Source organism: Nansenia antarctica (assembly GCF_963989245.1).
Source record: "Nansenia antarctica genome assembly, chromosome: 12".
NCBI classification, from domain to species: Eukaryota; Metazoa; Chordata; class Actinopteri; order Argentiniformes; family Microstomatidae; genus Nansenia; species Nansenia antarctica.
This window is the reverse complement of record NC_137682.1, coordinates 5,576,733-5,628,439: the sequence shown is the minus strand read 5'-3', so window position 1 is coordinate 5,628,439 and position 51,707 is coordinate 5,576,733. Positions and strand designations below refer to the sequence as shown.

General features: G+C 45.0%; 5 protein-coding genes across 5 annotated transcripts; 3 read left to right on the top strand and 2 right to left on the bottom strand.

Moving 5' to 3' along the window:
- Window positions 1-4,317: 4,317 nt before the first annotated feature.
- On the top strand, window positions 4,318-5,391 carry LOC308168593 (periphilin-1-like; the record flags this gene model as incomplete). The annotated part of the gene is made up of 1 exon (XM_080543192.1): window positions 4,318-5,391. The coding sequence occupies one exon, from the start codon at window positions 4,318-4,320 to the stop codon at window positions 5,389-5,391; it is 1,074 nt and encodes a 357-aa protein (XP_080399318.1).
- Window positions 5,392-12,121: 6,730 nt separating this feature from the next.
- LOC308168592 (periphilin-1-like) lies at window positions 12,122-13,231 on the top strand (the record flags this gene model as incomplete). Its single annotated transcript, XM_080543191.1, has 1 exon — window positions 12,122-13,231. One exon carries the CDS (start codon window positions 12,122-12,124, stop codon window positions 13,229-13,231), a length of 1,110 nt encoding a protein of 369 aa, XP_080399317.1.
- Window positions 13,232-15,976: 2,745 nt separating this feature from the next.
- glmna (glomulin, FKBP associated protein a) lies at window positions 15,977-26,994 on the bottom strand (the record flags this gene model as incomplete). The annotated part of the gene is made up of 18 exons (XM_080542763.1): window positions 15,977-16,262; window positions 16,460-16,542; window positions 16,933-17,065; window positions 17,487-17,550; window positions 19,945-20,054; window positions 22,320-22,404; window positions 22,502-22,575; window positions 22,936-22,977; window positions 23,730-23,819; window positions 23,956-23,986; window positions 24,102-24,155; window positions 24,567-24,748; window positions 25,133-25,232; window positions 25,414-25,672; window positions 26,029-26,140; window positions 26,362-26,475; window positions 26,722-26,847; window positions 26,956-26,994. 18 exons carry the CDS (start codon window positions 26,992-26,994, stop codon window positions 16,173-16,175), a joined length of 1,788 nt encoding a protein of 595 aa, XP_080398889.1. The 3' UTR covers window positions 15,977-16,172.
- A 1,120-nt stretch (window positions 26,995-28,114) lies between these two features.
- rpap2 (RNA polymerase II associated protein 2) lies at window positions 28,115-41,989 on the top strand (the record flags this gene model as incomplete). The annotated part of the gene is made up of 12 exons (XM_080543190.1): window positions 28,115-28,172; window positions 28,938-28,983; window positions 29,438-29,552; window positions 29,698-29,796; window positions 29,944-30,009; window positions 30,592-30,680; window positions 30,823-30,858; window positions 31,349-32,687; window positions 32,904-32,998; window positions 33,418-33,498; window positions 35,202-35,270; window positions 41,355-41,989. The coding sequence occupies 12 exons, from the start codon at window positions 28,115-28,117 to the stop codon at window positions 41,497-41,499; spliced, it is 2,238 nt and encodes a 745-aa protein (XP_080399316.1). The 3' UTR covers window positions 41,500-41,989.
- Window positions 41,990-44,166: 2,177 nt separating this feature from the next.
- gfi1aa (growth factor independent 1A transcription repressor a) lies at window positions 44,167-47,183 on the bottom strand (the record flags this gene model as incomplete). Its single annotated transcript, XM_080542719.1, has 6 exons — window positions 44,167-44,345; window positions 44,540-44,705; window positions 45,260-45,397; window positions 45,573-45,988; window positions 46,359-46,559; window positions 47,072-47,183. The coding sequence occupies 6 exons, from the start codon at window positions 47,181-47,183 to the stop codon at window positions 44,167-44,169; spliced, it is 1,212 nt and encodes a 403-aa protein (XP_080398845.1).
- Window positions 47,184-51,707: the final 4,524 nt, after the last annotated feature.

The following is a 51,707-nucleotide window of genomic DNA, read 5'->3' as shown; positions in this document are numbered from 1 at the left end:
GACACGGGATGCCAGAGCTGCCTGATCGGTATCAAGGTCGCCCAACACATGGGGTTGAGTACGGAGGACCTCATTCCCGTATCCATGACCATGAGGGCGGCGAACAACGAGGGAATTCGAATTCTTGGTGCCGCGGTGGTCAGGTTCGCCGGTGACAGCAACGACGCTCGGAGGTTGGAGACACGCCAAATTGCATACGTGACGGACACTTCAGACCGCATATTCCTCTCCCGCTCAGCCTGCGTGGATCTGGGCATGATCTCGGACAGGTTCCCAACACTTGGGGAGGTGAATCTGGCGGCCTCAGAACTATGTGACTGCCCACGGCGTGCAGAGCCGCCAGCCAAGTCAACCACGCTCCCCATGCCGGCGACCGAAGCTAACAGGGAAGCTCTACGCGAGCACTTACTCAAAACGTACGCTCAGAGCACATTCAATACGCGCCCCCACCAGCCCCTACCAAGGATGTCAGGCCCGCCGCTCCGTCTCATGCTTGATGAGAATGCGACACCAGTTGCCCATCACACCCCCATCCCCGTGGCCATACACTGGCAGGATGAGGTGAAGGCAGGCCTCGACCAGGACGTTCGCCTTGGCGTGTTAGAGGAGGTACCCGTCGGTACACCGGTGACGTGGTGTCACCGCATGGTGATCTGTGCCAAGAAGAACGGCAAACCACGCCGCACAGTCGACTTCCAAGCACTCAACAAGCATGCGTTCCGTGAAACCCACCACACACAGTCCCCTTTCCACCAGGCGAGACGTGTACCCAGCGGGAAACGCAAGACTGTGTTCGACGCGTGGAACGGTTATCACAGCGTCCCACTGCACGACGATGACCGCCACAAGACGACATTCATCACTCCATGGGGGCGCTACCGGTACCGTTCAGCCCTGCAAGGGTATATGGCGTCGGGAGACGGTTACTCACGAAGGTACGACGAAGTGGTTGCAGACATCGGCAGCAAGACCAAATGCGTGGATGACACACTGCTGTGGGCTGACACGATCGAGGAGAGTTACTTCCAGGCAATACAATGGCTGGATGTATGCGGCCGGAACGGAATCATCCTCAACCCAGAGAAGTTCGTCTTCGGCGCATCCACGGTGGACTTTGCAGGCTTCACGATCACCATGAACGACGTACGGCCATGCAGCCGCTATCTGGAGGCGATCCACGACTTCCCACGTCCACGCAATATCACTGACATCAGGTCATGGTTTGGACTGGTCAACCAAGTGGCCTACGCCTTCAGTATGGCTGAACGTATGCAGCCGTTCCGGAAACTCCTGCAGAGTGGGGCACGCTTCGAATGGTCCCCGGAGTTGGAGGACATATTCTGCGAGTCGAAGGACACGATCGTCCAGGAGATCGAGCGTGGCGTCCGCATCTTTGATAAGGCCAAGCCGACGTGCCTCGCCACAGACTGGTCGAAGGAGGGCATTGGGTTCTGGTTGTTTCAGAAGCACTGCCCTTCTGCTGCACTGATGGATGGAAGATAACCCTGGTCGGCAGCAGGTTCACGCATGCAGCGGAATCCAGATACGCACCTGTAGAGGGTGAGGCCCTCGCAGTCGCAGACGCCTTGGACAAGGTGCGCTACTTTGTGCTGGGCTGCAAGGACTTGATCATAGCAGTTGACCACAAGCCGCTGCTGAAACTCCTTACAGACAGAGCACTCGACGATGTACCCAACCCCCGCCTCAGGAACCTCAAGGAGAAGACCCTGCGTTATCGCTTCCGCATCGTACATGTCCCGGGCATGAAGAACAAGGCGGCGGATGCCATGTCACGCAGGCCGGTCGGCACCTCTCGACCACCGCTCATGAACCTTCCGGACGACAGCGCTGCCGCGGTGACCTACCTCTCGCCCAGCACGCACACTGACATCCTGTCTCTCCTACGCCAAACTGAGCCGGAGGACAGCGACGACATCGAGGATGGTGACCTGGCATGGTGCGCCGCGGGGCTGGAGTCATTGCGATCAGTGACATGGGACCGCGTCAGGGATGCCACCAGCAGTGACAGCGATATGTGTACGTTGGAGGAGATGGCGGTGGACGGCTTTCCCGAGTCAAGGATCGGGATGCCTGTGACAATTCGTGGCTTCCACCAATACCGTGACCACATTACATCCACTGACGGGGTGGTCTTGTTCAAGGACAGGGTGGTCATACCGCCCTCACTCCGCGTTGAGGTACTGAGTGCCCTACACGCTGCCCACCAGGGCGTCTCGATGATGACCGCCCGCGCGGAGTCCTCTGTGTTCTGGCCAGGCATGTCAGCCGACATCAGCACCGCTCGGAACAACTGCGAGCACTGCCAACGGATGGCGCCTTTACAACCTGGGGCACCGCCGACCCCGCCCATCCCGGCCGTTTACCCCTTCCAGGCGGTGTGCTCAGACTTTTTCATGCACAGAGGTGTACACTACCTCGTGACAGTGGACCGTTACTCGAACTGGCCGATCGTCTCGAGGTCATCGGGTGGCGCTCTCGACCTGATAAGCCACTTACGTCGCGCCTTCGCGACATACGGGACACCTGAGGAGCTCTCATCAGACGGGGGGCCTGAGTTCACCTCCGCCGAGACCAGGTCTTTCCTGCGCAGATGGGGGGTCCACCATCGCCTCTCATCAGTGGCTTTCCCCCACAGCAACTGCCGTGCAGAGATAGGGGTGAAAACGATGAAACGGCTGATCACTGACAACACTGGCCCGAAGGGTGAACTCGACACTGACGCCGTGCAGAGGGCGATACTGCAGTACCGCAACACGCCTGACCCGGATTTCCCCAGCGATGTGTGTGTTCGGCCGCCCGATACGCGATTTCATCCCGATCGCCCCCGGAAAATACAGGCCTCATGAAACTTGGCGTGAGACACTGACAGCGAGGGAGGAGGCCCTCCGCAAACGCCATATCCGCACAGCGGGCACCTGGGCGGAGCACACTAAACGCCTTCCGCCGCTCGTAGTTGGGGATTTGGTCCGTGTACAGAACCAGACAGGACCCCACCCCAACAAATGGGACAGGACGGGCTGCGTCGTGGAGGTGCGTCAGCACGATCAATACGTGATCAAGATTGACGGCTTGGGCAGGATCACACTTCGGAACAGGAGATTCCTGCGCAAGTTCTACCCGGTTCGCAATGACCAGCTTCCGCCCCGATCGATCTATGATGATCGCGGCTGCCTGACCCCACAAGCGGCCCTGGAATACCCGTATCGGAGTCTGGGTCCGCCCCGCCGCTGGCGCTGCCATCAGCGGGCTCTCCCCGGCGTGGGACACACCCCTCATCCGCCTCGCCTGTGACACCAGCTCAAGACTCGCCAGGGTGTGCCGTCCCCCAGATGTCGCTGCCGGCCCCTGGGGCCACAGTGGTCTCTTCCCCGCCAGTCCCGGTCACGTCGCTGCCGCCGCCGCCGTCAGGCCTACGCCGGTCCGCTAGGGCGACCTGCGTGCCTGCCTGGCACAGAGACTTTTCCATGGGTTGACATTACTAGGTTATATGGGCGTTGTGTCGTGTTGTGCATTTTGCTTGTTGATTTGTGATTTGTACGGACACTTGAGTTATTCTCTTCCTATAGGCTTGTTGTTGTTTCAGCCTTTATTGTAGTCGTGTTAAAGGCTCGGGGGGAGATAGGGAATATTGCACTACGGTCATATATTTAGGTGCACGCACCGGAAACTGAATTGGATAGACTACTGTTCTAATGTGTACACCTGCATTCGCCCTGCTCAGGACTTGTTTGATTATTGTCATTTTGCAGAGTCACTTCATTAAAAGCAAATGAACAAATGGAACATTGTTCTTATTTACTACTGTGCATGGTATTTCTATTGTAATCATGGGAGATAAATGTTCAAAGAAGAAACGAAAGCAAACGCTGTTGGGGGGACTGGAGGTGAAGACGTTAGGACCACGGCAAATCAACTGAAGAACTACAAATCCCAGATGACAGGGAGATGACGTATGACTGATCTGGTGAATCAACCCCTATTTCATAAATTTTCTCTATATAACGACGTTGATCATTGATCGGCAATGACACTATATAATAGTAGTTACACTATAATAATATATAATACACTGTGTTGTTCAACACCCGGACAGCGGGTGCGTTCGTACATTTGCTCTGGGAGCGCCGGTGCGCGCGCACACTGGATTCGACGTCACAAAGCGACCAAGCGATTCTATTGGACAAGAGGCGTTCCATGAGTTCAGAGTTCAGAGTTCCAGAGCGAATTAACCAACGCAGCCTTGGTGAATAGATTGTGTTGAATACGTCAAACGACATAGAAGCCCTTCAATAAACAATGGCGTACGGGAGAGACAGGAACGTGCGGGAGGTCTATGAGGAGCGATGCTTCCCAGAGAGAGCGGGTCCGTCCGGTGGCGGGGGGGTGGAGAGGCGGGGCTTCAGCCGCCCGGAGGAAGACTTCAACCGCCTGTTCGACTACGACGGCGGCCCTCGAGGCTTCTATCCCGGCGGGGGCGGGGCCGGGGGCGGCGGCGGCGGCCCCCGAGGTTACCACGGCGAGGACCAAAGGGGTTACCACCATGGCGACAATCTTCACTTCCCCAATGACCGCAGGAGCGCCCCCCCCTCCAGGAGAGAGGAGCCGTACCCCTACAGAGGGCCTCGGGACGACCCCCCCCTCCCAGCATGGCAGATGGAGTTCAGGAGCAGCAGCAGCCGTGCCCCCCCCCCTCCCCCCAGCGTGCGGGGTCAGAGGTTATACGCGGGGCCCCGCCCCCTGATGCAGGTTATACTCAACATGGACCGAGGGGAGGACCGTGACAGCCACAGGAGAAAGGCTCCCTTCCCCCCCCCCATCCGGGAGCGCTCCCCCCTGCGCAGGGACGTGCCCCCCTCCCCCCACAGCCGCTCAGGCTCCAGCGTCAGCAGCCGGGGGTACACCCCCCCCCCCGACCACTCCAAGGCCCTGCTGTACCCCCCCCAGCCTGCCAAGAATAAGGACCGCCCCCCAGGTCATTCAGTCAGTGTGTCAGGGGACGGATCGCCTCAGGCCGCCATCCTGTCCGCCAAGGAGGAGGCTGTCCTGCTGGAGCTGGAGAGAGAGGAGGGCCCCCCGGGGCCCCCCAGGCCTGAGGACGCCCACAAGGCCATGGACGACCTGGCCAGCGAGAGGAGGGCGCAGGCCATCTCCAATAAGGCCATGGAGATAGAGACGGTGTACAGGCAGGACTGCGAGACGTTCGGCATGGTGGTGAAGATGCTAGGGGCCACGGACCCGGGCCTGGAGAAGCAGCTGCAGACCCCGCTCAGGGAGAACCTGGGGAAGATACGCAGGCGTTGCCTAGACGACCTCAAACAATTCATCACCGAGCTGGACGAGGTGGTGCGGCAGCCGGAACCTTCCGCCTGAGAGAGACACACCACCTCAACCGCCTGTAAGCCAGTCGAGGCGTTATTACCTGAGGCGTTCGGTTCGGGCCAATCACCTCCCACGTTGCTGAGGCTGCGAAGGCATTCGGTGTGTATCATCATGTGTCTTTTCTAACTAGACCACATCCTCCTGACAGTGTGAATGTGAACACTATGTTCATAGCAAATTTGTTAAGATGACACATAAAATGTTTGCTGTTGGGGCCCACTCATTGTTTTTTTTAGAAGTGTGGTCAAATTAGATTACCTAGATAGCTGTTGTGGATTGTAGCCATAAGTTGTTTAACCAGTATAACCCAATTGATAAATAAAAACAGTGGCTATGACCATATACACTGACCATGGTGTTGTGTCCTGGTTATACCGCCAGTGGGCGCTAGTATGCTAGTGATGTATGCAGTGACGGAAGTGATGTATGCACTTCCGGATGGAGAGAAGAAGTTGAATAAACGTGCGAAGTGAAGAGCAGCAGCGTGTCTCCCGGTCTCATTCTTTCCTAACTACTTGCTTACTACAGAATACCACATTTTTGGCGACGAGGATGGCTATTTCCGTACCCTTACCTACACCGTTCATGCCTGTGCCAGGCGAACCTGCTATTTCTTTTCCTACTTGGTTGAGAATGTTTGAAAATTACATGCTCGTAATTGATGCTACCGGAGAAAAATGGCCGGAGGAAAGAAAGCGCGCGGTTCTTCTCCATGCACTTGGGACCGAAGGACAAAGACTGTTCTACACTCTAAAGGATACGGGTGTTACCTACACTTCTGCCGTGGATGGACTGAAAAAGTACTTTGTTCCTAAGGTGAATGTGATTGCTGAACGTCACAAATTTCGACAGAGAGCTCAGGGTCCTGACGAGACGGTTAATCAGTTCCTTGCTTCATTACGCGAGCTAGCTGCAGCTTGTGAATTTGGTGCCATGGAGGAACAAATGATTCGTGATCAACTGATTGAGCGTGTTGCTAATACACGCATACGAGACAGACTTTTGCTTGAATCGGACTTGTCTCTGGACAAAGCTACTTCAATGGCCTTACAAATCGAGGCTGGACTACGGAACTCCAACGTTCTCTCTGGAGCTACAGCTTCGGTGAGAGCCATCGAGAAACAGCCGACGAGGAGGAGGTTCGACAAGGGCAAGAAGAAAGCTCCGACGACGACTGCACCTGCCACGGTCTACAGCCAGCCAGCTACAACTGGGAATCAGCGCGCCTGCTTCCGATGCGGATCCACAGGACACTTAGCTAACAAGCCTACATGCCCGGCGGTTAAGGTGACTTGCAATACATGCGGAAAAGTTGGACATTTTTCCAAGGTGTGTAGATCGGCTCAAAAAGAGGTGCGTGAGGTAGTGGTGAATGACGTTACTGTGCTTTACATGCAGGGGGCCGTCGTGAATGATAAAATTATGTGTACTGTACGAGTTGATGCAAATTATCATTCCCATGATGTTGAGCTGATAGTGGATACAGGCTCATCTGTTTCTATTATTCCAGAGAGTACTTACCAGACACTTTTCCATACATGTGTCCTTGCTGAGCCTACAGTGAATCTGCTTACTTACTCCAGAGAGAAAATTCCTGTTAAAGGTTGCATGCATGCTACAGTTGTTCATAATGGACATTCAGTTACAGGTTCATTGATAGTGGTTGAATCAGGAAATGCATTGCTGGGACTAGATTTATTTGTAGCATTGCAGATGTGCATTGAGGGTAACAAAATTATTACTGTTAGCTCTGCTAGCTCTCCTACTGTGCTCCGAGCACCTACTGTACAGAGTACCACTCCACAGACCGAACCAGAGGTTCTAGTACAGGAGTTAGGGTGTGCAAAAGGTTTTATGCACAAAATACAGGTTAAACCAGATGCTGTGCCAGTACAGCAGAAACTGAGGAGGCTTCCGTTCTCAGTGAGGCAGGCTGTGACCGATGAGCTCGCAGATCTACAGGAAAAAGGCGTTATAGAACGTATAGACGCATCTCCATGGGTTTCCCCTATAGTTGTGACCCAGAGAAAGGGGGGAGGAAAGCCTCGCCTGTGTGTTGACCTCAGAGAACCTAATAAGGCAATCATCAGTGACTGTCATCCCTTACCGCACATGGATGAACTGTTCGCTGAGCTCCGTGGAGCCACAGTCTTTTCTACTATAGACTTAGCCTCTGCTTATCACCAGTTGCCATTGCATCCAGATAGCCGTGATTTAACTGCGTTTATCACGCATGAGGGTCTCTTTCGTTTCTGCCGAGTGCCATTTGGCCTCGCTTCTGCTCCTTCAGCTTTTCAGAAAATGATGTCGACTGTACTGACAGGCCTGCCAGGCGTACAGGCCTACCTGGAGGATGTGATTTGCTACGGCATCACACAGCAGGATCACGATGTCAGCCTACGGAGAGTGCTACATGCTCTAAATGAAGTGGGACTTAAACTGAACATGCACAAGTGTAAGTTCAACCAGAAAGCTCTGCGCTTCCTGGGCCACACTGTGTCCAAAGATGGTCTTCATCCTGACCAAGACGGGGTCAGTGCTGTGGCGAACGCGCTTGCCCCGCACGACACATCCTCCCTGCGGTCCTTCCTAGGACTTGCATCGTGGTATAGTAAATTCATACCTGACTTCTCTACTGTGGTGGAACCGCTACGTGCTACACTCAGGGAATCTACTGACACTAAGTTTGAATGGACAGCGGATGCAGAGTCCAGTTTTACTGAGGTTAAGAGACTGATTACTGAGAGTCCTACCTTAGCATTATATGATCCTGAGTTACCTACTTATGTCACTACCTATGCTTCTAACTATGGATTGGGGGCTGTAATGAGCCAGATTCACCCAGACAATACAGAGAGAACCATAGCTTTTGCGTCCAGGACACTTTCTCCTGCAGAGAGAAAGTACTCTACCGTCGAGCGTGAGGCGCTGGCATGCGTTTGGGCGGTGGAAAGGTGGAGAACCTACCTGTGGGGACATCGTTTTGTCCTACGCACAGACCACCAAGCGTTGACAACCCTACTCACTTCCAGGGGTACGGGTCGCGCAGGTCTGAGAATAGCGAGATGGTCTGCACGTCTACTATGCTTTACTTATGATGTCACTTACCATCCAGGGAAACGTAATGTGACTGCTGACTGCTTGTCCAGACTCCCTCTGCCTTCGACAGGAGAGGTGGAGGAGGAGCCAGACAGGGTGGCTACTGTGTTCACAGGTTCCTCACATGCCATATCTGTGACCGAGTTCACTGCTGCCTGTGAGGCCTGTCCTGAACTGACTCAACTGAGACAGCAGATACAGAAAGGTTGGCCAAAATGCAGTAAGAATGTGACAAAGGAACTTGCTCCATATTTTAGAGTGAGAGATGAACTGGCTGTGGATGAACTACTTGTCATGAGAGGCCCCGACCGTGTGGTGGTTCCTACTACACTACGGTCTAAAGTTGTAAATTTAGCTCATGAAGCGCATCAGGGAATAGTGCGTACTAAACAGAGACTACGAGAGCTATATTGGTGGCCGCAAATGGACAGATGTGTCCAGACATTAGTAGGCTCATGTGTACCCTGTCAATACAATGACAAAACAGCCAAAACTGCGCCTGCACCACTTACCCCAGTGGAACTGCCAGGTGGACCATGGGAGAAGGTGGCCATTGACATTGTTGGTCCCTTTGACTGTGCGACATGGGACTGCCGTTATGCTATTACACTCACAGACTATTACAGTAAGTGGCCAGAGGTGGCGTTTGTCTCTACTGTAACTACAGAGGCGGTTATTAGCTTCTTGACTACAGTGTTTAGTCGTGAAGGTAACCCTTCCTTCCTGGTCTCTGACAACGGATGTCAGTTTACCTCCCATGCTTTTGCAAGCTTTCTGGGAGAGAGAGAGATAAAGCACCTGCGTTCCAGTGTTTATTATCCAAGAGCCAACGGGGCTATTGAGAGATTTAATCGAGTTCTCAAAGAGTGTATTCAGACGGCTGAGAGAATGCACAAGCCATGGAAACATGCAGTAACAGAGTTCTTACTGAACTATCGCGCTACGCCGCATGCTACTACAGGAGCTACTCCCTTTGAGTTGCTGAGGAACAGAAAGATGCGTACAAAACTAAATGTCCTCCCTGTCTCACAACAAATTAAGTCACATGAGAAAGTGCAGGAGACAGTGAGACGCAAGCAACAGGAGAGTAAGGAGTACACAGACAGAATGAGGGGAGCGAAAGTGCCCATGTTCCAAGTGAATGACACCGTACGTGTCCGCAGACCGGAGCATGTAAAAAAGGGATCATCAAGATTCACAGAACCGCTGACAGTAGTTAGTAAAGCAGGACAGAATACATACCTGCTCAGTGATGGTCGAAAATGGAATGCATCCAAGCTTACACGCTTCCCCAAGGATGCTCTGTCTGGCACCAGTGGTGAAAAGGAGATTGAGCTAGAGGAGTTCATGGTGCCCGAGACAGAGAATGTGTTTAATGAACCAGGTCCAAGAAGGAACCTTAGAGTCAGAAACCCACCTAGGTGGCTGGTAGACTTTGTGCCGTAGAGAACGTACAAAAAGGGTAGGATAGAACACGGTTCTAACTTAGTACAAAAAGGTCCTACAATGCCATGACAAAAGTGAATGTTCACTTCATGTTTCACTGTCATAAACTGTTTATTGTTGTTATTCATTCTGCTGATTCATTCATTTTCATTTCCTTAGTTTTCATTTTATTTCAATTGTACTGACACCAGTCTACAGAATATTGCATTCTTTGAGTACTGTAATTCCTTTAAGAAAGGGGGAAATGTTGTGTCCTGGTTATACCGCCAGTGGGCGCTAGTATGCTAGTGATGTATGCAGTGACGGAAGTGATGTATGCACTTCCGGATGGAGAGAAGAAGTTGAATAAACGTGCGAAGTGAAGAGCAGCAGCGTGTCTCCCGGTCTCATTCTTTCCTAACTACTTGCTTACTACAGAATACCACACATGGTTCAACCACATACACTGACCACGGTTCAACCACAGGTAAAGCGGTGGTGTGCAGCCGCCAGCTCCCCCGTCAGGACCTGAGAACTCTGTGTGAGACCCTGAGAGGCGTAAGACCGTCACCAGACAACACGGCTACACCACTCTCCCAGTCCAACAGAGACGCTACCACTGCCCATCATCACAAAGCCCCAAAAGACACCGTTCTATATCCCTTTGAGGAGTCAAACTCCAAACAGCTGCAGCACCTACAGGAGGACCAGAGCCAAGCAGAGACCCGGGGTGGTGAAGGGGGCTGGGACACGGTGCCTGATGAAGCCTACGACCTCCTTGACAGACTGATGGATCTGAACCCAGCCACACGGATCACAGCACAACAGGCCCTGCTGCACCCACTCTTTATAGACCTCTGAGTCTGTTCCAGGGTCAGGTCTTGTGGACTCAATTTGATGAATATATCAAACTATTTGTTTGTTCAATATCTTAATTTCTCTTTCTTGTTTTATTGCTGGCATGTTGTCACCGCTATTGTTCCCCATTCCAATCTATACAATTGAACACAACTTGAATAGGTATGAATTTCTCATTTAACGTTTGTGCATGTATGTGTTGTTTTAATTGATTTACCCATTCATTTGTGCAACGAACGGAGACCTCCTTGTGCCTGTAAAATGTCCTTTTTATCTAACTGGTAATTTATGAATAAATGTTGCAATGAATCAACCACGAGGACTGATGTTTGTAATGTAGACATTTACAACATGGTTAGAAAGGCTGGAGTTTATTTACTGTATATTTGAACATCTATTACATTTACATTTTTGGCATCCAAAGTGACTTACAAGAAATACATTTGTCTCAGTAAGTGAATCATCTATCCATCAGTCATCATAAGAACAAGTAATCTGCTATGACCAGGGGCCATTGGCAGTTACAATGAGGACTCTGTGAGAGTATTTTTATTTATTTATTTTTATAGTAGAAAAACTGTACAGGCGGGTAGTGGGATGAGGAGGTCTTTAGGAGGGACAGTTACGATCTATTACATGTCAGTGCCTTATGAGTTAGGTCTGTGTGGAGTAAAGAAAAAGAAAAAAGCCGACAAGTCAAGAAAAATGGTGATGGCAAAGCCCTTGGAAATGTAACCATGAAAGAAAAGATTAACTGCATTTAATCTAGCATTCATGTAACAGTAAAATATAATACACCCTAGATTTACACATTATGTAACCATCATAAATATCAGTTACAGTATAATAACTTGTTCCTAATGTCAAAAATATGAAGAAAATATGAAGGAAAGCAGAAATATTGCTCTATTGCTCTATTTAAAAAAAGGTTTAAATTATTTTTTATGAAAAGTATTAGAACGGATGATACTGAAATATATGTATTAATTAATTGGATTATATAATGTAAGCATAATTGTTAAGTATAAACAGGGGTAGGACAGGCTTCTTCCTACTCCTTTTCGAACAATTGATAGGACTGTACTCTACATATTAGTTTTTTCCGTAGTTTCCACCGTAGTAAGGCGATTCATGTTTTCACCGTAGTTTTCACCGTAGTAAGGCGATGACGTAGTCTATGCAAATATGCAGGCGCGGTATGATGACGTATGGCACATCACATTTCCGGGTGATGGATTTGATGCGCGCAGCTGGACCCTACTCCGAATTTACCCAACGCAGCCTTAGTGAATAGATTGTGTTGAATACGTCAAACTACATAGAAGCCCTTCGATAAACAATGGCGTACGGGAGAGACAGGAACGTGCGGGAGGTCTATGAGGAGCGATGCTTCCCAGAGAGAGCGGGTCCGTCCGGCGGCGGGGGGGTGGAGAGGCGGGGCTTCAGCCGCCCGGAGGAAGACTTCAACCGCCTGTTCGACTACGACGGCGGCCCTCGAGGCTTCTATCCCGGCGGGGGCGGGGCCGGGGGCGGCGGCGGCGGCCCCCGAGGTTACCACGGCGAGGACCAAAGGGGTTACCACCATGGCGACAATCTTCACTTCCCCAATGACCGCAGGGGCGCCCCCCCCTCCAGGAGAGAGGAGCCGTACCCCTACAGAGGGCCTCGGGACGACCCCCCCCTCCCAGCATGGCAGATGGAGTTCAGGAGCAGCAGCAGCCGTGCCCCCCCTCCCCCCAGCGTGCGGGGTCAGAGGTTATACGCGGGGCCCCGCCCCCTGTCAGCCCAGGTCCCTGAGGGGGACGACACCCTGATGCAGGCTATACTCAACATGGACCGAGGGGAGGACCGTGACAGCCACAGGAGAAAGGCTCCCTTCCCCCCCCCCATCCGGGAGCGCTCCCCCCTGCGCAGGGACGTGCCCCCCTCCCCCCACAGCCGCTCAGGCTCCAGCGTCAGCAGCCGGGGGTACACCCCCCCCCCCGACCGCTCCAAGGCCCTGCTGTACCCCCCCCAGCCTGCCAAGAATAAGGACCGCCCCCCAGGTCATTCAGTCAGTGTGTCAGGGGACGGATCGCCTCAGGCCGCCATCCTGTCCGCCAAGGAGGAGGCTGTCCTGCTGGAACTGGAGAGAGAGGAGGGCCCCCCGGGGCCCCCCAGGCCTGAGGACGCCCACAAGGCCATGGACGACCTGGCCAGCCTCCACGAGAGGAGGGCGCAGGCCATCTCCAATAAGGCCATGGAGATAGAGACGGTGTACAGGCAGGACTGCGAGACGTTCGGCATGGTGGTGAAGATGCTAGGGGCCAAGGACCCGGGCCTGGAGAAGCAGCTGCAGACCCCGCTCAGGGAGAACCTGGGGAAGATACGCAGGCGTTGCCTAGACGACCTCAAACAATTCATCACCGAGCTGGACGAGGTGGTGCGGCAGCCGGAACCTTCCGCCTGAGAGAGACACACCACCTCAACCGCCTGTAAGCCAGTCGAGGCGTTATTACCTGAGGCGTTCGGTTCGGGCCAATCACCTCCCACGTTGCTGAGGCTGCGAAGGCATTCGGTGTGTATCATCATGTGTCTTTTCTAACTAGACCACATCCTCCTGACAGTGTGAATGTGAACACTATGTTCATAGCAAATTTGTTAAGATGACACATAAAATGTTTGCTGTTGGGGCCCACTCATTGTTTTTTTTAGAAGTGTGGTCAAATTAGATTACCTAGATAGCTGTTGTGGATTGTAGCCATAAGTTGTTTAACCAGTATAACCCAATTGATAAATAAAAACAGTGGCTATGAACATATACACTGACCATGGTTCAACCACATACACTGACCACGGTTCAACCACAGGTAAAGCGGTGGTGTGCAGCCGCCAGCTCCCCCGTCAGGACCTGAGAACTCTGTGTGAGACCCTGAGAGGCGTAAGACCGTCACCAGACAACACGGCTACACCACTCTCCCAGTCCAACAGAGACGCTACCACTGCCCATCATCACAAAGCCCCAAAAGACACCGTTCTATATCCCTTTGAGGAGTCAAACTCCAAGCAGCTCCACCTACAGGAGGACCAGAGCCAAGCAGAGACCCGGGGTGGTGAAGGGGGCTGGGACACGGTGCCTGATGAAGCCTACGACCTCCTTGACAGACTACTGGATCTGAATCCGGCCACACGGATCACAGCACGACAGGCCCTGCTGCACCCACTCTTTATAGACCATAGACCTTTTATAGACTAAAGACCATTCATTCATTTATAGACCTCTGAGTCTGTTCTAGAGCTCTGAGTCTGTTCTAGGGTCAGGTCTGTTCCAGGGTCAGGTCTGTTCCAGGGTCAGGTCTTGTGGACTCAATTTGATGAATCAAACTATTTGTTTGTTCAATATCTTAATTTCTCTTTCTTGTTTTATTGCTGGCATGTTGTCACCGCTGATTGTCCCCATTCCAATCTCAAAAATGTAACACAACTTGAATAGGTATGAATTTCTCATTTATGTTTGTGCATGTATGTGTTGTTTTAATTGATTTACCCATTCATTTGTGCAACGAACGGAGACCTCCTTGTGCCTGTAAAATGTCCTTTTTATCTAACTGGTAATTTATGAATAAATGTTGCAATGAATCAACCACGAGGACTGATGTTTGTAATGTAGACATTTACAACATGGTTAGAAAGGCTGGAGTTTATTTACTGTATATTTGAACATCTATTACATTTACATTTTTGGCATCCAAAGTGACTTGTTATGTTATGTTATGTTAATTTTATTTATAATGCGCCCCCCATCCAACTTTTACATCGGCCCGGGGCGCAGCCCGGGTAAAGGAACAGATAAAGACAAAGACAAGGAACACAGAAAGCAATCAGACACAGACGACTTAAACGTAAATCTCAGGCATACCATTCACAACAAATAGGGAGTAGATTTAGGGAATGTCATTTAGGAAGAGGTGGGTTTTTAACTTGGCTCTAAAGGAGTCCAGAGTGGGGGCAAACTTGATGGCAGAAGGGAGCGCGTTCCACAGGGTCGGTGCTATCACCGCAAAGGCACGGTCACCCTTCCTCTTGAGGTTGGTACGTGGGACCCTCAGGCTGAGTTGGGCGTCGGACCTGAGCCTGGGTCTGGGCCTTGAGGAGGTAGACTGGTCCAGGAGGTCCTTGATGTATGGTGGGGCGAGACTGTTGAGAGCTTTAAAAACAAAGGTGCAGATTTTGAACTTCACTCTCTTCTTCACTGGGAGCCAGTGAAGGGAGGTGAGGACAGGGGAGATGTGGTCCCTCATTTTGGTGCCTGACACCAGCCTGGCAGCGGCATTTTGGACTAGCTGCAGGCGGTAGATGGTCTTATCAGGAAGTCCAGCATATAGTGAGTTGCAGTAGTCGAGCCTAGATGAGATTAGCATGAGGACGACCCTCCTCAGGTCGCTGGGGGTGAGGAAGGACTTGATCTTGGCTATGATGCGTAGTTGGTATAAACATGCCTTCACGACGGAGCTCACTTGTCGGTCAAGGTTAAGCTCTGAGTCAAAGATGACACCGAGGTTCTTGACATGTGGTCTGACAAGGGTGGACAGGCTTCCCATGTTGGTGCTGAGCTGAGTGATGGCGGTGGTGTTGCCGATGAGGAGGATTTCCCCCTTGCTCTCATTCAGCTGTAGGAAGCTCTGGGCCATCCACTCCTTCACATCGCGGAGGCAGTCCATCAGGCGCTTCAGATCGGCGGGGTCGTCAGTGTTGATTGACAGGTAGAGCTGGGTGACTTACAACAAATACATTTGTCTCAGTAAGTGAATCATCTATCCATCAGTCATCATAAGAAGAACAAGTAATCTGCTATGACCAGGGGCCATTGGCAGTTACAATGAGGACTCTGTGAGAGTATTTTTATTTATTTATTTTTATAGTAGAAAAACTGTACAGGCGGGTAGTGGGATGAGGAGGTCTTTAGGAGGGACAGTTACGATCTATTACATGTCAGTGCCTTATGAGTTAGGTCTGTGTGGAGTAAAGAAAAAGAAAAAAGCCGACAAGTCAAGAAAAATGGTGATGGCAAAGCCCTTGAAAATGTAACCATGAAAGAAAAGATTAACTGCATTTAATCTAGCATTCATGTAACAGTAAAATATAATACACCCTAGATTTACACATTATGTAACCTCATCATAAATATGAGTTACAGTATACCAGTAGCCTGGTGTACTGGAGTGGAATTCTGACTCAACTTGTCATTATAAACATCAAAACCTTTGGAGTTGGGGAAACCATACATACAGAGTGCTTGCTGACCTCCTCGATCATATTTCTATCCTACCCTGCAACATTAAATGTCCAGTGTGCCTGCAGGAACACTCCCAAAAGGTCCTGTAATATAGGAACTGTTCTGAAGCTGCTGCTCAGGGTCTGTCCTTCACCTCGATGATCTCCTCGATTCGTGCCAAGACGCTCTCCATCATGTCAAACGTGTGCATAGCTACGTGCAGAACCTATAAAAGACAGATACAGAACAGTTATGCCAAATCCTTCACCACCGCCCTGGGATCAAACCCTCACAATATCATTAGAACAGACAAGGTACATCTGGACATTTTTCTCATAATTACAAAAATATGATTCACTCCAATGAGTCTAGATGGAATAGTATAAGGTGTTTTATTGATATACTGTATCAACACATTTTTACCTGGAGCTGGTCCTCCGGTGTCATGTCTGGCATCTCCTCGCCCCCCACGGTCAGGGAGCACACTGACTCCTCTGACTGGGATTCTGCAAAAACACCACAATGCTGTTACATTCAGATCACATGATCAAATGCAAATGAATACAACTGGAGTCGTAAACAAATATGTATAGGCTGCAGAAAGTGTATAGATGCATATCATTGACTCAAAATAATGGGTGCGATATATTAATTGGTTCGAGAACAGCCTGTGTGGAGCAGAGGACCAAACCGCAGACCATGTTATCCCTGGATAGCCCGGTGTACCACCCACCCAACGGGATGCATGGTCTGTCGGAAATATAGCCCGGGTAAGCCCCTCAACCAGGTCTCGGGGTGGTAAAAGGGTAGCCCCTCGGCCCCAAGCCTGGTGGAGTGGAGAGGAAACAACAACCCATACGCCGAAGAAGAAGAAGCCTGTGAGAGTGTCCTCTAACCTCTGGTGTTGGTCTTCTTGTCTCTGGTGCTCCTGAGCTCGGCCTCGTAGTGGGCCTTGGACATGTTCAGCCCCACGCGCAGAGGCTTCACGTAGTTGTCTTCTATCTTCTCCAGCTCTGTCCAGATCCCTGTCTGAAGACCAAAGAGTTTAGGGTCAATGAGGGTCAATTCAATAGGCTAGGTGCACGATCTCACTACTTCCTGAAAGGCAACTGGTATGAACATATCCTGTCTCACTCTATTGGTTTAATTGATTAATCAGCTGTGCGGTAAACCATTGGAACACACAGTGCACAGCTGATTAATCAATTAAACCAATAGAGTGAGACAGGATATGTTCATGCCAGGTGCCTTTCAGGAAGTAGTGAGATCGTGCACCTAGCCTATTGACCGGATGAAGATCAGGCAACAGTCTTACGAATACATTGTCAAACATGCTCATTTTGTCAAAATAACACTTTCTGGAGGCAGAGACTTCTTTTGTAGGCATTTTACAATGTAAAATGTGTATTTGATCAGAATAATAATCAATAGCTTCATGGTGGTTACCTACCTGGTTCTCCCACTCTTTGTCTTTAATAAGCAGATAGCGCAGGAGGTTCAGAGACTCCATGACTCTGTGAAGCACAGACGTGAGCATTAGTTTCAACATATCCACTGGGGGTTGACTGACTCCACCCAATTCAGAGCAATCAGAGCAATTGCGCGTCATTTCCCTGTCATCAGAATGATCATGCCCCTTTTTGGGTGATAGAAGCGGAGAAGTTTGACTGGCGGTCAATGGGAATTTCTGGTCTTCGCTACTTTAATCCGATAAAATAAGAAAACCGTAGTGCTTTTTAGATATTAGATGCACAAATCCGATGGCCAGTTAGGCAAACTATTATATAGTGTCGTTTCCGATCAATGATCGACGTCGTTATATGGAGAAAATTAATGAAATAGGGGTTGATTCATCAGAGCAGTCATACGTCATCTCCCTGTCATCAGGGATTTGTAGTTGATCTAGCCTACTAAGGTACTACTTAGTACCTACTAACCCTTCACCCATAACGGCTATCGACTAGTGCTACTGTGCATGATATTTCTATTGTAATCATGGGAGATAAATGTTCAAAGAAGAAACGAAAGCAAACGCTGTTGGGGGGACTGGAGGTGAAGACGTTAGGACCACGGCAAATCAAATGAAGAACTACAAATCCCAGATGACAGGGAGATGACGTATAAAAATATGCTTTTCGAATTATATCTCGTTAACGGTACATGCCTATGACTCCGTTCAAAGTTCAGTTTGTTTATCATGCTATTGTGATCATGGGAAAATTTTGTTTGGAATTATAACCCATTGTGACGCTGAGATATTCGTTCATAAGCGACGGGTCCCCCCCCCCCTGATGAGCGTTTGACGAGGTACAATAAATCTGCTTTTCGTATTATATCTCGTTAACGGTACATGACTGAGACTCCATTAAATTTTTTGAATGTTCAGCATGCGATTGTGATCATGGAGAAATTTAGTTTGGAATTCTAACCCATTGTGACGCGGAGATATTCGGCCGTAATTAAATAAATGATAGGAAGCGGAGGAGACGTCAAACAGACACCCGTGTTCCCTCCAAAGCTCTACCAATCTTTCTTCCAGTGGCTGGGACCACTGAATACGAGCAGTAGGGTTTCTTTTTGCAGCCATTATTGGGCTTGTGATGATTTTGAGCGGATGTATGTGCAGAATCGTGTCGTAGGACCAGCCACACTTCACGAGCCACGACGAAAATTTCTGACCTGCCAGAAATTTGTCGGCAGGTCGTAGCCTTGTCTTTAGAACGTAGGAGCAATTAGTCGTTGATCGCTGACTCTCTCACACTGTGCGACTTACGACGTCCCGATTTGGCCTTACGACGCTAGGATGTCTCTACGACTACGCAACGTAGTCTGCGACAACAAATTCGTGCCGAAATCGTGGACAAATCGCACAGTGGGCAGGGGCCCATATGAACTGGACTCTCCATCGAACCATGGGTATTGGTTATACAATGTCCTTAATCCTTAAACCGTTACAACTGGTGTTTGCCAAGTCGACTGTTGACTGTTGCGGCTGTTAAAGACTGATTCACATGCTATTAATTATTTGAAAACTGTTACTTCAGCCTTGTTGTTATACGACACAGACACTCACTGCTGCGTCTGATTGGATGTTGCAGTCCTTGATGAGTTTGACCGCTGCTGGATGCTGGACTGTGCTATGTTATTATTGTGTTATGGTGTGTTGTCCAGAAAAAACATGGGATTATTTTCTCATCAATTTAAAAAGTCACAAGCTAACGTAGTACTGTCTGTACTGCCTGCTCATACTGCGCCTTGTTGTTTTGGTTTTTTACAGAAAGGTAATTGTATCCAGTAGTTCACATTTTCTCTGTAAAATACTTTGTACTTATTTCTAATTCTGGAATGCTTTCTTTCTTTTTTTGTCGTTGGGATATGTTGAGCAAAAATAGTTGAGTGTTAATTAATTAATTAATTAATTAAATTAATAAAAATATGAATTTTGAAGAAAAAAAATAAATGTTGTTATTTCAAGACGGTTTTAATCAACATACCCCTTATTAACAAGTTGGATTGTGAAAAGCCATCAACATGCCCAGTTTCTGTACATTTCAGTGATGGGTCTTAATGTTTAGTTCACCTCACATTGTGTCTGCAACTTATTACAAAGTTATTTTTTCTGAGTGGGGCAGTCCCACTCATATTTTTCATTTTTATTGACAGTTACAGTGAAGATTTAGACAGGAAGGATGGGTGAGAGAGAGAGGAGGGATGACATGCAGGAATCAAACCAGGGACCCTGCGGTTACATGGTCAACGCTTAACCCGCTACGCCACGGCACGCTACGCTACGCCACCCGCCGCGCCCCATTGAGTCGGCAACTTGACCAAATATCAAACTGGACACTGACCTGACAGTGTGTAGTTAGTGAATCAAGGCAGCGTGGAGAGATGAGATGAGGTCTCACCTGTCGAGGTTCTGTAGGAGGTCAGTTTCTGGCCCCTGGGGGAGACACAGCACCTGATGCAGGAGGGGGAGCAGGGGGACCCCGAGGAACCACTCGTTCCCCTGACCAGGCTGAGGAGGAAAGACACTTTAATTTAAAGGGATAGCACAACTTTTTTAACTTGACATGATCTCACATATACCTTAACTGTGGTTATATTTAATCCAATCCAACTCCTATAACACCGTCTATCCCAACACATAGTCTGAATCATCTCATCATTTGTAAAAAAGTCACATTATTGTGCTGTAATCCACTTGTACGTGTTGATGACACCACATCATCAACATTCAAAAGTGGAATATGGCACAATAATGTGACTTTCCCAAAAAAATCTAAAGCAGACATGTAATTCAGAGGCATACTAGTGTAATAGGAGCTGGAATTGCATGTTTGTAAGGTGGTCAAAGCAACACTGCATAGACAGTGTTTTGAATATCAGAATGGGATGAACACCATGTACAGTGGGGGGAAATACGTATACAACACATCTCCATTGCAGCTATTCACATGAAATTTAGACCAGTAATAGTATTAACTCAATAAAAATACACAGCTAAAAACAATTGTAACATTCCTATCCATAAAAAAAGCTATGTGCAATAAAGTGGAATGACACAAGGAAAAAAGTATTGGAAGTAAGGAAAAGCACTAAACCGGCTTACGGCCAAGCTCCACCTGCTGCGTTGAGTCAACGTCAACGTTCTACTCTAGCTCCACTGGCATTTTTTGTATACGGGAGTAATTTCACCCTTGACTGCAATATGTCCACAACAATAACAACATCATACAGAACATTTTCCAATCAGGGTAATATTTTATCTACATATTCCCAAATAGATAGTTGTTAGTTCAGTAGATGTTCAACTAACTGTCAACAACATTTCAACTAACTAACCACTAATCCTAAACCTTGCCCTAACCTTAAATCTAACCCTATCCTTAACCATAAATCTAGTTACATATCAACAACAACAACTAGTCGCATATAAAAAATTATATTTTTCGACCTCAAGGATCAGCCGTTCGTCGTCCATTCCTGCAACAAGCTTTCAAGCACCTGTGGTGATTGACAGCTGACTCGCGTGAATAGCAATTTGCAATAGCTGAGTAGTTGGCTACAAGCATTTTCAATCTGGTATTATCTCTATTAATCTCTATTAACCGCTGTGGTGATTTAACAGCTGATATTTTTTTAAAAATATATATATCATAATATCAAGTGCACTACAAACAGAGCAAAACAATAAAACAACACCAGAAAACAACCAATAGGCTATACAATTATAACCAACAACTACAATTGTAAATATACATCTCACGCCCCACGTGGGGCAAATATACAATTGGTCTCATTGTGACGTCTGCGTCCACCGTCAAAAATCTAACTTTTTTGAATGTCTACTTTGGACGCAGCCATCGGACGCAACGCAACGCTGACGCAACGCAACGCTGACGCAACGCAGCAGGTGGAGCACCTTTCATTGATTACAATGCATTTGATCCCAATTTCGGACGCAACGCACATTAGACGCAACGCTCGATGGCCATGGTGGAGCTTGGCCGTTATGCCAAATATATTTACATACATTTGGACTAAGAGAGTGGAGACATCTTTTATTCAGCCGGAGTAAGTAAATTGATTCTTGTTTAAGCCAAAATCCCACCTGATCACTGTGAGAGATAAAAAAAAGATTTGTACAGGAAGCGTCTTGAAGCTGTCATTGAAAACAAAAGCTTCTCCACCAAGTATTAAATAAATGTCAGTGCACTGGCGGACTCAGGGGGGGGGGGGGGGCAGGGGTGGCTCCTGGTGCCCCCACGGTTGAAAAACGTCGCACTAAAGTGCCCTTTTGAGTGGCAGAAATTAGAGGACATGGCCCTATTGGTGCCCCTCCAATGGTCTAAACTTGACCATGTGCCCCCACAGTTGAAAAACGTCGCACTAAAGTGCCCTTTTGAGTGGCAAAATTAGAGGATGTGCCCTATTGGCTGCCCTTCCAATGGTCTAAACTTGACCATGTGCACTGATGGAGTCCCATGTTGTGCAGTAGGTGCCCTTTTTTTCTTTTCGCCCCCCCCCTGCCCTTCAAACAGCCTGAGTCCGCCACTGTTTCAGTGTGTTACTTGTTTCCTGTGTCATTCCCCTTTATTGAACATAACTTATTTTTATGGATTGGAGTGTTACAATTTCTTTAGCTGTGTAGTTTTTATTGAGTTAATAATACCAATGTCTGGTCTAAATGTCATGTGAAGAGCTGCAATGGAAATATGTTGAATTAAAAACATGTTGATGTGTTGAATACTTATTTCCCCCACTGTATGCCTTGTCTTACCTTTAAGGAAAAGTCGATCTGTTTTTTGATGTTCTTGATGATGTAGCCCTCTACTCCGGCATGGTGACTTGCTTTCAGCATGCACCTGAAATGAGACATTATCAGAACAAAATAACAAGCATGTTACAGTGTATCAAGAGGACAACAAGTGGGGGCCTGTATCCATCTTAGTGGGAACTTACTGGAAGAATTTGTATTTGGCCTCCGTGTCAAATTTATCTATGCTCAACTGGAAAACCTTTAGTCCTCTTGTACTCTGGGAACAGAAGAAAAGACATTTGGTTTGACTTGTCATTGATAAATAAACATGTCATTCCATCACATTTTAGAACACCAGCCTCCTGGAGTCATAGTAGGCCTAAGCTGCTGAAGCTACCATCGGTGGTGCATGAGGGGTAGTGGTGGTCTAGTGGATAGTGAGTTGGACTTGGGATCGGAAGGTTGTGAGTTCAAATCCCGCCTGAAGCCACACCACTACTAGTGTGCCCTTGGGTAAGGCACTTAGCCCTCAGTTACTCCAGGGGGAATGTCCCTGTAATTCGTAATTGTAAGTCGCTTTGGATAAAAGCGTCTGCTAAATGGCAAAATTATTAATTAAATTATACTGAGTACTTACCAAATCGTGTGTTGGACCCAACGTCATGACCTTCACCAAGTTCTGGAATGTAAAGGTTGGAGAGAAAGATCATCGTAAGTCGCAGTAGAGTCATTGCTGGGCAGAAAACGAAAATCCCCACTGCCCCGACATGAATTGACCTGATTTGACAGGGTATATACAGGAATCTTGAGGTTAATTTGAAAGTGACAGTTGACATTAAAACAGCCGTGTCTATGTTACCTACTCAGGGTATATACAGGAATCTTGAGGTTAATTTGAAAGTGACAGTTGGATCTAAGTGACAGTTGACACTAGAACAGCCGTGTCTATGTTACCTACACACAGGGGCGCCGCTAGAGATTCTGGGCCCCATGACAGAATATCATTTTGGGGCCCCACCACCTAAACCACCCATCAACCTAGAAAACCCAGTTGAAGTTGATGAACTATTGATGCACTGCAAGAAATCTAATGATGGCCATCTTTTGTAAATTTAATTGAAAATTACAGTTAATACAGGAATCAACAATTCAGCAAACAAATCTCACAGGACAAAAGTATAAATTAAATGAAGATTTGAACCCAATTATAAAAGTATAAATCACACAGACTTTTATTCTGAAACTTTTTTTCCCCTGACTTTTATTCTGAAATTATTTTTTTCAGACTTTTATTCTGAAACTGATAAAAGATTATCTTGGGCCCCTGTCAGTGCTGGGCCCTTAGAATCGTCCTAACTTACCACCCCCTAGCGGCGCCCCTGCCTACACACACAGTGCCGTTGTGTAAGGGAGGTAATTTATTGTTTTCACCTGAGGGACACTGAAAAAGGATTTCAGCTCCAGGAGCTGCACGGGGAGACTGCCATCCTCAACCCTCACAAGGCTCTTCTCATACAAGTCCTAGTGGTCAGAAAATATCTCAGTGTTGCTTTGAGCAAATGTTTTTCCCAAATCAAAACTTAAAACTAAATGAATCTGTGTTAAACATAAATGTTTAAGAGTGGATTATTTAATCCAGTCTAGTACGTAGGCTTACCAGTCCTTTCTGCAGCCGAGATTCTTCAGTTCTAGCAACACAAAACAACTACTTCATTCATCTTCTAAATGTAATCAAGAAGTAAGGCAACAATACAAAGCATTCAGTAATTTTTTTAGACAAACTGAATTTCGATGATTACATACCTGCTCAAGAGGAGGTTGACGTATTCCATATTACACTGAAGGACAAACACAGAGCTGAAAGGACAAAAAGAGATGACAGGGTTAAACATTATGTAATGGGGGCGCTTAGGTGGTGTAGTGGGCTAAGCATCGACCACGTAACCGCAGGGTTCCGGTTCGATTCCAGACGCGGACATATCCTGCATGTCATCCCTTCTCTCTCTCTCACCCATCCTTCCTGTCAAATCTCTACTGTCTCTATCACAATAAAAATGAAAATATGAGTGGGACTGCCCCAAAGTTTTTAAAAAAACTTTAAAAAAAACATTATGTAATAACCCTAAAGGCACTGAGGTGCTTACAGGGGGCAGATAAGCTGAGCCCTCCACTTATAATATCATTGATGCTTTGGAAACTAGTGAAAATGTAAATGTAATCAATTACTATAAACTACACAGCAGTAGGAACTGAAAACACTCTCCCTACCTGAAGACAGCAGGGAAGGTATCCATGGCGATGTGTTGGACAAACAACAGGTAGGCCAAGCTGGCCAGAGACTCTTTGGGGTAGCGCACCTCCTCCTCTAGGAAGCCAGGCACCTCTCTTCTACGAAGTACGGAGTGGCAGAGCAGGTCAGGGAGGGATTCCCAGATGCTCGATAAAATACCCTGGAGATCACACAACACAAAGGCATGGCAAGGCTGAGTAATAGAAAATGTGACTATACACATTGGCGATCGATGGCGTTTCCTTTAAGGAGAACACACTGGGAGGGGGCTCAGGTATCTTCCTACCATTTGAAAAAAAACATACATTTGGTTTTGGAAACATTTAAAACAGGTTTCAAGTCTATAAGCTGACGTTCCACAAGCTAAAAGGCAGTCTGTAAGTAGCCAAGGGCCTCGGCAAGGGTGGAACCATAACAGTAAATGACAGTATCGTTTGCCACGGTGTAATACCAGTGTACCACGGTGTAATACCAGTGTAACACCAGAGCTCTGCTGTCGTTGACAAACGGATTAAACACTGACCTACTGTAGCAAACCTCTTACCAGAATCTCTGTGGCAAAGTTCCTGAGTGGAGATTCTGCCAGGGTGTCAGGATCCTGCAGCTGGACGTCCAGGAGAGGCTCACACAGTGTCTTCATACAACTAGAGAGACAGAACACACACTCTTAACAAAGATATTGAAAAGAGACACAGAGACACACACACACACACACACACACACACAGTTGCGTTTCTTGCCCAGGGCTCACTTGTAAATTAAGACTTCAATTCCAATGCAACCTCCCAGCCAGGTGAAACGAAAAGAAACAGAATGGACACTTACAACTTGAGCAGCTCTGTCCTCAGCTCCTCTTCCTCGGCGGTGCGCTTCCTGTTCCGGGTCTTCTTCCCGCTCTCTCTGGCCTCCTCTACGAAGGGCCGCACGAAGCCCAGCAGGGCGGAGCAGCAGTGGCACAGGCCGAACACGTCGTCCTCCTCCTCCTCCTTGGTCTCGGGCACGGGCAGCCTGGCCACCTGGTCCAACAGGGTGGAGAGGGCCATGCCCACCGAGGAGGCCTTATGGCTGGGCAGCCGCAACAACACTGGTAGAAGAAAAGGGAGTTAGCTAGTCTACATAACTGCAATGGATGAAGCCAGACAACTCACCTGTCGTGACGTTAGAATTAAGGTTCTATCTCCATTTTGGTCAAAATTTAGTTTTTTTACATAATCTGATCCATTAGGTGTTTATTAATGCCTGTGTGGTGTTATTTTTAAAATGTTGACGTTTTTTAGTTAGTAATTAATCAAATACAAAGGTTCCATCTCACAAAACATAATGAAATGTAAAAACTTTGACGCTCAATATCTCTGAACTACCCTAAACGGAGATAGAACTGTATAATTCTAAACTCACGCTGTGTGTGTGTGTGTGTATATTTTTTTAAAGGTCACTCACCTTTCTGTAGGGGCTGCAACAGGAGGATGATGGTCTCTGAAATGGCATCAGGGCCAGTGGCTTCCTCCACCTGCTCCAGCAAGCCAATCAGCAGCTCTTTTGGACTGCAAATCTGACCAATCACAGATTACCACAAACAGCATATGCCACCATGCTCCACTCCTCTCTTCCGCACTGCCATGTGTGAGAGCATGTATATATCACACACCTAAATGCATACAACAACAACAACACCACCACCACCACCACCACCAACAACAACAACAACAACGCCCCGTCTATGCTCTGCACAATATCTGAGAGGTACTAGTAGGTGTTCATTAACAAACAAACCTCCAATAGATGTGTGAGGATAGCGAGGCACTGGGGAAGATTATTGTCCTCTTTCTTCATTAGAACCTGCACCAACGGACCCAGCAGGTTCCAGCCCATACATCTCACTATGTTCTACGAGAGGAGAGGGGGGGGAAGGGGGAGAGGGGATCACAATAATATACCTGTCATAATATTGCCATTTGATACATTGTACCACACTAACTGGCTGTATTGTGCACTACACTGTGAGAAAATGATGCACTACGTACTCTGCTTCATATATTAAACCAAAAGCACATGAATGGCCACAGCCAATTCATATTGACATTGTGTGGATGAGGTGTCACTCATTGTCTGGTGCTGTCTTAATATTCCCACCTGATTTTTCTCATCTACAACAATACTCAGGACCTGAGCACTGTCTCCCTCTTCTATGCAGGTACGTCCGGCGATCTGGAAGACGTCATAGTCTTCCGAAGAGTAGTTGTCATCCTGAATGGCTTGCTGCGTAAAAGAGGGATAGAGGAATAGATTCAAAAGGGGGGTTGAACTTGGGCTAGTCTGTTATTTTACTGTATTGTTCAGTTGCCTGAGTGAGGGAGAATCTCTTACACATCTCTGGACGACATCACTGAGTTGTTCTAGAGCCATCCTTGCTGTCCAGTCCTCATATAGTAGTAGATCTCCCTTCACCTAGTACATCTTATGAGGGAATAAACATATGTACATTAGGCCATCACTTATTCTTAACAAATATGTTCTAGTAGTGCAGGTAAATGCAACATAGTATTGTACCTTGCTGCTGCTGCTCCATACATTTATAGTAGGCCTTTGCATATGAATATCATACAATTGACAACAAAAGCATGTACGCTGTCAGATGAATGAATGATGAATGAATGGTCTTTATTGTCATTGATATAGTACAGGTACCATACAACGAAATTTGGGAGGGGGGGCTCCCCTGGTGCTAGGAAAAAAAGACTATAAACAAGAAGGGAAAAGAGCTGGTTTACATAAATAAAGGCTATGTACACTATCCACTATACTATACTACTATACTATACAAATAAAACACTGTGCTGTACTCTATGCTATGCTATAAATATCCTAACATTTCCTATCTCTGAACCTTATGTGCCCTAGGGTTGTCATATTGCACATAGTGTTATTGCACATTCATTTAAAGTGTCGCAGTTTGCAGGTTTGAAATGTTCACAGTTGTATTTCAGTATTGCACTTGATTACAATCTAGTAGCTGCCATCAAATTCCCATTTGCATATGAATAGGCTATCATACAATTGACAACAAAAGCATGACGCTGTCAGATAACCTCCACCCCCCAAAGAATTGCGGTCAGTCTGCAACTGAGTATCACGATATCAAGAAGGTGACTTGGCAATTGGATGTACTGTGGTCCGTGTGGACCTCGATGTCCTTTGTTTATTATAGCTCGTTATGAATGTAGGTTAGGAACAGGGGACGATGACACTCGTGAGTTGCATGACTTGCATGGCAATAATAACACGAATTGTAAGTATTTCCTTCTAACTAACCAGGCTCTACATGCGTACCTCTAATGGCCTTGAATTAGAGTGTTAATGCATGTAATTAATTGTGTTGAATAATAAAAAAAATGTTGCTACTTACATGTCACTTATCAGAGACAGTCGCGTGGGTTTCGGAAGTGGGTTTGAAGGGATTGGCCCGAGCGACTCGCCGTAGATGTGATACGTCATCGGTCAGAGTTGAGAAAAACATTGGATCAGCATGGAGGAGAAGGAACAGGGGAAACTGAGTGGTCGCTCCTCTAAGCCGGGAAGGAAAGGTTAGATATGATTATGTATTTATGTTATGATCAAACTTATGTTTTGGAAAACACTGCTGAGTCTCTGTGGGTTCTAAGGAACACATGTAAACTGAGCTAGCTGATCTAGTTAGACAAGCAAGATATGCTTGTGTGTGTGGCTTCTATCACCTAACCGTCACTTTAGAGCGTACCTTCAACAACAGAATAACAGTGCATTTACACATTTACATTTTTGGCATTTAGCAGACGCCTTATTCCAAAGCGACTTACGATCAATACTTTTGAATACTAAGCAAGTGAATCATCAATCCACCAGTCGTAGCAGGAAGAGTAATCCAGCTCAGGCCCGGGGCCATTGATAGAAGGAAAAACCTTCTTCTATCACCTTCTACTAAAACATATATATATTATTATTTTTTATACTGGAGGAACAGAGAAACAGTACAAGGGGGGCAATAGAAGTTCTTAGGGACTCAGTAGAGGGGAAAGCGGGTGTCTTTAGGAGACGTAGTGCTGAGGGGCAGAAGATTCAAAAAAGACTCCGACTCTTATCTGTCCAGCATAGCAGGCCTTACATAGAGGAGGATTCTATCCAGCTAGCCACCACCACATTTGCCTGCTGACGATACTTATACTTACCTATATGCACATTTGTTTATTATTGGCAAGTTATGGCAACCATAGTTCCCAAGAGCCCAGGGATTACTTGACAGCAAGGTTAACTTAATTGCAATGTTTGGTTACTGTCCTCCTGGGTTAATACCTAATAACTTCATTTTTCAGATGGCAAGACTCTCAAATCACAGACTGCTGCACTGGCAGCACAAAGGTATTATCACACTTGCTTGCAATTGAGCAGCCACAATTTTCGAATAGACCGTGCTACTTTTTACATTTGGATTTTGACATCTAGTCACAAATTGGTAGGCAGTAGCACAGGCACTAACCCAACTGTAATTGCATGGATCGTCTATTTCTACACAGCTATTGGCATTCCAAAAATCCCAAACTGATTTCATTCGTTATCAGTAGGTACTTATAAATGACAATTGACGGCTAACTTCCAAATGTAAAAAGTAGAACCTTTGGTCACGAATTGGGGCTAGCAACTAAGATGAAATAACCATCCACTGGTCTCTTTATTACTGGAAGTATCAAATATCTGGAAGTGCAATTGACACATATTTGACAAATACATGTTTGAGATTGAGTTGTATTATGCTTCTCGTGTGTCTCATATGCACATTACATACTAGTGTCTAACCCTGTTCCTCCCCTCCCAGGAGAGAGGCCCTGAGTGAGAACCTAAGAGATAACTTGGATCTGGAGAAGAGAGCTCTGCAGGTTGTGGAGCGTCTCTTGGAGGACAGTGTGGCGGAGGACTTCTTACTTGATTGTGTTAGTACAACTCCTAATAAGTGCCCTCTTTTCCATCCGTATAGTTTGTGTCGAAGATTGTCAATCGTTGTGTCACCAGTGTGAGGTATAAGATCCTTTGTAATGTCATGTCATTTGTATGTGTTTTTGTTCATCTCCTCCATAGGCACGCTTTATCACTGCTGCCAATTACAAAGACACGGTTGAGGAGAGATCCATCATGAAACTCTGCGGCTATCCTATCTGTCCAAATAAACTGGGCAAGGTGAGACCGTGTCTTCTTAGATATCTAGGGAAGTGATCTTATGCCTCAATCGTTTCTAGGATTTTTTCACCTCTCCACATGTAACTAATCATAAATGTACATCATTTATTTCCATTTCACAAGTATTTCACTGTTGTTGTTTCATAGGTCCCCACTCAACAATACTCAATTTCAATGAAGACGAATAAAGTCTATGATATTACAGAGCGCAAGGTAAGTCCACAGTATAATACAGAATCAAGTTCTGCATGTAGTCATCGATATTTTGTCTCCCCCCCCCCCCCCCCCCCCGTGTGTGTGTGTGTGTGTGTGTGTGTGTGTGTGTGTGTGTGTGTGTGTGTGTGTGTGCGCGTGTGTGTGTGTGTGTGTGTGTGTGTGTGTGTGTGTGTGGCCCACCTGTGAGAAGTGTATGTGTGTGTCATATATCTCAGTATGTAGGCTATGCAAATAAGCTTGAACCTTGACACTTTTGAGTGTAAGTAAGTGTGTGAGTTTATTCTGTTATTTAAGCTATTTTATCTAGTATTGTGTTGAGAAGCAATGGAAATGAATCAAGAAATTGATAGAGTTGGCTAACTTACAAGTTCTATATGCAACAGAACAGATCACCCAGCATTGCTAATGAAAAGAATCAACGAATGTAATCGAACGAATCAACAAATCTAATACCAATACTTGCTCAATAGGTCTTGTTTTCGGGCAAAAAAAAAAAGTGTCACCTTTTTGGACCATGACCAGTTTGCACCCCTAGAAGTACTGTATACTAAAATGATGTCATTTTCTTTTCTGATCAAGTGCTACTGCAGTAACTTCTGCTACAGAGCCTCCAAATCCTTTGAGCTGCAGATATCGAAAAGCGCCCTGTGGCTGAGGGAGAGGGAGAGGTAGGCTATCTGTGCACCCTTTCATCTAAGAGGCCGGTGGTTTAACCTCAAATTGTGTTGAGGAGGTGCAGTTTGTTTCTTTTATAGGTTCAGTATATGACTGAAATGGTTGCGTTGTTTATCTTTCTGCTTTAATTGACAGGACTCCAGATGTGACTTTAATGAAGAAAGGAGATGGGTATGTAGTACATTTTGCATTTACTTGTATGTTTTTTTCATACAGACATTCAATCTAGAATAGATGGATGAATTGGTTGAATGTTGGACAGACGGCTTGTATAGTCTACTCATGGGCTCTACTCCGCTGTTGTAAGTGTCTATAGAAAGAGATTAGTGAATTATGAATGGCTTGTATGGCGGGATGATTGATTATTTGATAGATACACTGACATACCGTGAGCTTAGAATGATAAGGTTCTATCTCCGTTTAGGGCAGTTCAGAGATATTGAGCGTCAAAGTTTTTACATTCCATTATGTTTTGTGAGATGGAACCTTTGTATTTTATGAATTACTAACTCAAAAATGTCAACATTTTTAAAATAACACCACACAGATATTAATAAACACCTAATGGATCAGATTATGTAAAAAACGAAATTTTGACTAAAATGGAGATAGAACCTTATAATTCTAACGTCACGACATTTCTCCCCCTCCCTCTGTTCAGAGGTAGCTCGGGTGAGGAGGTGAGGCTGGCAAACAGGCGCCTCAGAGAAGAGGACGTAGAGAACCCTCTCCTGCTGGACCTTGTGGCCCCCGGGGGCGCCAGACGTCCCCCTACCCCAGGCCTCAGCCACAGTGACAGCAGTGATTCAGAGCAGGAGCAGGACTTTGTCTCCAGCGTGGTCTCCCAACGACCAGGAGGAGCGAGGGTGCACTGGGGTCAGCTGCCGCCAAAACACACAGACAAGGAAAAGGGAAGAAGGGAACAAGAGAGGGAGAGGGAGGAGACAGAGAAGGACACAGAGGAGTCCCCCCAGCAAGTACAAACGACTGATTTTGAGGAGAGGAGGAGGGAGATGGAAGTAAGAAACAGGGAGAATGATAAGAGAGAACAGAATAAAGAGAAGAACACAGAAGAATCCCAGATATCCCAAACACAGAGGAACGTGGACGCTAATAGCCACCAACACCACACAACACCAGGCACAAACGTTCCCAGCGTGCAGCAGCGTCCTCCCCTGGAAGAGAGAGGTTCACCTGAGGGACAGTCTATGGAAGAGGCAGGAGACCTGCTGAACCACTGCACTGCAATAGAAAACAGGAAGAAGACAGCCACAGTGACCTTGTCTGTACATGGTGGGGATCCAACCTCAAAACAAGGCAGTACAAAACAAGCAGGAGACCAACCAGCTCCAATCATCACTTCACTGGTGAATGCTGTCCCAGAACAGCCCACCCAGCCCACCCAGCCCACCCAGCCTACCCAGCCCACCCAGCCCACCCAGCCTACCCAGCCCACCCAGCCCACCCAGCCTACCCAACCCACCCAGCCTACCCAGCCCACCCAGCCCACCCAGCCTACCCAACCCACCCAGCCCACCCAGCCTACCCAGCCCACCCAGCCCACCCAGCCTCCTGGCCTCAACATCACTCAGGTGGGCATGAGCAGGAGAGGGGCAGTGGGGCTCCAGGGTCTCATCCCTGCAAGACCTGGCACCCTCCGACTGAGCCTGCTGGAGGGTCTTAGATGCACCCTAAATGAATGGAGGACTAAAGAGACTTTGACGTTCCTATATGGCCCAGAGCATGTCTCTCACACGCCACTGAACATTGAAGACAAGGAGGAGGAGGAGGAGTTGGATGAAGATGATCTGGAGGACATTGTGGCGGTGGAGGAGAGGGAGAGGGAGACGCCGACTCTAGGGAGACCTTTGGCCCCGGCCCCAGACTACATCACCCTGTGTAGGGAGACGAAGGAGTTGGGGCTGAGGGTGAGGGAGTTCTACGAAGGGAGGTGTGTTATCCCAGGTGAAGGAAAGCAGGATGGAGGAGACACAGAGGAGGTGGGTGTGTTGGCGAGAGAGCTTGAAGTAACTGCCGTTGTCCATGTAGGGGCGCTGTTTGTAAGCATGTTAGAGATGTTTTTTTGATACACGATGATGATGCTGCACTTACTTGGATCAGCTCAGCTTTCCTGTTGAGACATGTTTTGATTTCTCCTCTCTTTTCTTCCATACTCTTTTCCCTCATCCTCTCTGTCCCTTACCGTAACACTCCAGGACCATGGTGGTAAGGACCGACTTCTCCCGTTGATTGACTCCCATGCCCAGAACCTCATCCAGAAACGCATAACAGTGGAGAAGCTCACCAGAAGGTGTGTGTTTGTATAAATACTAGGGATGTCCCGATCCCATTTTTTCACTACCGATACCGTTACCTGGGCTTCAGGTATCGGCGATACCGATATCAATCCGATATTTGTATTTATTGTTTTACTCCTGAATAATAACAAATACTTCCCCAGTATATAGTCCACAACAACAGTTGGCTATTAAAGACTGCCAGCCTTTATTCAAGCAACAAAAACAGTACTCTGCAGTACTCAGCGACCAACTGGTTTAAAGTTAAAACAATTTAAACAGCAGCATTCAGCATTGTAGAAAAAAAAGAGTTATATCTACTTTGACCACATAGTAATTGTTTGATTCCATATTCAAGTAGTATTAAATATAGAGTTCCAAGAAGACAAAAAAAAGTTTTTTGTTTTGTTTTCCATGTCTCTGTTTGCTGCAGTCTGAGGGACATTGTCGGCCCCCTTCGTCTCACCATGATTGACGTCTCCAGTGACCTCAACAACCTCGTCAGGACGTTCAGGTGAGTCTCCAACACAGCCTCTGACATTCCACACACTTCCCACTACCAATGTATTATCATGGGTGAGAAACTCATGTAATGCTTTATTTCAAAGCCCTGGTTCCTCAGCTGTACTCTGCCTGGTATCTATAAAGAAATGATGTTGAATCAAAGGGCACTCTCCCCAAAAAACTATAACTTGTGGTGATTACAAGGTAATCATATTGTCACAGCCTAGAGCTGTCCCAAACGACTATTTTTCTAACGATTAATCTAGCGATCATTTTATCGATTATTCGATTAGTCTAACGACTAATTTATCGATAAGTCTAACGATAATTTTTGTACTGTAAAAAAAAAAAAAAAAAAAAAAAACGTATTTGTCTCCACCTCACTGCTATGTTTAGCCAACTTGAATGCCAACATGGCCATTTAGAAGTCTGTCCATCACCACAACACATAGCTAGCTATTGTTACTCTCGCTGCTATGTTATGATTAGCTAAATTTATGCTAACGTAGCATGCGAGCTACGAGCTAGATAACGTACAGTAGGTGCTCGCACCACAATGACAATAGGCTACCGTAGCTAGCCAGCTACATAGCTAACGTTACTAACACCAGAAGACAAGACATACGAACTGTGGTGAGATACATTGCTTGTGTAACATTAGCTAGTAGCTATCCATTTTTCACTCATACACTTAATTGTCTCGCCTGGTAAAATAAAGGTTTAAAAAAAAAAAAAAAAAAAAAAAACGCCATTTTGTTTATTTACGACTAACCGACGCATATTACGCTAACCGACGTATTGACGTAGTCGATGACGTCGACGACGTCGAATAATCGTAACAGCCCTATCACAGCCATTTTGATATTAGAACATTGGGCTGTAAAGACCCAAACATCCAAATCTGGATGTGCTGATACTTTGAGCTATTTTTCCTGGTAGTAAAAGCATGTATGGTTATTGATATAGGATGATTTACAGGCTTCAATGATCTGAGTGAACTTTTTCGGCAGTTTAAACCTGACATTGCTGTTCCAAACTGCCAGATGTGAACTTGTTCCTGTTGTAGGTAGTAAAAATGGGCTGTGATTGGCTGATAGGTGCTTATCAACAGGAAGTAGTGGTTGGCAGTGCTTTTTACTTCTTGTAGCTCTGATTTAATAGCAAGGCACTTGAGTCACACCTCTGTTGAGAAGCCTGTTTCCAGGAATTCTTTTGTAGCTATAGAGGCTAGCTAAAATGGCACATGCCTCATGTTGAAACAAAGAACTGTCAAATAAACACCCAGGGCTGTTCTTTTTTATGGTTTCTCAGATATGATTGGTGCTTATGGTCATTAATGTAGCTAAAGGACAAATAGTTCAAATTTCATGTTAATTTCATTTCCTCTTTTTTTTTATGGCTGGAGTAATAATTACTGTCCTGATGATGGTCATAATTTGTCTGCAGTGGTTTGTTATACCAAAGCCTCTTTCAAAGGAAGCCGGGAAAACAGCCAACATATTGTTGCCCTTAAATCAAATGCTGTTTCTTAGTCGTCTATGGAAGGGCAAGACAAAAACTCACAACGAAAGAATACGGATTAGAAATCTTTTGTTATTCATATTTATGATCTTAAAAAGCTATTTTTATTGACTTAAAAAATACAATAAAATACAGCTGCTGTTGTTGGACACAATTGCAACAATCTCATTGAGTTTTTTTGATTTATGGCAGGTTCACCAACACCAACATCATTCACAAAACCCACGAGTGGACCCTGATTGCGGTGGTTCTCCTCTACATGTAAGTGCTCCATCTCTGCATCCCGCTTACCATGCCTCCTCTGGCCCTTCATTGGAACAAGGTGTGTCTGTGGTTGTGTGAGTGTGTCTCAGTGTGTGTTTTACCTGTATGCCAGTGCTGTTGTGGACTGTACAGCAACAGCTTGAGAGCATTGACCTCGTTAGGGCCAATCAGGGAGCAGTACAGGCAGCTAGGTACGGCTAAGTACGGCTGCAACGATTATTCCGATTATGTAAATTTGCCGATTTTCATATTTATGATCGACGAGTTGTTGTATTATTATTATTGTGTGTTTTATATATATACACATGGAAATTCCCCAAACATTGCTGTAATCGCAACGCAACTATGTCCGGAAGTGTCATGCTCTATACTCATTGTTTATAGTAAACAGTAAACAATGGCCATGTGCAGGCCAGTTTATCAACATTCATCCTACACACATCCTCAAGTAATCTGTAATGTGTGTTTTACTACGCTATCCAAAAGTGCAGCACCTCCAACTGATGATCAGTTTGATTCTTTCAGCATTTAACCAGACATAGATCACATTCATGTCATGATAAATGATTTGTCATATCAGAAAACACAAAAACTGCCGACTGACTGGTGTTCTATTCTTATAAAAACAATAAAGTACATTAAAACAGATGAAGAAAAAGAAGGAAGAAATTGATAATTCCATGTACTCACCCTTACCTGTATTGTAGTCATCCACACTCACACAGTATTTACAGGCATTAATCAAATGATTGTGTCATGATTAACTATGTCATATTATTAATTTGAAGTCATAAAATAAAGTATGTGACCATTGAATGATGGCATAACAACTACCCACACTTTAATGTGTTTTGGAAAAGGTATATCAATATTATTGCTGTTGTTTGTTGTTGTTTTTTGTAAATTAATAATTTAGGCTAATCAATTCATCAATAAAATAATCTATAGATAAATCTATCTTAAACCTATTTTAAAGTCAGGTTGAAACACAACAAAATGTGGAAAACGTATTTTGCGGATAGTGTGAATTAGGACTATGCAGGCACCTTATACAGTACATGCTCCATTCACTCTGTAAAGACGTTGGTCGGAAGTTAGAAGATACGCAAAAGACAAGTCGTGAGTTTAGAATGATAAGGTTCTATCTCCGTTTAGAATGATAAGGTTCTATCTCCGTTTAGAATGATAAGGTTCTATCTCCGTTTAGAATGATAAGGTTCTATCTCCGTTTAGAATGATAAGGTTCTATCTCCGTTTAGAATGATAAGGTTCTATCTCCGTTTAGAATGATAAGCTTCTATCTCCGTTTAGAATGATACGGTTCTATCTCCGTTTAGAATGATAAGGTTCTATCTCCGTTTAGGGTAGTTCAGAGATATTGAGCGTCAAAGTTTTTACATTCCATTATGTTTTGTGAGATGGAACCTTTGTATTTTATTAATTACTAACTCAAAAATGTCAACATTTGAAAAATATTTTGACAAAAATGTAGATAGAACCTTATAATTCTAACGTCACGAAAAGACAAGTATGAATGAATGAATGAATGAATGAATGACTTTATTGTCATTGCTACAGTACAGGTACCAAACAACGAAATTTAGGAGGGGTGGCTCCCCTGGTGTTAGGAAAGGGAAAAAAAAAACACTTTTAAAAAAATCGCAAGAAGGGAAGGAGCTGGTTTACATAAATAAAGGCTATGTACACAATCCACTGTACTATACTGTACAGATAGACGACTAGGGTTGTCATATTGCACAATAGTATTGTTTCACGTTATTTAAAGTGTCACAGTTTGCAGGCTTGAAATGTACATGTTTGTGCCTCAGCACTACACCTGATTTTTTCAGTCCAGCAGCTGCCATACAATCCGTCCAGACTGTCCAGGGCCCAGAACTTAGGTCTTTGCTGTGTTCAGGGCCTGGACGGCCCTGTGGTAGAAGCTGTTCTTCAGTCGAAACAGACCTCTAACAGCCGCTTGGGCTCGGCATTGTGATGAAGCTATAATAATAACAACCCAAATGGAAACTTTGTGTCAAATTCTCTTGCTACAACAAGAGAATGTGCTGGAACTTTGAAATGTTTGTGTAACTGCACATACAAATGATTTACCCGCAAAATGATTCAGTTCTGCTCACGTTTGACAAATGAGGCTGCGTGTACGCGTACATCTTTGTGTGGTATGGGTGTGTTTACCCTGTGCCAGATGGCGCGTGTGTGTGTGTCTGTGTGTGTGTCTGTGTCTGTGTCTGTGTCTGTGTATGTGTGTATATGTGTATATGTGTGTGTGTGTGAGTGTGAGTGTGTGTGTGTGTATGTATGTATGTGTGCGCGGGTGTATGTGTGTGTATGTGTGTGTATGTGTGTGTGTGTGTGTGTGTGTGTGTGTGTGTGTGTGTTAGGGCTGCACGATTTGGGGAAAAAAATCGAATTGCGATTATTTGGACAGATATCGCGATTGCGATTAATTTGCAATTATTATTTTTTTAAATAGCAAAAAAAAAAAGAAGAAAAAAAGGAAGTTTTTGTAAAGTGTGGCCATGTCTCCGGCTAGGAAGGTCGTATCAACGTGCAGTTTGTTTGTACGTCTTCAGGGGACTTAGAGGCTCCCTCCTCTAGCACCCCCACAGCCCGAGCTACGAGTGAAAGAACTAAACTTACATTGGGTTGCTTTAAAGTTGGGTTGCTTTAAAATCAAGCTTCAGATTAAAACATGTGATGGAGCATTACTAACCTGACTCAGGTGGTTTGTTTCACACAACCATCTAGGAAAGCTTAATTGGAAGCTGTTTGGAAAAGGGCAGGTACTTTCAAAAAATACTTGGCAGGTGATTGGATGAATCTATCTATCACCTATTTTCAGAGAGCATTACCACATGATATCATCAAACTATTAACTGCTCTAATTCTAATGCAAGGATGAGAACTTAAAAGATATGAATTGGGACAACATATTTATTTATGGGTTTTTTAAACAGCAACACCATTTTGTTTCTCTCAACAAGTGTATATTTTTTTGCTAGCTACCGAAACGTGGGCGTTTCACGTGCGATGTTGTTGGTGTGCGTTCATTGACGTTGACGTTCATTGACGTTCACGTTCATTGTTGACGTTCATTGTTGACGTTCATTGACGTTGACGTTCATTGACGTTGAATCCGACGCGCTGTATGACGTATCCCATACGGGTAGTGGTGGTCTAGTGAGTTGGACTTGTGATCGGAAGGTTGTGTGAGTTCAAATCCCTCCTGAAACCACACCACTACTAGTGTGCCCTTGAGTAAGGCACTTAGCCCTCAGTTACTCCAGGGGGAATGTCCCTGTAATTCGTAATTGTAAATCGCTTTGGATTAAAAGCGTCTGCTAAATAGCAAAAAAAAAAAAAAACGCAGGCAAATCGCAGGCTTTGCGATTAGCTAATCGCATCATTTCAAATCGCGATTTCGATTTAAAATCGATTAATCGTGCAGCCCTAGTGTGTGTGTGTATGTGTGTATGTGTGTGCGCGTATGTGTATATGTGTGTGTGTGTGTGTGTGTGTGTGTGTGTGTGTGTGTGTGTGTGTGTGTGTGTGTGCGTGCGGGCGGGCGTATGTGTGCGCGTATGTGTGTGTGTGTATGCGCATTGCGCGCGCATGTGCCACTTCCCCAGGTCGGTGCAAGGCATGAGCCCAGCAGGCACACACACACATACACACATACACACACACACACACACACACACATACACACACACACACATACACATAGGCATGAGCCCAGCAGGCGCTATGCGGACAGTTCCGTGCTGCTCCCGTCTGTGTACACACAGACGCCTCTCGGACTTATCTGCACCTGATTGCCCCTCTCCAGATCCGTGATCCACATACATACACACACACACACAGACACACACACACACACACACACACACACACAGGTCCTGGGAAACATTCCACCTGATCCCTAACTGATCAACACAGCCTAGAGAGAGGAGCAGAAGAACGGCCATTTAAGCTCTGATTTATAGCTGGGGTGCTGTTTTAAGCTGTTTTAAGCCAATATTGTATAGAGTATAGAAGGCTCTATACTCCAAAATCAAACAATTAATATGAGGTCAAAGCAGAGATTCTTCTTCAGCTTTAATCCATTGTTGTTTTCATTTTGATTGGTTTCACCATTTAGAAATGACAACATTTGTTAAACATACTATTTCAGGGCACTAAAAGTATTTTCCTTTTCCCAATACTTATGGAGGGCACTGTATATGGTCTTGATCCACTCAGATAGTGAGGTAACGTGTCAATTGAAAGATGTGCTTCGTGGCAAACTTTTAAATATAAACAAATGTCACAAACTTATTTAACCATCCAATTGTAAAACATCCATATCATCCATACAATTGTAAAACAAAGTAGTTAACCAATAATCAACCCTCTAGCCCCTTGTGCTGCCCATGGTGGCCATTCTTAACATCTTAGTATGACACATCCCAACCATGTCATATGTTTCTATTTAATGTTGCCCCTTTAAATCACCTCTCCTGGCTCTCCCCTTCCCTCTCATGTATAATTTGGGGTTGAGGTCTACCTATCTGCTGCATGGCAGCTGTGAAGTTAATCGGAGGTCTATTGTACTGGCAGGCTGAATAATGTATACATCTCCTGCAACATAAACCCAGGGGTGAACCGGAGCTCAGACAAAACCTTTACACAGTGGGGGGGGGGCGGAGCAGGGGAGTGGGGAGACCTGCTGCCCACCACGCCATGTACTGGCTAGTCTTACAGGGTATCCGCGGTGTCTTGAAAAGTTAGCTGTTAAGTTAAAAGGTTCACTGATGTAAACGGTTACAGCTCGAAGTGGCGGTGAGGTCTGGAAAAATATTGACAAGGTCTTTAAAAAGTCTTAGAAAGGTATTGAAATTAACCTCAAGATTCCTGTATATACGCTGTCATATTGTGCTCAACAATTGGCTTCCGTGTCCTATAGACTGAAGGGGAATTCCAGCTATCATTATTCCTCAAAACTCAATTCTAATGGATGTCTAGAGGCTAATATTGAAGAGGAAGTTGGTTGCCATTCAAAACTTTTTTGTTCACCATAAAACAGGTGGGCCTTTCAGGGGGGGTATTGGTGTCCTTTGAGGGATAGAATCTGGCTTTTTGGCTCCTCCATTCTTTTAGTTATTAAGTTATTTTTTCTGAGTGGGGCAGTCCCACTCATATTTTTCTTTTTTATTGTGATAGAGACAGTAGAGATTTGACAGGAAGGATGGGTGAGAGAGAGAGAAGGGATGACATGCAGGATATGTCCGTGGCCGGAATCGAACCGGGAACCCTGCGGTTAGTCCGCTACTACGCCACCTAAGCGCCCCGACACCCCTCCATTTTGAATGTCAGTTCATGAGGACATTGGCTCGTTTATAGTTGTTCCAAACTGTTGCTTTTTGCAAGCCTAAAGTTTTGGCTATGTTTCTTAATTGACACCTTTTGTCCTTATGTGGACAGATACTAATAGAAGACCGCAAAGCCTAGAATGAATACATTGTAAACTCTCTTATATCTGCAGAAATTATGTGACAGAGTACACTTGACCAAAAACACCTGTCAAAGCAAATTGTCCTATTAATTTTGGTGCCCCGAAATATACTTACTATGTATAACAAGTGTTGTCATTTCTAAATATATTTCTTGGTGTGGACACAAATAATGCCCTCAAATAAAAGCTACGTACTGTATCTCTTCTTTAACTTCATATTAATTGTTTGATTTCATCCAAACTTTTGGAGTGTAGAGCCAAAAGAAGATGCTACTGTCCTATTTCTTACGCAGGGCACTGTAAATGTATGTTATGTAACTGTAGTTTTTTTTTTTTTTTTTTAAGTATTTTTTTCTGAGTGGGGCAGTCCCACTCCTATTTTTCATTTTATTGACGGATACAGTAGAGATTTAGACAGGAAGGATGGGTGACAGAGAGAGGAGGGATGACATGCAGGATATGTCCCCGGCCGGAATTCGAACCGGGGACCCTGCGGTTACATGGTCAACGCTTAACCCGCTACGCCACCTAAGCGCCCCTAACTGTAGTGTGTTTGTGTGTTGCAGGTTATCAGAGGTGTGTCCGGTGGTGCGGGAGGCTCTGGAGAGCCCAGCCTCAGTAGAGTACCTGTCAACACGCTTGCAGGAGTTTACACTGAAGGTCCAGGACATTAAGAACTTAATTCAGCTACTCAGAACCCCAGCCCTCTGACACAAACACACACACACACACACAACCACACACACACACAACCACCTGAAGGTCCAGGACCTTAAGAACTTAATTCAGCTACTCAGAACCCCAGCCCTCTGACACAAACACACACACACACACACACACACACACACACACACACACACACACACACACAACCACAGAGGTACCTGCGTACATATCAACCAAGTCTCAATCCTATTAGGTTCTTGTGGTATAGTGCATTTTGTCTATATCATTTGATACATTTTAAATCTCTGTTGGTCTTTGTTCTGGCCACTACTGATTATTGTTTGAATCGTCTTTCAGGGTGTAGACAGACACTGTTCTGAAATTAAAACTGAAATGCATTTGACAGTGTGCTGTCGTTTACACAAATTCAGCTGATGATATGTAGTTTGTTTATGCCTTCATAATGCAGACCATTATATGTACTCAATATGTGTGATAATAATCAGATCTGCAAAGTTCAACGCTCAAATGTTTAACCCCATTAACAACCAAATAAATCACACTCTGGTTTTCACTGTGTATAAAAACGCCATGTGTCAATTGCCTTACTGGAGAAGTGCAATAAAAGTGACGCTATTTTTCGCAACTTCCTTCACATAAAGTTTATGGTGTGGACGCATCTCAATCTAATCTCGTTTGTTCGAAGTGTGTGTCTGAAAATATTTGGTTTGGAACAGGTGGCAAGCGAGAGTGAAAAAACCTATTAATCTGGGGAGACTTGGAATCACTTTTTCTTTTACCTGCCATTGAAATGGGTGATGTGATTTATTGAAGATGCGTTATCTTTATTAATTGAAACACACAAATAGACAGTTAGCAGTGACAATTGAATGTACAATCATTTCTAATGTGTTTTCTGTGAAACCTTTTCATTTGCCAGTGAGATTTGTGTTGTTGATGTGAGTGTCCTGCGATAGAAGAGTGTTTCACTTGTGCTATACCGTTCATCAGTTAGCTAGCTATATGCAGCCTTCATTTGTTTGTTAATATATCATTTGAAGAGAAAACGTTTTTTAACAGGTTTCAACTTCATTCAGCACATAAAATCCCTTAATTGTTTTTAAAGGAAAAGTGGAGGCATTTAATTATGTATTTCTAAAGCACCCTTTACCAATAATTAAAGGTGAAATATGCAGGAATATATTTCATTGTTGCCTATAGGCTATTGCATTTATTTGACACTGAACAAAAATATGTAAATATATAATATAAATAAAACACTGGTCACAATAAAAGGCCACTCTAAAATGTGCAGTTTTATCACACAGCACAATGCCACAGAGCGTGCAATTAGCATGCTGACTCCAGGAATGTCAACCAGAGCTGTTGCAGGTGAATTGAATGTTCATTTCTCTACCATAAGCCGTCTCCAAAGTCATTTCCAATTCCAATTCCAATTCTTCCTTTGGAGACAGCTTATGGTAGAGAAATTAATATTCAATTCACGGGCAACAGCTCTGGTGGACATTCCTGCCAATTCGCGCACACACACACACACACTTCGGTGGTGTGAATTGAGAATCGAATGTTGTCGTGCGACAAAATCGCACGCTGTGTGCATTGGCCTTTACACATCTGTGGCATTGTGCTGTGTGATAAAACTGCACATTTTAGAGTGGCCTTTTATTGTGACCAGCCTAAGGCACATCTGTGCAATAATCATGCTGTCTAATCAGCATCTGGATATGCCACACCTGTCAGGTGGATGGATTATCTCGGCAAAGGAGAAGTGCTCACTAACACAGATTTGAGAGAGAAATAGGCTTTTTGTGTACATAGAAAAGTCTTTGATTTCAACTCGTGAAAAAATTGGAGCAAAAACAAAAGTGTTGTGTTTATATTTTTGTTCAGTGTAGTTTCTTATTTGTGAATGATATAAGCCTATATGCAAATATAGGAATGATAAAAATATTTTATTTTCTTTTCTTTTTTAAGCAGGGAGTCCCATTGAGACCAAGGTTTATTTTATGAGGGAGCTCTGCATCATTTACAATCAAATGTACAACATTACAAAATTATAAAGCACAATCAGGAAAAACAATCACATTTTTCAACAAAGAGGTCCTCAATCAAAATGTTAAATTGCATCAGAACAACCAAATGTAAGGCTACTCCAGAGAGAGATTGAGGTGCACCAAAAGTGGATTTATCCAATTCGGTGGAGACCCGAATTGAGAGTTTATAGCCAGCCCTGAGAACGATTTTGGTCACTTGGTGAGGTAAGCCGGAAGTTTATGCAATAAGGATTTGCACACAAAAAGGCACTAATGATGTCCAAGGTGTACAATTTTGGACGAAATCATCAAATCAATCAAAACGTATGATATAGCCCATGATACTTTTTACAATGTATCGTATTTCGATCTCAACTTAATGAGATGCAATTCTGTAAGCCAATACTGTAATTGAAATGTGAAAAGTATATTCAATAAATACATTTTTTACTTTTTGAAACACAATGAGCGAATAATAATGATATCCAATGGCAAGCAAATTAACATACTAGTAGTAGGCTAGGCCTAGAGGCCTATAGGCTAATAACAGCAATGCAATCTTATTTTAAATTGACATTACAGTCCTCTAAAAGTGCATCTTGCCAACAGTTTCGAACTTCAGAAACATAGGCCAATCCAGTATGTTTTAGACATTGTATTATTTCAGTCTATGTTGTGTTTCCTTATGTCTCCTCAGGTCCACTTTCCGTTGGAATCCCTTGCCGCAGAGGTTGCAGCCGAAGGGTTTGAACCCTGTGTGCTTGCGGCTGTGCGTGATGAGGTTGGAGCTCTGACTGAAGGCCTTTCCACATACCTGGCACTTGTGTGGCTTCTCACCTAACAATGTAAAAAACAACAAAACATTATGAAATGTTTCATACACTTTACAAATTCGAGCACTTCCCTTTCAGGAGCTGTGATTGTTTGGCCTTAGCCAGTTTTATATGCAGTAGGCCTAGGCCTATATTTTTTCATAGGGCAATAATATAAGGACTGCATACAGCCTAATGATTACATTCGTCGTCGCTCACCTGTGTGAATGAAGGTGTGTTTCTTCATGTCTGACTTCTGATGGAATCTCTTCCCACAGTATTGGCAGGGGTAAGGGCGCGTGTCCGAGTGGATGAGCAGGTGCGTGGACAGCGTGGACGAGCGCTTAAAGCTTTTGCCACAGATTTTACAGTTGAAACTCCTCTCCTGTGAAGATTTGAGTGTACCAATACAAATATACACCTTTTAATTCAATGTTTAGTGTACATTTTTGTTTGCTCATATACTAGCTATGCGCACATAGCCTATAGGCCTAGGGTCTACATATGTTTGGCAAAAGACTATGATCCCAATCAGTGGCGGACTCAGTCTGTTTGAAGGGCAGGGGGGGCGAAAAGAAAAAAAGGGCACCTACTGCACAACATGGGACCCCATCAGTGCACATGGTCAAGTTTAGACCATTGGAAGGGCAGCCAATAGGGCACATCCTCTAATTTTGCCACTCAAAAGGGCACTTTAGTGCGACGTTTTTCAACTGTGGGGGCACATGGTCAAGTTTAGACCATTGGAGGGGCACCAATAGGGCACGGCCTCTCATTATCGCCACTCAAAAGGGCATTTTTGCCACTCAAAATGGCACTTGAGCAAGACGTTTTTCAACCGTGGGGGCACCAGGAGGGGCGGTCGCCCCCCCATGCCCCCCCCCCCCCTTGAGTCCGCCAGTGATCCCAATGACTAGTGAATGAGACACCGGGCCTTACCTGCGAGTGCACGGCTTGGTGTTGCTCAAGGCTCACCGAGTGCCCAAAGGTCTTCCCACACATTCCGCACGCGAAGGGTCGTGTTCCGCTGTGGGACCGACGAACGTGAACCTCCAAGCCGTGCGGCGTTGAGAACACCTTATGAAGAAGGAGGTGAATTACATATCGGTAAGATTTTTTTTTTTTTTTTAAGTTTAAAAAAAAGTTTTTTAAAAGTTTTTTAAAAAGTTTTTTAACAATAAACACACCAAATCAATCAATGTAATTCATTTAGGAGCATGACTGTCTGTGTTGATGCATAGCATAGGCCTACCTTGCAGCACTTAATGCACTTGAATAATCCGCTTGGCTCCAGGCGGGAACAGATAACAGACAGACTGGATTCAGACTTGATTTCAGAGGCCTTGTTGGCCCTCAGCTTGAGGCCGTCCGAGTACAACTCGTTGGCGTGCCGCATTCTATAGAGCGTCGTAGAGGAATAGTCTCGATAGAATCCCGTGTTGGGACCCTGCTGCTGGGCGTAAACGTGGGAATCGGTGTCACTGTCCTCAGGCCCGTATATGCCCACCCGTGCGTCAGGCTCCACGGTGGTCGTTGGGAGGTGATATGTCCGCTGCACGAAGTTCCTGAGCTGGGACCCAGAGTAAGTCCATGCGTAAGGGCGGAATGGGACGAAGAAATGGTGAGCCTTGGAGTCCGCGGAGGATGGAGTGATGCATTTCTCTGAATCTGTAAAGTATTTGGATCAAAGAAAGTAAGTGAACATCCTCATCATCACGTCGACACATATTGGCTACACTGTAACAGACTATTTTGTAAACCTGAGTGACAGGTCACTGGTGGATGCCCATTACGCGTAGACCTTTAGCCTATAACCGAGTGGGACAGAGCATATTTAAGTCTGTCGAATCTACCTAAATGAATCATGGACATCGGTTGCATGAAATAAAATCATGTTTTGCTATCATTAATCTTTCATAAGAATATAGTAAGACAATTTTATAATAGACAAACATGATTTTATTATGCAATTTAAACCCACATTTTCATGTTCATGACACAATAAAAACATGTTAAACAAACAAATCTGATCACTGACCTGGGGATGCAGATGGAGATGGGGGTCGCCAGAAGTCGTCATCATAGTCCGAGGAGAGGGGGTCACACACGCTGCCCTCGCAGCTCAGTCGGGAGGTGGAGGAGAGGAGGTCAGCCGTGCGCACCAGACGGGACTCGGGGGACAACCGGCCGCGATGGCCGTCAGAGGAGCTCCCCCCAAACTCACCCTGGGCTTTTCTCTCTATAACCACAGAGGGAGAAGGAGACCAAAGAGTATAGCAATTATTTAAGCACATACCAAGTCTCTGAAGTAATGTCTTTGTCATTTCGTGACGTTAGAATTATAAGGTTCTATCTCCATTTTGGTCAAAATTTAGTTTTTTACATAATCTGATCCATTAGGTGTATATTAATGCCTGTGTGGTGTTGTTTTTTAAATGTTGACATTTTTGAGTTAGTAATTCATAAAATACAAAGGTTCCATCTCACAAAACATAATGGAATGTAAAAACGTTGACGGTCAATATCTCTGAACTGCCCTAAACGGAGATAGAACCTTCTCATTCTAAACTCACGATTTGTGGATTCTAATAGAACATGAAAAATATTGTCGATATTAACTTGTTCGAGAAGGCATCCTTAAACGTTTTTTTTTTAAAACATTGGCACACTTGATAAGGGATAATAATGATGCACAATATTAATCAATATTAATTAAATGCAGCATCATATTAAATGGACAGTTTAGCCTACCTGAGCATATATTGGCTAAAATAGCATCCAGTCTAATGTAGTCGTCATCCAGGTGTCGGGGTTGGTGGTAACTATGTGCCCTTTTGCTCTTCACTAGAAAGGACCGTGGCATGGTTTGTCCCCGCTGCAGTGCCGTTCAATGTCCTGGGTCACTCGCAGCTCGTCAGATGTCCCCACTTGCCACTTTATCTCTGGAATGATTTGAACACCATTGGTTGATAGGTGATCCAGCATATAGGGATTTTTTTTGGCAGGAGATTAAGCATGCGCAAAGCTACCTGTTCATTTACCAGGTGTCGTGAGACAGGTGGCTCCACTCCAAAGAGACCACTGTCTGTCCGCTAGTGTCCGAGTGTGAAATTGGAAGCTATTTGTTATTGCTATTTGTTTTAAAAAAGGTCACTTAAAAAGTTATGTAAATTGTTCGATCAGATTACATCATTGGTTTAGCTTTGACCATGACTGTCTGCATGATTGACGCGGGTGTCTCTACGCGTCTAGAGAGTGAATATAAACTCACATGGATTTTCCTTCCGTGGCGCGCGCGAGCGTCGAGGTTTAAAAACACATCGCTCCCACAGTGGAGACAGGTTGTTGAGTCCCACAGTGGAGACAGGTTGAGTCCCACAGTGGAGACAGGTTGAGTCCCACAGTGGAGACAGGTTGAGTCCCACAGTGGAGACAGGTTGAGTCCCACAGTGGAGACAGGTTGTTGAGTCCCACTATAATCAGGTTGGAAGTCCTAGAGACAGTGGCGTCAACCAAAAGGCTGTGCACAGTGCGTCCAGTCCAGGCTGTCAAGTGCGTTAAGGGACACTGTCTATTTCAGAGGCGCGCACCGCGTAGTTCCGCTCACTGTGTATTTTTTGGTTCACATCAAGACAGCTCGTGAGTTTAGAATGATAAGGTTCTATCTCCGTTTAGAATGATAAGGTTCTATCTCCGTTTAGGGTAGTTCAGAGATATTGAGCGTCAACGTTTTTACATTCCATGTTTTGTGAGATGGAACCTTTGTATTTTATGAATTACTAACTCAAAAATGTCAACATTTTTAAAAATAACACCACACAGGCATTAATAAACACCTAATGGATCAGATTATGTAAAAAACTCAATTTTGACAAAAATGGAGATAGAACCTTACAAGCTCACGAGCTTCCGTATCTCGCAGCATGTTCACGCACAGAACGGGGTATATTAGGATGCGGTGTTATTATCCAGCCTATTACTTACTTCGTATAAGTCTTGTCACGCACATAATAGTTATTACCAATGTAATCAATCATCATATAGCCTATGTCACTAAATGATCCAGCGGGTTCTTCTTCGTCATTTAAGTTACTTCGAAAATTGTACAAGTGTGTTTGTGAATAACAATCACTAACGCTACGATATTAATGACCATATATTAGTGTAAACGACCTTGCAGTGGCCTACCTTCAATTACGCACTCCAGGGTGACTATACTCTATCCCAGCAACAGCCTGCTAATAGGGGCGGAGGTATCGCTTTCAGACCCACACTGTCAGAGTTAACAGGTTGGCTTATACACCTGGATAGATCCAGTGACTTAGGTCGAATGTTTGATAATAAATCGTGAGTTTAGAATTATAAGGTTCTATCTCCATTTTTGTCAAAATTGAGTTTTTCACATAATCTGATCCATTAGGTGTTTATTAATGCCTGTGTGGTGTTATTTTTAAAATGTTGACATTTTTGAGTTAGTATTTTCATAAAATACAAAGGTTCCATCTCACAAAACATAATGGAATGTAAAAACTTTGACGCTCAATATCTCTGAACTGCCCTAAACGGAGATAGAACCTTATCGTTCTAAACGGAGATAGAACCTTATAATTCTAAGCTCACGAAATGAAGGCCCTTGACTGTCCATCTCTCTTTAATAAAACAAACTGTGGAAATAACGGAGCTAGAGGATGCAGTCTTTCAAAAAAAAAAATCAAAAAGCCTCAAACGAAATCATTGCGCATGGCTTTATGTTGTCAAGGTTGTCTGAAAGCAAAGTGATATCGATTTTGGGGCCATGTGAGAAAAAACTGTGTTAGTTGCACCTGCAAGTACAAGTTGAGATAGATAGGCAAAGTTGGAACACATGCTCGACTCACACCGTGCTTTCACTATACAATCTTGTGCCAATGGGATAGAGGCAATGACATTTACATGATAATGGTAAAAAAAGTTTCAATCGGATATGAAAATAAAAATGATGTTTAAGTTAAAAATAGCCTACCTTAAAGGCTACTGTATGTCCGTGCGTAATCTCTCAGCGTTGCGTGCCCTCCCTTCCACTTGCTGAACAATAGTGGCTGGCTCTAATAACCATGTCCCCGAGAAACAGACAACTTATTCACTGCATGATTAATAGGCTACTTGCTAATGGCAACACACATTATTGTCATGAGTCGTACTAGTACTGTTTTACTAATATAATTACTTTAACAATGTTGTTGTGCACTGTTAAATCACCTTTTCTAACACAACACTCAATGAATCATGATAATATAATTCCCACTCACGGCTCCTGCTCTTATGCAGATCCGATCCTATTCCATTTATAGGCCTAGGCATTCTGTTTTTCCATTTACAGCTCAAGGTGGGGCTGTGTGTATGCAATTATGTTTCATAACATGTTTTGTTAAGATTCATTCTTAGCCATGCCATTGCCCACAACTCCGGTGCAGTTCCAGACAGATCCTACTCATCCCTTAAAATGGAATTTTAATATCCATAATTGTCTGTCTTCTTTATGTACCTATTTGACCATTGCTATGTAGCTTAGGAATAGCCTGTCCACTTTTCTTTGTGACAAGGCAAAACGAGGCAAAAGGACAGCTGGTGTCTCAAAGTGTACTAGTGTCTCTCTACGTGTGTGTGTGTGTGTGTGTGTGTGTGTGTGTGTGTGTGTGTGTGTGTGTGTGTGTGTGTGTGAACGGTGAGACCACCTCGTCACCTTGGACTGACTTTGGTTCATTAGTTGGTTTTGCAATAAATTCGATGTTCTTCAGACTAAAAGAACCGCGCTTGACGCAGAACAAATATTTCAGTCCTTACAACACTATCCTCCAACTTGAAGCAGACCTGGGTCGAATAGACCTATATAGGCCAGGGGGGGTATTACACGTATGTTGATTAGTATATTCGCGATTAAAAGGAAAGGCTCGTTCAGGCAACAAAATATCAAATTATCTATCTACATCTCTCGTAAAAGGTGGGAACTAATATTTCCAAAAAGACACTTGGGTTTAGTTTCCGCCTGTGAGACATTTTTGACACACTTCTTACTTAAATCAGACCGTAAACCTGGTCGCTACCAGGTTTGTTCTGAGGGTTTGGTTGGTTTGAGCCACATTCATCAATAGTCTGGATTGGCTCTCATCGCCCTTCGTGGAATAGGGCCATGGAGTGCCAGATGGGCAGGTCAGGTGTTTGTCATTTTGGGACTATTCCATTGATTCCACTGTGTCAGGTAAACTAAATAAAGTAGGCTACAGACAAGTATTTGAAATTATGTCTGGTTTCATACTGGTTTCGTCGAAATGTAGTTTGCGAACTTCCGAATATCGCCATTAATTGTTCCCTTGTTGAAAAAACCAGATGGGACAAATTAATGGGGACATTCTCTCGCCGTTAGAATAGAAGTCAGTATTTTTTTGTAACTTAATAACAGCTATTAATATATTCCATTTAGCTGATGCTTTTATCCAAAGCGACTTACATTGCATTAGGCTACTGTATGTAACTACATCACATTTTTCAATATGGTCCCAGCGGGAATCGAACCCACAACCTAAGCATTGTTATCGTCATGGAACCAACTGAGCCACATATAGGCTTAAAGGGCTCTGCACACAGCGTGCGATTCTGTTGCGCGTCAACATTCCATTTTGAAGTTTGAATGGAAGTCTATGAGAACATCGCATTCGGGGCCGTGTGTGTTGAAATGCGATGTTCTCATAGACTTCCATTCAAACTTCAAAATGGAATGTTGACACGCAACAGAATCGCACGCTGTGTGCAGAGCCCTTAAGGCCAATGCACACGGCCCCGATTTTGTCGCACCACCGAATTCGATTCCATTGTTTTGAATGAGACAATGCACACGGCGTGCGATGCGATATTATCGCAAGACAACATTCGATTCTCCATTCACACCAATTGAAATAATTCAAAGAATTGAGAATCGAATGTTGTCGTGCGACAAAATCGCACGCCGTGTGCATTGGCCTTTACAGTTTCTTGTCTAACGATGTAGCCTTTGATTAGTCTTTAAGTTGACTGTCTAGTGCATGGAATCCTAACTCGAGATCCAACGCCGAATATCCAATTGATGTCAATGGGAAATTTGCGTAATGATTGGAGTGACTCGCACGGATCTCAAGTTAGGATTCCACCCTTAATGATTGACTTTCAAGTTTTGATGTAGGGACACAAACGGTTACCAGAATCGGAACCGGAATCCGCTAATCGGAAAGGAGAGCGTAGGCTACAAGAATTGTAACACACAAACTTATATTAAATCCAGGGGCCTTGATGGTCTTCAGACTTCAGTCTTCAGATTGAAATAGCAGTGATAACAGCTTGAGGTTTTCATTCTTTCGCATTTTCAACTTTCTCA